This window comes from Lolium perenne, chromosome 6 (assembly GCF_019359855.2).
Source record: "Lolium perenne isolate Kyuss_39 chromosome 6, Kyuss_2.0, whole genome shotgun sequence".
NCBI lineage: Eukaryota > Viridiplantae > Streptophyta > Magnoliopsida > Poales > Poaceae > Lolium > Lolium perenne.
This window is the reverse complement of record NC_067249.2, coordinates 175,236,259-175,308,347: the sequence shown is the minus strand read 5'-3', so window position 1 is coordinate 175,308,347 and position 72,089 is coordinate 175,236,259. Positions and strand designations below refer to the sequence as shown.

The following is a 72,089-nucleotide window of genomic DNA, read 5'->3' as shown; positions in this document are numbered from 1 at the left end:
GATGTATAGTGTGGAAGATGATGTTTGCAAAGAACAGTAAGAACAATGTTTGCAGTAGATTGTATTCGATGTAAAAGAATGGACCGGGGTCCACAGTTCACTAGTGGTGTCTCTCCAATAAGAAATAGCATGTTGGGTGAACAAATTACAGTTGGGCAATTGACAAATAAAGAGGGCATGACAATGCACATACATATTATGATGAGTAGTGTGAAATTCAATTGGGCATTACGACAAAGTACATAGACCGCTATCCAGCATGCATGCCTAAAAAGTCCACCTTTGGGTTAGCATCCGCACCCCTTCCAGTATTAAGTTGCAAACAATAGACAATTGCATTAAGTATGGTGCGTAATGTAATCAACACAAATATCCTTAGACATAGCATTGATGTTTTATCCCTAGTGGCAACAGCACATCCACAACCTTAGAACTTTCTGTCATCGTCCTGCATTAAATGGAGGCATGAACCCACTATCGAGCATAAATACTCCCTCTTGGAGTTACAAGTATCAACTTGGCCAGAGCCTCTACTAGCAACGGAGAGCATGCAAGATCATAAATAACACATAGATGATAGATTGATAATCAACATAACATAGTATTCCATATTCATCGGATCCCAACAAACGCAACATGTAGCATTACAAATAGATGATCTTGATCATGATAGGCAGCTCACAAGATCGAACAATGATAGCACATGAGGAGAAGACGACCATCTAGCTACTGCTATGGACCCATAGTCCAGGGGTGAACTACTCACACATCACTCCGGAGGCGATCATGGCGATGAAGAGTCCTCCGGGAGATGATTCCCCTCTCCGGCAGGGTGCCGGAGGCAATCTCCTGAATCCCCCGAGATGGGATTGGCGGAGGCGGCGTCTCTGGAAGGATTTCCGTATCGTGGCTCTCGGTACTGGGGTATTCGCGACGAAGGCTTCTTATAGGCGGAAGGGTAGGTCAGGAGGCGACGTGAGGGGCCCACACAACAGGGCGGCGCGGCCCCACCATTGGCCGCGCGGCCCTGGCGTGGCGGCGCCTCGTCGCCCCACTTCGTTTCCCTTTCGGTCTTCTGGCATAAAGTGTGTATAAAACATGTGAGTATCATCAATAAAGTAGCATGGAACATAAGAAATTATAGATACGTTTGAGACGTATCAAGGAGGAGAGGGAGGGGCTAGCCACACCTGGCCGCACCACCAAAGGGGCCCCTTGGCCGGCGCCCCTAGCCACCCCTCTCTCCCAAACCCTAGCCTCTCCCCTCCTCCATATTTTCCCACGGTGCTTAGGCGAAGCCCTGCCGGAGATCTCCACCACCACCGACACCACGCCGTTGTGCTGTCGGGATTCCGAGGAGGATCGACTACATCCACTGCCCGCTGGAACGGGGAGACAGACGTCATCATCAACACCGAACGTGTGACCGAGTACGGAGGTGCTGCCCGACTGTGGCACCGTCAAGATCTTCTACGCGCTTTTGAAAGCGGCAAGTGATTGACTACAACAACAACGAGATCTAATCTCGTAGGCTTTGGAAATCTTCGAGGGTTAGTCTCATGATCTTCTCGTTGCTACCATCTACTAGATTGGATCTTGGCTTGTTATTCGTTCTTGCGGTAGGAATTTTTTTGTTTTCTATGCTACGAATCCCATCAGTGGTATCAGAGCCGTGTTTATGCATAGACTGGTTGCACGAGTAGAACACAATGGTTTTGTGGGCGTTGATGCTTTGTTGTCTTTAGTTAGTGTACTTTGCATCTTGCGGGATGGTGGGATCAAGCGGCCCGGGCTAACTTTACATGACCGCGTTCATGAGACTTGCTCCACGCTCGACATGCAACTAGTATTGCATAAGTGGTTTTGCGAGTGTCTGTCTCTCTCACCATAGTGAAGATTCAATCTACTCTTTCTATTGACAACACTAGTATTACCGTTGTGGTTCATGTTCGTAGGTAGATTGGATCTCACTCAAAAACCCTAAACCACGTAAAATATGCAAACCAAATTAGAGGCGTATAACTTGTATTTGCAGGGTTTGGTGATGTGATATGGCCATGATGTGATGATGAATATGTATGAGATGATCATTATTGTATTGTGGCACCCGGCATGAGTCTTATGGTTGTGTTTATATTTCATGTAGTAGTATTATTTCAAAATAGTTGTAATATTTTCTACATGTGGTGAACAACCATGAAGACGGCAACATGGACCTTGACGCTACGCCGATGATGATGGAGATCATGCCCGTTGATGATGAAGATCATGTCTGTGCTTTGGAGATGAAGATCAAAGGCGCAAATACTAAAGGGCCATATCATATCACATATGAATTGCATGTGATGTTAATCCTTTATGCATCTTATCTTGCTTAGATCGCGAGGTAGAATTATAAGATGATCCCTCACATTAATTTCAAGATAATAAAGTGTTCTCCCCTCGTATGCACCGTAGCTACAGTTCATTGTTTTGAAGCATCTTGTGATGATTGAATGTGATAGATTCTACATTCACATACAACGGGTGTAAGCCTTGTTGCACACGCGGAAATACTTGGGTTTGCTTGACGAGCCTAGCATGTACATACATGGCCTCGGAACACAGGAAACCGAAAGGTTGAACACGTACCGGGTCGTCCATCGTCGGGGCAGGCGACGCCATTTCGTCGAACAGGAGTCACCGCTTCTAGGCGTCCGGTTGAGGTCGGGAACCGCAGCCCTGGTCAACTTCACCGGCGGCAGGCCGGAGGCGAACCGCGACGCCGCGTGGCCCTTCAAGGGAGCGGGAGTTCCAGGGCACAGCTGGGAACTTACCGAGCTCACCGACGAGGCCGGAGGCGCGACGCCGGCCATCCCCTCTTTCTTGACGAGCATGTAGCCCTCCGCTAAGCTTGGATGGAGGGCTACTTGCGCGACGCCGACTTTGATCTGCATCTGCCAGGCCTGCTGGTTGGCGGCCGCGGCAGTCTTGATCTTCTGGTTCTTGCGCCGGCCGCGACGCTTCGCGGCCTCGATGATTTTCCCCTCCGGGGGGAGCACCTTCTTTGCCGCCGCCGGTGGCGGCCCGCTTTGCTTCCGCCGGCGCTACAGCCTCCATTGTGGCTATGGTCCTGGCTACGGGGGAGTCTGGAGCGGTGGCGGGTGCGAGGATTTGCTCCGCAACCATGGCGGTGGCTGCGGCGGCGAGGACGTCCATAGCTTCTGGACTGCTCGCGCCGGTCTAGTTTGCAATTTCGCGCGGGGAATGTCCAGTGGCGGGAATAATAGCGGCCTCCTGCCAATGACGAGCGGGGCCTACGTCTTTTTCAGCGGACACTCCGCGCGACCGCCGAGCGTCCGCGGAGACGCAAACCTGACGCATATTTGGGCCAGGTTTGCGTCTCAGCGGACGGCCTGATCACTTTGCGTCGCCCCGCTGGAGCAGGCCCCAGACGCATTTCCGATCACGGTGGACGAAAACAGACGCTGAGCAACCGTTTGCGTCGCGTCGCTGGAGATGCGCTTATCCAGTGGCGATTACCCTAGTAGTTCTTGCGCAATGCACCACGGGTAAAAGCAAATGGCGACGAGCGAGCGTTTGTTTATCAGAACGCTGATGACTTTTCGTTGATTTCGATCCTGGATTTCTTTGGCACGCGAGCCTCGAGTCAGAATGTGAGACATCTCGTGGCCGCCCAGGTCAAAACCAACAGCGGGTCGCTCCCACGTGTTGAGACTGCGCTGCGGCGATAGACTGTACAGTGCATGGGTTAAGTACCATCGGGAGACTGGGCGGCACAAAACGGTGGCTTAAGTACCCTGAGCCCCTCACTCCATCTTTCATAAGTTTTCCCAGATTACTATTTTTTTAGATAAAAGGCACGAGGTGCCCGACTTTAAATTAATAAAGCCCAACAAGGTCAGCAAGGTTCATTACATGCTGCGGCATACAGCTTAGCCAAGATAACACACATAGCAAGTAAACTGGGGTCGGCCTCCCCTAACAGACCGAGAACCAGCGAACACAGACGAGTCGACATCCTCCCCCTGGAAAGACGAAGACACGGAGCAGCCTCAGGAGTCGTCCGGCCTATGAAGAGCGTGCACCCGTCTGAGCTCGGAAATCAGCCACCTAAGCCAGGGACGGTCCAGAGGTTTCGCCAGGATGAGCCACTGCTGCAAACAAAACAGGGTTTTAAAAATAATGTCAGCCGGGTGTCGAATGAGTTTAGATTCCATGGTCAATTTATTCCTGATAAGCCAAAGCGCCCAGGATTGTGCAAGAAACAGGCTCCAAATCGTTCTACGTGCCCGGCCCGCGAAATTAGATACAATCGCAAAAAACTGCGGGAAGGAGGCGGGACACCAGCTGCATTGAAGGAGAATCTAGTTTCTTGACTCAGTTTCCTCCTCCGGTGTTGGCCTGAATCTTGGAAGCGAGTGATGGCGGGAGGGAAGGTGTACTCGTTCGAAGAGGTGCGGAAGCACAACACCCTGGAGGATTGCTGGCTCATCATCCACGGCAAGGTTGTTTGCTTGTATACCCTGGCGTCTACATATCCTTGCTTCACCTGAAACGAAATTTGTGCGAAATTTGGGCATGCTTTTAATTTCTCCCGGACTCACTGCGCGCCGCTGGCTGTTTCAGGTGTACGACGTGACGCCGTTCATGGCGGAGCACCCCGGCGGCGAGGACGTGTTGCTGGTGAGCACCGGTGAGCACTCCTGCCTCTCTCATCTTCCACACGCGTACGCTCTTCTACTTTGGCCGAGGCGGAGTGATCTGACATGTTTGCATCCCGGACGTTCAGGCAAGGACGCGACGGTCGATTTCGAGGACGCACACACCGAGGCGGCCAGGGAGCTGCTGCCGCAGTACTGCATCGGGGAGATCGACGCCGCGACCATCACCGCCGAGCTCGCCCAACCCTCCAAGAAGGCATGGGCTACCAAGCCGAAAGCGGGCCCCACGAGCCTCTGGATCACGCTGCTGCAGCTCGCCGCGCCTCTCCTGCTGGTGGCCTTCGCGCTCCAAAACTACACCAGCATCACTACAGAGTACTAGCTAGCTAGTGGTACAAAAGAAAAGAAGAGCAGATGCCGTGGCGAATTCCGCCGTGATGCAAATCCTACAGCCTTCTTCTTGGAAGTACTACCTGTCAACATCGCGAGTGTTCCGTCTCAAACACTGCAATCATAGATTTCTGATTTTCTGGCTATATCCGATTATACGGGGAGGTTTCGTGCTTGTGATTAATCGTTGGTCGATTTCACAAAAATGTAAGATGTTTCTCGGCGTTATCTAGGACATGAAATGTACACTCCAGATTCTCTAAGTTGGTTAAGCAAGTCAGAGAGCTACACTACCTCAAGAGCATCTTCAGTTGCTTCCTAGCCGCGTTTCCCAAACACCCACCCAAATAAATATTAGTGCATGGAAATAAATGTTTTTATTCAAATTTGGTTTTATATTACAAAGTTTGAATGGAAAAAGCTAGATTATATCTAAACCCTAGCCTACTGACTGTCAGGCGGTGCATTCCACGGCCATGCCCCGTCGTCGCCTCCCCTCCGCCACAGCTCCTGCTGCGCGCACCGCCTCTCCATGCGTAGGGCGGTGAGCAGATGCGGCTGCTCCAGCAGCGTGTCATCGCTTGTCCTCCCCTGACGCGCCGCCTGGAGGGAGAGCTCGACGACACAGCGAATATGCGCCTCTTCGTGGGCACGGGCATCGTCCTGGAGCTTCTTCTCCGACTCAAAGGACTTGACGAGCGCTCGTTGCTGATCCACCGCCTCATCCGGGTGCGGCATGTCGTCGTCGGGCCACTAGAAGTCGTCGTCGTCGTCCTCCTCCTCCATCTGCGCCTCCAGTTGTGCCGCCAACGCGTCGGCCTCCACTGCCAACGCATCCCCCCCAGGCCACCTCCGTTGCCACCAGTGCCGCCTGTTGTTGCTGACGCTCCACCGCCTCCCGCTGCCGCCGCTCGATCGCCTCCCGCCATTCACGGTACTAGAGCACCCGCTTCGTGCGCTGGCGCTGCCGCTCGGCACACGACCGCTCGGCCATCTCCTTCGTTCGGCGCTGCCGCGCATCTTCCGGCGTCGAACGTCGCAATGGTGTCCGCCAGCGCCGCATCCTCCCACGTCGTGTTCTCCTCAGCTTCGGGGTATCCCGCTGCTGATGCTCCCGCCTCACGCTGCTGATGCTCCCGATGCTCGATTGCCTCTCGTCGATGCCGCCGCTCTGCACGCCAACGCTCCACCCGACGCCGCCGCGACTCTTCCTCCGCGGCGGTGTCGATGTCGAACTGTGAATCCGGTGGTGGAGGTGGTGGTGGTGACGACAGTGGAGGGAACTGACCGGCACCGGGGCGGTTCAGCATTGCGCAGTGGTGTTCGAGCGACGAGGGTTGTGCTTGTGGTGGAGAAAGGGATGTCGGCGGCTGTGGTGACTGCCATTGAGCCGGGAGGGGGCCTTTATAGACGCCGGTGGCGGGAAGAAAGCGTGGGAAGAGGCCAGAAGCGGCGGGAAGAAAGTGCGTGAACACGCGGTGGCGTGCGAACGCCGGCGACGCATGGAGGCTACGTAGCACCAACAAGACGTCTCGCCTGCCCCTCCATCGCCATTAAGGCAAAGCTGCGACGCTTGTGTCACTGTGTGTCAATAACATCCGCCACGAGGTAGGTGACGGTTATGTCCAAACTTGAATGTGTCCCTGACGCGTCGGTGCTGCCACGCCTTGCTTTTCGTTGTGTCCGGCGTGCCCGGAGCGTCCACTGTGTAGCGGGGACTAGCTCGAGCCACCGGACACCGTATCAGGCCACGCCGCACAAAAAGAGGCTTTGGAGCGCGCGTCTAGAAACATTTTTTTGTCCGGCACGTCCCAGATCCCTTTGGAGGATGGTTTGGGAGACGTGATTAGAGATGCTCCAACTTAGGGTGAATAATTTTTTAAATAATGCGAAATATTTTATAATTTTCAGAAACATCACGCGTTTTAAATCTTTTCACATGGTGTGACCCGTTTCCTGCAAACCGATCGGCCTATAGAAGACCAATTGGGCTGTCGGCCAGGTGCCGTGTCAGAGAATCGAAGTGTTCGGCCAGCTGGTGACCCACCGGCCAACAACAATCCGATCAGTCACCTGGTTTTCGATGGTTGATTAATGCATATAAAGCAAATCCCCTCCCTGGCAATCGATCGCTCGAACGATCATTTTCCTTAGCGCGGCAGCGCTCGCGCCATACGCGAAATCAATTTCCTTTTTGTCTTGTAGTGTTTAATTATGTTCACATGTAGCTTTGTGTTCACACTAACAGCTCACGTTCCCACTTGCAAGTTGCATATAGCCAAGAGCGTTCACACTACATGCATGCATAAAGTATCTCATGGGTTTGCATTTAATGAGCCAACTTTTCAGCACGAGGCTAGCTCTCACAAGTTGCTGCATTCATGCACAGAGCATCTCGCTCTTTTTTCAGCATGACGCATACTTTCAATTCTCTTTATTTGCAATTCCCTTTTGACAATTCTCTTTTTTTTGCAATTCCCTTTATGTTGTTATTTCGTAGGGTAATTCATGTTTTTCTGGATTAATTTTTATAATTCCCTTTTTCGGGCCAGTGATTTTTAAGGGGGAAAATAACGGGTGGGGAGATCCACTTGCAACTCAAATGAACTACCACTTGCTACTCAAATTAAGTACTGTTTTAAGTTGTAAGCTATCAAAAGTTGCTAAAATATTCTAAATAAAATTTACTTTTTAGGGTTGCTAGGTATTTATATTTACCGTTGATAAATAACGAGACACCGGGTTGATAACTTGTAAACAAAAAAAGAGTCGCTACATATTTTAAATTAAATTAATTTTGTAGGGTTGACATTTATTTATATTTACCATAGATAAATTGCGGCCCACCGGGTTGATAGCCTGTAAACTAAAAGAGAGTCGCTAAAATATTCTAAATGAAATACTTTTTAGGGTTATTATTTATTTTATATTTACAGTTGATAAATAACGAGGCACCAGGTTGATAGCTTGTAAAATAAAAAAATGTTCGCTAAAATATTCTAAACGAAATATTTTTTAGGGTTGGTAGTTTTTTTATAATTACCATTAATAAATAACGGAGCACCGAGTTGATAACTTGTAAACTAAAAAGAGTCGCCAAAATATTCGAAATGAAGATAGATTTTTAGGATTGGTAGTTATTTATATTTACTGTTGATAAATAACAGGACACCGGGTTGATAAATTCTAAACTAAAAAAATATTAGCTAAAACGTTTAAAATAAAATTAACTTTGGGGTTGATAATTTTATACATTTACCGTTGATCACTCAAGTACGGAGGGGTTGATTATTCAAAACAGAGAGGCTTGATAACTTTTAGCCTGAAAAAAATTTCTCGAAACATATCAACATGGGTGCTAGTTTTGAAGATCTCGTCGAGACGGATTTATTGGTGAAAGCGAATCTTAATTTGGAGTTGTTGTTTGAAAGTTAAAACGTTTTGAATTTTCAAATTTGGAAAAGATTTCGCTGACATCAGCAGATTCGTCTATTTGTGCATGCATGCAGAACTTTTCCTTAATACCCTGCACCAGGTTGATAATTTTATACATTTACCGTTGATCACTCAAGTACGGAGGGGTTGATTATTCAAATAGAGAGGCTTGATAACTTTTAGCCCGAAAAAAAGTTTCTCGAAACATATCAACATGGGTGCTAGTTTTGAAGATCTCGTCGAGACGGATTTATTGGTGAAAGCTGATCTTAATTTGGAGTTGTCGTTTTAATGTTAAAACGTTTTGAATTTACAAATTTGGAAAAGATTTCGCTGACATCAGCAAATTCGTCTATTTTGTGCATGCATGCAGAACTTTTTCTCAATAGTGTACACCAGGTTGATAATTTTATACATTTACCGTTGATAAACTCAAATACGGAGGGGTTGATTATTCAAATAGAGAGGCTTGATAACTTTTAGCCAGAAAAAAAGTTTTTCGAAACATATTAACATGGGTGCTAGTTTTGAAGATCTCGTCGAGGCGGATTTATTGGTAAAAGCGGATCTTAATTTGGAGTTGTCGTTTGAAAGTTAAAACGTTTTGAATTTTCAAATTTGGAAAAGATTCCGCTGACATCAGCGAATCTGTCATCTAGCGGTTGCATGCAGAACTTTCCCTATATAGTATATTTCGTCAGAATTTTTTTCCCAAAAAAGCAAAAAATTTCATAAATAGTAATTTCCAATGTTGCTAAAAATAGAAATGTCTGGTCGGATGTGACCGCTCGAGCGATCGTGCGCTAGCTAGGGGAGCCCCATATAAAGAGTCCCTGATCTCCTTGACAAAACATGCATGCTAGTATTATGCTAAAGTAGTATACTGTTGTGCGTCTGAATGACTTATAAGAGCATCTCTAACGGGGCGACCTAGACAAACGTTGAGCAACCGTTTGCGTTCGTACGGTACAAATGTGTTTGGATCCGTCTCCAGCGGGGCGATGCATAATGACCGGGCTCTCCGCAGCGACGTAAACACGGCCCAAATATGCTTAGTCGAGTTAACATAAAACTACAATGGTCGTTCCTACTCGCTGTCGCGCGGCCTAACACGGCTGGGGTTACTCCCACTAGACTCTCTTCACCCCCGCTTCGGCCTACGCCGCCGCGTCCGCCGCGTCATCCACCATCGCCGCCTCCATCACCGCCATGTGAGCGTGGTAGCGGGCACTATTCCTAGCCGCCGCCACCGCATCGTGCCTGGTGGCGATGGCGTCCGCCAGCTCCCAGTTCTCCTGTTCGACCCGCATGGGATCCGGTCCCCTTCGCCCGACCGAATCCAGGTCGGAGCACATGTACGCCCGAGCCATGGCGATCACATATTTGTGAGCTTCCTCCTCCGCTGCCCAAGCCTAACGGCGCTAGGCGTCCCCAGGTAGGCTCTCAAACAACGCGGGCAGAGCGGTCTGGTCGCTGGCGCACTCGAAGCGGTTGGGTACGTCCTCGTCTTCGTCGGCGATGTCGTGGATGACGGCGTCTGCGGTTGGGGCCGCAGGTAACAGAGGAGCCACCGACATCTCCGCAAGCGCCTCCGCCAGCTCCTTCCTGGCCTCGGCGATCTCGGCCCGGAGTTCGACCCTCGCGTCGGTGATTTCTGCCCTGCCCGCCAACACACGCTGACGCTCTAGCGGGCGCCCTGCTACTGATAACCCACAAGTATAGGGGATCGCGGCAGTCTTCGAGGGAAGTAAAACCCAAATTTATTGATTCGACACAAGGGGAGGTAAAGAATACTTATAAGCCTTAACAACTGAGTCGTCAATTCAGCTGCACCTGGAAAAGCACTAGTAACAGGGGTGATGTGAAAGTAGCAGTGATATGAGAGCAATAGTAACAGTAACTCAGCAGCAGTAATAGTAACACAGGAGCAATGGCACCAGAAAATAGTTGATACTACTTCCAATGACATATAGAACGAGTATATGATGATGAAAGATGGACCGGGGTTCCCAGCGATCTACACTAGTGGTAACTCTCCAATAACAAGTGACAAGTGTTGGGTAAATAAATTACAGTTGGGCAATTGATAGGATTGATAAAGCATTAAGAAAGAACATCAAGATTTTTAATCATGTAGGCATGTTTTCCATATATAGTCATACGTGCTCGCAATGAGAAACTTGTACAACATCTTTTGTCCTACCAGCCGGTGGCAGCCGGGCCTCAAGGGAATCTACTGGATATTAAGGTACTCCTTTTAATAGAGCACCGGAGCAAAGCATTAACACTTGGTGAAAACATGTTATCCTCACATCACCGCCATCCCCTCCGGTTGTCCCGATTTCTCTCACTTCGGGGCCTTTGGTTCCGGACAGCGACATGTGCATACAACTTGTAGATACAATCTAAGTAATAATATAGAGCTTAAATCTAAGATCATGCCACTCGGGCCCTAGTGACAAGCATTAAGCATAACAAGATTGCAGCAACAATAACTTCACAAACTTTATAGATGGACTAATCATAATGTATCATCCATCGGATCCCAACAAACACAACACCGATTACATCAGATGGATCTCAATCATGTAAGGCAGCTCATGAGATCATTGTATTGAAGTACATGGAGGAGAGAATACCAACTAGCTACTGCTAGAACCCGTAGTCCATGGGGGAACTACTCACGGAGCATGATGGAGGCGGTGGCGTCGATGGAGATGGCTTCCGGGGGCACTTCCCCGTCCCGGCAGGGTGCCGGAACAGAGACTTCTGTCCCCCGAATTGGAGTTTCGCGATGGCGGCGGCGCCCCTGGAGTCTTTCTGGAGTTTCGTCAATTGGTGTCGCGTTTTTAGGTCGAAAGGGCTTATATAGGCGAAGAGGTGGCGCAGGAGGGGCGACAGGGTGGCCCCACACCAGGCCGGCGCGGCCAGGGTGTAGCCCGCGCGGCCCACCTGTGTGGTGGCCCCCTGGCTCTCCTCCGACTCCCCTTCGGTGTTCTGGAGCCTTCCGGGAAAAATAAGATCTTTGGCGTTGATTTCGTCGAATTCCGAGAATATTGCCCGAACAGCCTTTCTGGAACCAAAAACAGCAGAAAACAGGAACTGGCACTGTGGCATCTTGTTAATAGGTTAGTTCCGGAAAACGCATAAAATCATCATAAAGTGCAAGCAAAACATGTAAGTATTGTCATAAAACAAGCATGGAACATCAGAAATTATGGATACGTTGGAGACGTATCAGCTACCTCCGCCTCCTGCCTCCCGATCCAGCTGCTCGGCCTGAAAAGCGTCGGCGGCTAGCTGCTCCTCCTCCTCCGGATGGACTTGGCGGCATATCTGAACAACTTGATCCCAGCTAAGGTTGTACTCGGCCATGGATGGATGGAGGCGCAAGGACGAGTCGGGGAGGCGACGGAAGTTATTGGCGCACATCGACGGTGCAGTTCCCGCAGTGGCTGGGGACACTAGTAGAAAAAGGCTCATCTATACTGGTTGGTAAGGGCCATTTGCACCGGTTTTGCAACCGGTATAAAAGATCCGGTACAAAAGCCCCCCCTTTTGTACCGGTTCCTTACGAACCGGTATAAAAGGCGCCTCCACGTGGGCGCCCAGGAGAGCGCACGGCGAGGGAGCTTTGGTACCGGTTTGTATTACAATACAAACCGGTACCAAAGGTTGTCTACCGCGGCAGAGAAAATGCAGAAATCTCTGCCGCGGCAGAGAATTCAGGGTTTAGGGTTTTAGGAGGGTTTAGGGGTATCGGAGCGTTTCGTATCACGTCGATGCACCAGAAACGCGTTTGGGTTTACGTAGTACATGAAGATCAAGGTGATGCATATCAAGTTGGTGCATATAATATAACACACATGTAATTGCATAAGTAGTACTCTTCGATGCATATCAAGTCGATGCACCAGAATAAAGTAGTACATGCATGAAGATCGATCTTCATGCGTAGTGGTACTCTCTGAGGCATACTATCTATTACATGTACCATAGTGGTACACTCCGAGTCGAACTATATATACACAAAGCAATCGAGGAGTGGGAGAAGATCTTTATGCATAGTGGAACTCTCCGGATGGTGGTATGACTTCCCGAAGGAAAAATCCCGCCAATTCCTCGTCAATTGCTTTGAAGCGCTCCTCGATTGAGATCTTCTCCCGCTTTCTTTCTCAACTGTAAAAGAATAAGATACAAATGAATACATGAAACTCAGCACAACTTATGGTAACAAAATAAATTTGTGAATATTGTTTGCGTACCTCTCTATTTCTTTCATTATTCACTCTCTCGCTGACAATTCTGTGGATGTACTCGCAAACGTAGTATCCACATAGATCAGTCCCATGTGCTTGTTTCGCGCATTTCTGTACAAGAATATAATTCAATCAAACAATAATCAAGTATGATAAAGGTGTGTGGACCTAGGTAACTACTACTTACTTTGTTCGCACGCCATATCAGCTTCGGTGCCCATTGAAAGGACTGATCTTCCTTGATGAAAGTTTCTCATACGCTGCCCGACAAAAGAAAATGCACACAAGAGTTATCAATCAGTTGATATCAGGAAATTCACAAAAAACCCGATAAGAATTTGAATTACCTTTTGAGCATAAGAAAACAAGACTTGTATAGTATAGGCTCTTTGGTTAGTGAGTCAAATACTTCAACTTCTCCTTCGTACATTTTAATGACGATAAGAATAAAGTGAAACCTGCGCAAGTTTAAATATGTAGTGTCATATATATAAGTCATCACTTAATATTTTAACATATGGTGAGCAAAATAGAATGTGTTATAAGAGAGTAACACTCACTGGAAGTTGTAAGGCCAAAGTATTATCTTTTTGTCACGTTGTCGCTTCAAAAACCTTAGCAAAGTCTCCGGTGTATCCCTGTTATAGAGGGGTTCTTCTATGGTCCTGAACTGCATTGTTTCCGGATCAATGAACCCAATGTCCGTGATTTCATCCCTTTTGCATTCGAGCATCTTCGATCTGCATAACATAGCGCACAAAAGATTATAATTTGCAGATAATGAAGGAGCTGAGCTAAAGACTTCTCAAATTATATAAATAAATCACTTACAGACAGTAGCAACTGATGATAGATTTGTTGAGGGCCCGAAGATTGTATAACTGGAAAAGCTCGCAGAAGTCAACGCTCACAGAGTATTCTTGGAAGTAGTGCTCTTCCTTAACTCGCACCATGATAGTCTCGATCCCTTGCTGCGCGTAGTTGACGTATGTCTTTCCGTTCAACACGCGACCGTTGGGAACCCCAAGAGGAAGGTGTGATGCGTACAGGAGTAAGTTTCCCTCAGTAAGAAACCAAGGTTTATCGAACCAGTAGGAGCCAAGAAGCACGTTGAAGGTTGATGGCGGCGGAGTGTAGTGCGGCGCAACACCAGGGATTCCGGCGCCAACGTGGAACCTGCACAACACAACCAAATTACTTTGCCCCAACGTGACAGTGAGGTTGTCAATCTCACCGGCTTGCTGTAACAAAGGATTAGATGTATAGTGTGGATGATGATTGTTTGCAGAAAACAGTAGAACGAGTATTGCAGTAGATTGTATTCGATGTAAAAGAATGGACCGGGGTCCACAGTTCACTAGTGGTGTCTCTCCCATAAGATAAATAGTATGTTGGGTGAACAAATTACAGTTGGGCAATTGACAAATAAAGAGGGCATGACCATGCACATACATGTTATGATGAGTAGTGTGAGATTTAATTGGGCATTATGACAAAGTACATAGACCGCTATCCAGCATGCATCTATGCCTAAAAAGTCCACCTTCAGGTTATCATCCGAACCCCCTCCAGTATTAAGTTGCAAACAACAGACAATTGCATTAAGTATGGTGCGTAATGTAATCAACAAATACATCCTTAGACATAGCATTGATGTTTTATCCCTAGTGGCAACAGCACATCCACAACCTTAGAACTTTCTGTCACTGTCCCAGATTTAATGGAGGCATGAACCCACTATCGAGCATAAATACTCCCTCTTGGAGTTACAAGTAAAAACTTGGCCAGAGCCTCTACTAATAATGGAGAGCATGCAAGATCATAAACAACACATAGATAATAGATTGATAATCAACATAACATAGCATTCACTATTCATCGGATCCCAACAAACGCAACATGTAGCATTACAAATAGATGATCTTGATCATGTTAGGCAGCTCACAAGATCTAACAATGATAGCACAATGAGGAGAAGACAACCATCTAGCTACTGCTATGGACCCATAGTCCAGGGGTGAAGTACTCACACATCACTCCAGAGGCGACCATGGCGGTGAAGAGTCCTCCGGGAGATGATTCCCCTCTCCGGCAGGGTGCCGGAGGCGATCTCCCGAATCCCCCGAGATGGGATTGGCGGCGGCGGCGTCTCTAGAAGGTTTTCCGTATCGTGGCTCTCGGTACTGGAACTATTATCGACGAAGGCTTCTTATAGGAGAAGAGGTAGGTTTAGGGGCGACGCGAGGGGCCCACACACTAGGCCGGCGCGGCCAGGGCCTGGGCCGCGCCGCCCTAGTGTGGCGTCGCCTCGTCGCCCCACTTCGTTTCCTCTCCGGACTTCTGGAAGCTTCGTGGAAAAATAAGATCCTGGGCGTTGATTTCGTCCAATTCCGAGAATATTTCCTTACTAGGATTTCTTAAACCAAAAATAGTAGAAAACAACAACTGGTTCTTCGGCATCTCGTTAATAGGTTAGTTCCGGAAAATACATAAAGTATGTATAAAGCATGTGTGTATCATCATAAAACAAGCATGGAACATAAGAAATTATCGATACGTTGGAGACGTATCAGCATCCCCAAGCTTAGTTCCTACTCGTCCCGAGTAGGTAAACGATAACAAAGATAATTTCTGAAGTGACATGCCATCATAATCTTGATCATACTATTGTACGCACATGTAATGAATGCAGCGATTCGAAGCAATGGTAAATATAATGAGTAAACAATTGTATCATATAGAAAAGACGTTTCATGAATAGTACTTTCAAGACAAGCATCAATAAGTCTTGCATAAGACTTAACTCATAAAGCAATAAATTCATAGTAAAGGCATTAAAGCAACACAAAGGAAGATATAAGTTTCAGCGGTTGCTTTCAACTTGTAACATGTATATCTCATGGATATTGTCAACATACAGTAATATAATAAGTGCAATATGCAAGTATGTAAGAATCAATGCACAGTTCACACAAATGTTTGCTTCTTGAGATGGAGAGAAATAGGTGAACTGACTCAACATAAAAGTAGAAGAATGGCCCTTCGCAGAGGGAAGCATTGATTGCTATATTTGAGCTAGAGCTTTGATTTTGAAAACAAGAAACAATTTTGTCAACGGTAGTAATAAAGCATATGCATTATGTAAATAATATCCTACAAGTTGCAAGCCTCATGCATAGATTACCAATAGTGCCCGCACCTTGTCCTAATTAGCTCGAATTACCTGGATTATCATTGCAATACATATGTTTTAACCAAGTGTCGCAAAGGGGTACCTCTATGCCGCCTGTACAAAGGTCTAAGGAGAAAGCTCGCACTGGATTTCTCGCTTTTGATTATTCTCAACTTAGACATCCATATCGGGACAACATAGACAACAGATAATGGACTCCTCTTTAATGCATAAGCATTCAACAACAAATAATATTCTCATAAGAGATTGAGGATAGTTGTCCAAAACTGAAACTTCCACCATGGATCATGGCTTTAGTTAGCGGCCCAATGCTCTTCTCTAACAATATGCATACTCAAACCATTCAACTCGTGGTAAATCGCCCTTACTTCAGACAAGACGAACATGCATAGCAACTCACATGATATTCAACAAAGGGTAGTTGATGGCGTCCCCAGGAACATGGTTATCACTCAACAAGCAACTTATAAGAGATAAGATGCATAAGTACATATTCAATACCACAATAGTTTTTAGGCTATTTGTCCCATGAGCTATATATTGCAAAGGCGAAGAATGGAAATTTTAAAGGTAGCACTCAAGCAATTTACTTTGGAATGGCGTAGAAATACCATGTAGTAGGTAGGTATGGTGGACACAAGTGGCATAGTGTTTGGCTCAAGGATTTTGGATGCATGAAAAGTATTCCCTCTCAATACAAGGCTTAGGCTAGCAAGGTTATTTGAAACAAACACAAGTATGAAATGGTATAGCAAAACTCACATAAAAGACATATTGTAAGCATTATAAGACTCTATACCGTCTTCCTTGTTGTTCGACCCTTACTAGAAAATATCTAGATCTTAGAGAGACCAATCATCCAAACCAAATTTTAGCAAGCTCTATGTATTTCTTCACTAATAGGTGCAAAGTATATGATGCAAGAGCTTAAACATGAGGACAACAATTACCAAGTATCACATTATTCAAGATATTATACCAATTACCACATATAGTATTTCCCATTTCCAACCATATAACAATTTAACGAAGAATTTTCAACCTTCGCCATGAATATTATGAGTAAAGCCTAAGGACATATTTGTCCATATGCAACAGCGGAGCGTGTCTCTCTCCCACACAATGAATGCTAGGATCCAACTTTATTCAAACAAAACAAAAATAAAAACATACAGACGCTCCAAGTAAAGCGCATAAGATGTGATGGAATAAAAATATAGTTTCATTAGAGGAACCTGATAATGTTGTCGATGAAGAAGGGGATGCCTTGGGCATCCCCAAGCTTAGATGCTTGAGTCTTCTTGAAATATGCAGGGATGAACCACCGGGGCATCCCCAAGCTTAGATCTTTCACTCTCCTTGATCATATTATATCATCGTCCTCTCTTGATCCTTGAAAACTTCCTCCACACCAAACTCAAAACAACTCATTAGAGGGTTAGTGCATAATCAAAATTCACATGTTCAGAGGTGACATAATCATTCTTAACACTTCTGAACATTGCACAAAGCTACTGAAAGTTAATGGAATAAAGAAATCCATCAAGCATAGCAAAACAGGCAATGCGAAATAAAAGGCAGAATCTGTCAAAACAGAACAGTCCGTAAAGACGAATTTTCTAGATGCACCAGACTTGCTCAAATGAAAATGCTCAAATTGAATGAACGTTGCGTACATATCTGAGGATCACTCACGTAAATTGACAGAATTTTCTGAGTTACCTACAGAGCCTACTGCTCAAATTCGTGACAGCAGAAATCTGTTTTTGCGCAGCAATCCAAATCTAGTATGAACCTTACTATCAAAGACTTTACTTGGCACAACAATGCAACAAAATTAAGATAAGGAGAGGTTGCTACAGTAGTAACAACTTCCAAGAATCAAATATAAAACTAAAGTGCTGTAGTAAAATCATGGGTTGTCTCCCATAAGCGCTTTTCTTTAACGCCTTTCAGCTAGGCGCAGAAGCATCAACAGCGGGGTTCGGAGTTTTCTCAACTATGCATTGTATCTTATCTATGTAAGTTTTAGAGGCTCCCTTTTCATTAGTCTTAGGCTTGCTATTCTCATCAAACAAATTTTCAGGGACAAGCCAAGCATAGTTATTTTCTAGTGCCTCGCACATTCCTAAGAGCTTGCAAGGTATTAATGTTTTAATATCCCCCTCATAATTAACTCGATTAGTGTACTTTTGTCCATCATTTTCCATTTTTTCAAGGGTGCTAGCAAAGTTGGTATAAGAGCCAAGCATATTATATTTAGCAAAGACTTTTCTAGCTTCTCTTGCTATACCACCAAATTCTTTAAGAAGGGTTTCTAATACAAAATCTTTCTTTTCTCCTTCTTCCATATCTCTGAGTGTAAGAAACATATGTTGAATCACGGGATTGACATTAACAAACCTAGCTTCTAACGCGTGTACTAAAGAGGCAACAGCAATTTCATAGGTAGGAGCAAGTTCTACCAAGTGTCTATCTTCAAAATCTTCAACCGTACTAATATGAGTGAAAAAATCTTCTATATTATCTTTCCCAAGGATAGACCCTCGGCCTACCGGTACATCCTTAAGAATAAACTTAGGAGGAAACAAGATGAAATAAGTAAAGTAAATGCAAGTAACTAATTTTTTGTGTTTTTAATATGGCGAACAAGATAGCAAATAAAGTAAAGCTAGCAACTAATTTTTTTGTGTTTTTGTTTTAGTGCAGCAAACAAAGTAGTAAATAAAAGTAAAGCAAGATAAAAACAAAGTAAAGAGATTGGAAGTGGAGACTCCCATTGCAGAGTGTCTTGATCTCCCCGGCAACGGCACCAGAAATTTACTTGCTGCGCGTAGTTGACGTATGTCTTTCCGTTGAACACGCGACCGTTGGGAACCCCAAGAGGAAGGTGTGATGCGTATAGAAGTAAGTTTCCCTCAGTAAGAAACCAAGGTTTATCGAACCAGTAGGAGCCAAGAAGCACGTTGAAGGTTGATGGCGGCGGAGTGTAGTGCGGCACAACACCAGGGATTCCGGCGCCAACGTGGAACCTGCACAACACAACCAATTTACTTTGCCCCAACATGACAGTGAGGTTGTCAATCTCACCGGCTTGCTGTAACAAAGGATTAGATGTATAGTGTGGATGATGATTGTTTGCAGAAAACAGTAGAACGAGTAATGCAGTAGATTGTATTCGATGTAAAAGAATGGACCGGGGTCCACAGTTCACTAGTGGTGTCTCTCCCATAAGATAAATAGCATGTTGGGTGAACAAATTACAGTTGGGCAATTGACAAATAAAGAGGGCATGACCATGCACATACATGTTATGATGAGTAGTGTGAGATTTAATTGGGCATTACGACAAAGTACATAGACCGCTATCCAGCATGCATCTATGCCTAAAAAGTCCACCTTCAGGTTATCATCCGAACCCCCTCCAGTATTAAGTTGCAAACAACAGACAATTGCATTAAGTATGGTGCGTAATGTAATCAACAAATACATCCTTAGACATAGCATTGATGTTTTATCCCTAGTGGCAACAGCACATCCACAACCTTAGAACTTTCTGTCACTATCCCAGATTTAATGGAGGCATGAACCCACTATCGAGCATAAATACTCCCTCTTGGAGTTACAAGTAAAAAACTTGGCCAGAGCCTCTACTAATAACGGAGAGCATGCAAGATCATAAACAACACATAGATAATAGATTGATAATCAACATAACATAGCATTCACTATTCATCGGATCCCAACAAACGCAACATATAGCATTACAAATAGATGATCTTGATCATGTTAGGCAGCTCACAAGATCTAACAATGATAGCACAATGAGGAGAAGACAACCATCTAGCTACTGCTATGGACCCATAGTCCATGGGTGAACTACTCACACATTACTCTGGAGGCGACCATGGCGGTGAAGAGTCCTCCGGGAGATGATTCCCCTCTCCGGCAGGGTGCCGGGGGCGATCTCCTGAATCCCCCGAGATGGGATTGGCGGCGGTGGCGTCTCTGGAAGGTTTTCCGTATCGTGGCTCTCGGTACTGGAACTATTATCGACGAAGGCTTCTTATAGGCGAAGAGGTAGGTTTAGGGGCGACGCGAGGGGCCCACACACTAGGCCGGCGCGGCCAGGGCCTGGGCCGCGCCGCCCTAGTGTGGCGTCGCCTCGTCGCCCCACTTCGTTTCCTCTCCGGACTTCTGGAAGCTTCGTGGAAAAATAAGATCCTGGGCGTTGATTTCGTCCAATTCCGAGAATATTTCCTTACTAGGATTTCTGAAACCAAAAACAACAGAAAACAGCAACCGGCTCTTCGGCATCTCGTTAATAGGTTAGTGCCGGAAAATGCATAAATATGACATAAAGTATGTATAAAACATGTGTGTATCATCATAAAACAAGCATGGAACATAAGAAATTATTGATACGTTGGAGACGTATCATCCCTCCCTTTGTGGCAAGTTGGTACCATGTATGCAAGTTACGCATTCTTGTTGGTAGCTTCCTGAGATTCTCGACCAAATCTTTCCCTTGAACATATTTATATTGTACTTGAGCTAAGGGGTAATCGGTGTATTGTCGAGAACTTTGAACGGCCTTCTCGTCATATACCACGAGATGGGGGGCCGATTGAACAGGTTGTTGTCCGAGCTGGTAGACTTGGTGTATCCCTTTTATCTCCTTGACACCCGATTGAACGGGTTTTGTCGCCTCGATCATGTTGTCATACGACCTTTCAATAGAACGCCTATAGTCAGATGGCGGCGATGGTACAGGGTCATATAGATTCTCAACGGTACGCACAACTTTCACCGGATCTAGTGTCTTCTCAAAAGGTATCTCTGGCACTTTCGGTGCAAAAAAGGCTTTTAGCTCGGACTGAACGGCTTCCCTGTTTTCCTCTTCACTTTTTTCCCAAGGTAACTTCTCAATGGGCGGCTGTGGTTTCTCCTTTCTAGATCTCTTCTGAGGCGGCGTACCGTTCCGCTTAACGGGCGCTGTCTCACACGGAGGATCTCGAGATGGTGGACTCACGCTGGGGTCCCTCTCAGGTAGGTGTGGACTTGGCTGCTCACGAGGACTCCTACCAGGAGGAGTCGATGGCATTTGCTACTCATGTGGAGGAGTCGGTGGCCTTTGCAAAAGGACGACGTACTTCTTCGGCCATAGGGCAAAACCGTGCTTGACATAGGCCAGTGTCCTCTCATCTTCACCTCTAGGAATATCAAGCTCCACTGTTTCAAAACCCGGAACAACTTCATCCACCCCGACACGAACACAACCAGGTGGAATGGGCATATGATGGTGCATTGCTCCATCTTCACTTGGGTACACATAGCCGACCGCCACCTTAACGGATGCGGTCATGAATAACATATGTAGCGCGCAATCTGTCTTCTCCGTGACATAATCCACGGGGTAGCTTCCTCCACATCCGTCAAGATGCGAGGAACCGACACTGCTTCTTCGCTGAGATGGGGCAGCATCGGCTTGTGGATCCTGTACAAACATCGGCTGATCAGGTGCTCTCTGATTTTTCTCAACCGCCTCCACCCTAGTTAACAATTCTGTTAACGTGTCGGCGTACTACTTCTTCTTTCGCGAACGGCTTCTATAAGTGTCAGCGCTGTCCGGCCACGCTTCCTTCATGGTGAGACCTGGGCGAGCTCGTACCCGTCCAACTTGTTCAGGGTTCCCAAGAGCGAGTGTTAGCTCGTCATTCTCTCTATCGGGAATGTACTCTCCCTTTCTGACCTTTTCAATTGCATCTACAAGCTTCGGTACGATTGCCTCAATTTTTTCCTTCCATTTTCCCTTCGCAACGATCAGCCATGTATTTGGGTCCAACCCTGCCCCATGCGCGAACAACCAGAACTTGGACCGTTCGGGCCAGTCCCATGTCTGTGGAGTGATTCCTGCATCCATCAGTTTATTCTCAAACGCTGTCCACTTCGGAATGGCAGTCTTGTAGCCACCTGACCCCAAATGATGCCAAAGTTTCTTCTTTGCAGCATTTTTCGTATTTGTCTCCGATCGGGACACAAAAGTAGACGATTGCTTATACTCCTTAAATGCGGGCCAGTGATCTTTTATCTTCACTAGATTATCATCGAATACTGGATCTTCATTCTTATATTTGTCCCATAAATTTTTCTTCCAGGTCTGGAACTGTGTGGCCATCTTCTTCCATGTCCATTCCCTGACTTTATTCTTCTGGCCTTCCGGCATGTCTTCCGGTAGGCTGAATCGTGTCAGTAGAGTGTCCCAAAGAAAAGTTTTCATCGCGTCGTTGACATAACTAGCTCCAGTCCTCGCTTTCTTCGGCTTATTCCACTCTTGAATGCTGATCGGTACATGGTCCCTAACAAGAACTCCGGCTTGATTTGTAAATTTGCAGCAGAACTCTTTGGGATGCTCCGGTTCACCATTAGCCTTAAATGCCGTGAGGGCTAACCTGCCCTCGCCCTTTAACACTCTCGTCGGGCCTCGTTTTGTTTTAACAGACTTGCTCGATGATGCAGAAGGCTAAAAGAAAAAATTATTCGTTAATAAGTGCAATACAAATAAATGAATGCATCTAGGGATCGATGAACATAGACTAATTGATACATAGATATACACCTCGCCGGAGTTTGTTATCGACACTTCGTTGTCTCTTCTAACTTGTTCAGACTCAAGTCCCTCGCCGAAATCATTCAGAAAGTCTTCGAACTCGTTATCATCTCCATCGGGTTCCGTACCATGGGCATTCTCATAGATCAATTGCTGCACCGCTTCTTCCCCCTCCTCATCTCGGACGAAGGTGCCGTCCTCCATACCTCAATGTCACTGCAAAATTAAGAAAGCAATTACTTCATTCATCCAATGAGTCATTTAGCTAGCAATTCATTATTTGAAACACATAAGTTGTGACAAGTTAATAGCATAATCTTGTGAAATACAAACACATATGCCCTTAGGATATACAATAGCATTTCAATTAACGGCCCTCCTATGCAGTAAATCCATTTGCAATCCTATGCGGTGGCATCGACGCATTTGTAGGGAGGTGGCATCGGCACATTTGTAGGGAGGTGGCATCGGCACATTTGTAGGGAGGTGGTATCGACGGCGGATCCATCGTCCCCACCCTCCCACCTCTCCGCCAACACATATGTGGTCGGAGTCTAGTAAACAGCGCAATCCTAACCGCCGTCGGAGTCCCCACCCTCCTTCCTCTCCGCCAACAATTACCACGCCCACCCACTAAAAAGTGCACACGAATAGAATACAGAGTCTAGTTACGGAGCAATCCTAACCGCCGTCGGAGTCGGCGTCGGCGACGGCCGCGAGGAGGATGAGGAGGAGGCATTGGCGCAGGGGCATTCGCGAGGCGTGGAGCGGGTGGAGGCATTGGCGCAGGGGCATTCACGAGGCGTGTGCTGCGGGGGTGGGGGCATTCCATCGAACAGCCTAGGGGCCGGCCGGGGAGCGGGGGCGTGTGCAAGGGGGGTGGACGGGGAGCGGGCGTCTGTGAGCGTCTGCGGGCGTTTGCGGCGTCGGCGAGGCGGATGGCAGCGTCGGCGAGGCGGACGGCGGCGTCGGCGAGAGGAGGCGTCAGCCCGGACTCGCGCGCGCGAGCGGGGGAGGGAAAGAAGGGGGCGGCGGAGACTTACCCTGCGGTGCCGGGGAGGGGGGCGGCGGACGGCAAGGCTGTGGACGGCGGCAGAGAGCGACGGCGGCGAGTGCGACGGCGGTGGATTGCGACGGCGGCTTCGCGGCTGTGCGTGTGTGGGCGTCGATGTGCGTCTCTGCGCGTCGGCCGCGCGCGCCTAAGGTAAGCACGAGAAGGACCTTTGGTACCGGTTGGTACCACCAACCGGTACGAAAGACTTCGTACCGGTTGGTGGTACCAACCGGTACCAAATGTTTTTCTTAATTTCCTTTTTTATTTTGCTGTTTTCTTTACTTTTGCTGTTTCTTTTCTATTTCTTTTTTCTTTTCTGTTTCTTTTTTCTTTTCTGTTTCTTTTTCTTTTCTTTTTTTCTTTTCTTGTATGTTTCTTTTATTTTCTATTTCTTATTTTCTATTTCTTTTTCTATTTCTTATTTTCTATTTATTATTTGCTGTTTCTTTTTCTTTTCTTTTTCTTTTCTTTTCTATTTCTTATTTGATGTTTCTTTTTCTTTTCTTTTTCTTTTTTTTCTATTTCTTTTTTCTTTTTCTTTTCTTTTCTATTTCTTTTTTCTTTTCTATTTCTTTTTTCTTTTCTGTTTCTTTTTCTTATTTTTTCTATATCTTTTTTCTATTTCTTTTCTATTTCTTATCTATATCTTTTCTTCACTCCCGCCGTCCGCGCGGGAAAGTTTCCCGCTACAACGCCGCGCGGGAGAAAAAAGGCGGGAAAGAAAGGGTGGGAATAAAATTTTATTACGATTGAACTCGAATTAAAAGTACATAGCTCAACTGAGAATTAAGATGCATGGCCAGATTCGACTGTTGGAGTCATTCAGTCATACTCGTGCCTAGCCCTATAGTACTCGCCACTGTAGTCGTCGTACTCGTCGTCATCATCGTCGCTGGCATCGGGGTCGCGGTAGTCGAACCTCGGCGGGAGAGCACCCGTGGGCTGGGACTGAGGGTAGCGCAGGCGGGGGCCACGGTAGGCCATGACGCCCTGGAGAGTCCGGCCGCGCCACCACAGCCGACGGCCGGCCTCGTTGAAGTTCGAAGGAGGTGGGCCGCCCTCCTCGTGCCTTGCAAGCGCCCTCTCACGCCGATTGATGAAGAAGCTTTCCCAAGTCGGGCTGTAGTCGGGATGCCACTTGGGATTCCTCCGCTGCTCTGGCGTGAGCTCGAAGTAGTAGTGGTTCGTGATGGCCATCTCGCGCGCCACACCTAGAGGGACTGGAGGGACCGGTACGCCTCCGACGCTTAGCAACCAGCCGGTCGGGACGCGGTACCCCGGCGGGCAGGGGTAGTTCGAGGCGCAAAGCGCCTCCGCCTCCCGGGGGGTTAGAGATACGATGGAAGCCATGGGATAGAATGATGAGGTTTGTAGATATGAGTCTATATGTGATATGTAAATGGAGGCCAAGCCTACATTTATATAGTGAAAAAATGGCGGGATGACGGAGGCGGGAAGACAGAGGCGGGAACCGGTGGAAAGCGCGGGAAGAAAATAGGCGGGAACGCAATGGCGCGGCAAACCTTTAGTACCGGCTGGTGGGTGCAACCGGTACTAAAGGTGGTTTTTCTGTCATGTAACAAAAGTGTCGGTGGGATAAGGACGTGTGGGTAACCTTTAGTACCGGCTGGTGGGTGCAACCGGCACTAAAGGTGGTTTTTCTGTCATGTAACAAAAGTGTCGGTGGGATAAGGACGCTTGGGTAACCTTTAGTACCGGCTGGTGGGTGCAACCGGTACTAAAGGTGGTTTTTCTGTCATGTAACAAAAGTGTCGGTGAGATAAGGACGTGTGGATAACCTTTAGTACCGGCTGGTTGGTGCAACCGGTACTAAAGCTGTCGACATGATAAGGACGCCCTGCTCGATGAGATAAAGCATGTAGCGCACGACGCCCTGCCGGAGGAAGAAGACAATGTAGAAGCGGCGCCGTGCCTATAAAACGAGCATCGATACGCCATGGCAAGCAGCTCAACAAGCCAACATGGATGGACAGTTTCATCACCATGGATGGAGGAAAGGGTTGGGAAATCTCACGTGGCGGAACTTGTCGAAGATGCCCTTGGTGCACATGCCCTATGGCATCTTCGGAAGTTCCGCCTTGGAAAAATTTCCCTGCAAGCCCATGAAAGACTCCATCTCCTCTAACAATGTTGGGGAAAGGGTTGGGAAATCTCCCGTGGCGGAACTTGTCGAAGATGCCCTTGGTGCACACACCCTATGGCATCTTCGGAAGTTCCGCCTCGGAAAAATTTCCCTGCAAGCCCGTGAAAGACTCCATCTCCTCTAACAATGTTGGGGAAAGGGTTGGGAAATCTCCCGTGGCGGAACTTCTCGAATATGCCCTTGGTGCACATGCCCTATATATGGCATATTTCGGAAGTTCCGCCTCGGAAAAATTTCCCTGCAAGCCCGTGAAAACTACTTAACTAGTAAAACAAGCCAACCATCTCCATTGTTAATATCTTACATACAGTAACATCATTACACAAAAGTGATTTCCATATTGAGATACACAAGTTATGATCCCTATCTAGCTAGTCTTCTGAGTTTTCTTCGTCTGTTTCCCTTTCTTCTGACTGCGACGCAACCATGGACAATCTTCATGGTTTAAGATGATGCTTGGGTCATTTTTTACCTTGAAGGGTGGAATATCATCAAACTTATTATAATCTTCTGACATGTCTGTCTTGTCCTCTACTCCCACAATGTTTCTTTTTCCTGAAATAACTATGTGCCGCTTTGGCTCATTGTATGATGTGTCCTCTTGCCTTTATTTTCTTTTTTCGGCTTGCTAGACATGTCCTTCACATAAAAAACCTGAGCCACTTCACTGGCTAGGACGAATGGTTCGGTGTCGTACCCTAGATTCTTGAAATCCACTGTAGTCATTCTGTACTGCGGGTCTACCTGTACCCCATCTTTCAGGTTGAACCATTTGCACCGGAACAAAGGGACCTTGAAATTAGGTCCATAGTCAAGTTCCCATATCTCCTCTATGTACCCATAATATGTGACCTTGTTCCCATTGCCATCTTGTGCATCAAAGCGGACACCACTGTTTTGGTTGGTGCTCTTTTTGTCTTGGGCGAAAGTGTAAAATGTGTTCCCATTAATCTCGTACCTGTTGTGGGTATACTTCATGGGTGTACCATCGACAGTGCCTAGATCCGGCAAGCCCGGGTGGCCCACAGACGGTGATGAGGCATGCGGCCCATCGGGCGGCCCAGTTGCTGTTGATCATGAAGGAAGAAGTCCAGCCCAGGATCAGCAGGCCGGATCCGCACCGACCTAGGAGTGACCCGGATCCAGGGAGGCCCATGAGGAACCCGGATCCAGTACGACGTGTATGGAAGGCGGATCCGTGACGTGCACGGCAAGATATTGTACCGTAGCTAGGCTGTCTGTAATCCGGCTAGGACTCTCCGTGTAAACCCTAGATCCGTGCGCCTTTATAAGCCGGATCCCGGGAGCCCTAGAGGCACAATCACAACTCATTGTAACAACGCGAAAGCGCCCAGATAATTCCAGACAAGCAGCAGTAGGCCCTGTCATCGTGCAGGTGTTCCGAAGCTGGGTAACACGCGTACCACCGTCCCGTGTGCACTCCGCCCTATGGCCCCTACTTCTTCCCCCCCTCGTGAGGATCCCTCCTCCGGGGTACCGTCGATTAGGCAACGACAGTTGGCGCCCACCGTGGGGCCTGTGGCGTCTGGAGGCCGGAACCGGGAGGGTTCCGCCATGGGAAGCTACGACGACACCATCGCTGTGGGGCGCGTCCTTTACGCCGGGAATCTGCCGATCGTCCCTCCGGATGAGTGCTGGATTCCGGCTAGGACAAACCCCGTCAAGCTCTCCATCGTCCCAATTGGCGGCATTCACATCTTCATCGGGGAAACCGTCGATTCCGACGGAAACCCACTGGTAAGTAACGCAGACGCGACCGCCGCAGAGCTGGACGCTGTCGCGAAGATCCGATCTGAGATGCAGGAGCTTCCCAAGGAAGATTCCGCCTTGGATCTGAAAATTTCAAAGCCCACCCAATCCGCCCCTGAGCAGGAAACAAAGGTGGAAGACCAATGCAGATCCGCCTGGGTCTCCCAGGTGTTAGAAAAGCAGAGGTGCCACTTCGTACACTTCTTGGCCCATACCGCCGGAACCGCCCCTCAAGAACACGGAGCTGGTCCTGAGCAGGTAGAGGCACCGGAAAGCGGCGCAGATCCGGATCAGGCTCAGCTTGTCGGAGAAAGCGAAGCTCCGGTTGAAGAGTCGATTTTGGGCAATCTGAGCCCAATTTCCGGCGACACCCCGTCCACGGAATCTGATGACTTCGTTCGCAAGATAAGGGAGTACGGATATGGCGATCAGCCTGAAGTCGACTCCGCCCAGCCCAAGCAGGTTCTCGCAACGGTAGCAGCGCTGGGACAAACTGGATCCGGAGACCAAGTCAGCCAATCTGACCCCCAACCATCCCATCAAGGATCTCCAATGTCCCGGGTGCGACCCCAAAGGGATTCTCCCTCGGAGGAAATCTTGTCAGCAGAAGAGGTGGCCGCACGAGCAGTTCTTAACACACCTATAACCCCGGGCGACGCCGCAGATCTGGAGGCCCTAGAGACCGCCAGAAAGGAAATGCTGGCCACAGCCAAGAGGCTCGCCGATACCGAAGCTGCGTTAAGGATAGGAAGGGCAGATCATGCAGCCTGGACGGAAAACTTCGAGAGACAGGATCGCGAGATTGCTGCCACACTCGAGCAGGTCAAGAGCATGAGGGCTGAGTGGGAGGTAAAGATGACCTATGCGCAGGCGGAGGCCGATCGAGTTGTTAGAGAAGCAATTCCGCCTCGCAGAATACCCTTCAACACGCCCGCAGATCACCAGCCGCTGGAAACTCCAAAGGACAACATGCAGAAAGCTGCGGAATTGCTGAAGAAGAAGGACGAAGAAGTTGACATCAACTATCTCCGAACACTTGTCGCTTCAGCAATGCAGCAGCAGAACAAGGCAGATACTTCGCGCAGGTTGGAATCCAATCCGGATAACTGTGTATCTACCGCGCAGAAGGACGATGAATCGCACACCGGATCGTCGGAGCGCAGAAGAAGGGCCAGGGAGCACCCAAATCCGATCCCCGTTCCGTCACAGACGCCTCCGTCGGATCCAAGGAAGGGAAAGGACGCGATGTACTCCGGAAGAGACAAATACCGCAACCCCTCACCTCCACCCAACGGTTACCCGCGACCCCCTCGCCGCCGTAGTCCAGCCGGAAACACCAGGCCCGTAGGGCATGGTGCGCTTGTTATCCGCGACAACGTGCCGCCAAGAAACAGAAACAGGGAGCGCTCGCCGGAACCTCGCCGGAATCAGAACAATGTTCATGAGCCCGAGCCCAGGAGGAGTCGGAATGAAGACCGCGGTCCAGAGCCTCGCCGGAACCGCGATCCAGAACCTCGTCGGAGCCGGGACCCAGAGCCTCGTCGGAGCCGTGACCCGGAGCCTCGCCGGAACGACCAGGGCAGCCAGCGCCAAGGCGAAGGCAGCCACAGGAGCCGGAGTCAGCACCAGGAAGGTCGAGGAGATTCAGATGGCGGAAGCAAGAAGTCAGACCGCCCACCTCGCAGGTCTCCCTCCCCACCACCTAGCGGTGGCGGCGGAGGTGGAGGCGGAGGCAATGGCCGGAGATCTCGCTCTCGCTCAAAGTCTCCTCGCCACGGCTCGCGCGACGCGCGGGACCGCCTTAACGAGTACAGAACCGACTACATTGGCCCGAAGTGCTTTGGCAGGATGATTCGAGAGGAACCAAAGCCAAGGATGAACCTCAAGCTACCCGGAAATCTGAAGCATTATGATGGCACCGAAAGGCCGGATACCTGGATCGAGGATTACTACAATGCTGTAACCTTCGCCGGAGGAACCCCTAACATCGCCTGCCGCATGCTCCAGTTGTACCTTGTAGGACCAGCCCGGATCTGGCTCAGTGACCTCGAGAAGAACTCCATCTTTTGCTGGTTCGACCTGAAGAACGCTTTTGAGAAACACTTCAGGGGCACCTACAAGAGACCTGCCACAACAAGCGACCTACAGGCTTGCATCCAGAAGAAGGGCGAAACATCAAGGAATTTCCTCACCCGATGGTTGGCATGCAGAAACGAGTGCGAGAACGTTGACAACCGCACAGCAATGCACGCCTTCATTGGGGGCTTGCAGCGAGGAGGATTGCTGCGACACAAGCTAACCTGCATGGTCAATGCAAATCAACTGACGTTGGATGACATGATCACCATCGCTAGCGATCACACTGCCGCCGATGACGACGCAGGCGGTGATCTCGCAGCCACAGCAATCCCCCTGCACCAACAAAAGAAGAACCGTGACAACGGCGGCAGCAGCAGCCATAAGCGCAAGAACCCTGATGACCAGAAGAGTGGCGGATCCGAGATGGTCGCCATGGCGTTTCAGCGCGGAGGTCCAGGAGGCGGAAGAGGACGCGGACGCGGTGGCGGAGCCGGCAGGGGTCAGCAGCATACCTCCGAGGTCACTGCTGCCGGATCCCGCGCACCGCAAACCTATGAGGAGTACAGAGACATGCCCTGCCTGGCCCATCTGGATCCGGTTAAGGTGGAAGTCCACTCATACCAACCGCAACTGCAAGTGGGTCAATGATCTAAAGAACGACCCGGAGGCCGGATACAAGCGCGCCCGGAAGCACCGCCCTCGCGGAAAAGGTGGCAAGGGCAAGAACAAGGACAAGGAGGACGATAGTTCCGAGGCGATGGATGAGGATGATAACTCGCCGGATCCCAAGGCAGGATCCGCAGGAAAATCCAACCCATTCGACAAAAAGAGCGTGGGGGCTTACCACACTTTCCTCGGAACCCCAACGACGCGCCTCCAAGTCAGCTACCCGGATCCTGAACGCCATAGTTCCGGCTGTGCCGCAGTACGTCAGGTGGTCGGAAATCCCGTGCACATTTGATCGGAAGGATCATCCCGCAATTGTGCCGAAGGAATGCTACGCCTTGGTTGTAAGTCCCCGCATCGATGGGTATGACTTCTCCAAGTGCCTCATGGATGGTGGAGCCAGCCTGAACATCATGTACCTGGAGACTCTAGAGCGGATGAACCTCACCAAGGAACAGCTCAAACACAGCACCACTGAGTTTCATGGCGTGGTTCCGGGTAAGAAGGCGAACTCCCTCGGCAGCATCACACTTCCCGTGGCTTTTGGCGATGTTCATAATTTCCGCGAAGAGAAGATCACGTTTGAAGTTGTGCCCTTCAAGAGCTCCTACCACGTCATCTTCGGCAGGCCCACCTACCACAAGTTCCACGCAAGAGCGTGCTACATCTACAACAAGCTCAAGATTCCGGGTCCTAAAGGTATGATTACCGTATCCGGAGACTACAAAAAGGCTCATGAGTGCGAGTTAGGCGAAGCCGCCTTCGCAGAGTCTGTGATATCCGGAGAAGAGCTGAAAGGCTACAGAGCCGCGGTGGATCCGACTGACATGCAGACCACCAAGAAGCAAATCCCCGAGCAGAAAACCTCCTTCAAGCCTTCGACAGAAACCAAGAAGCATGACCTCATCCCAGGTGACTCTTCCAAGCAGGTTTCAGTCGGAGCCAACATGGACCCCAAATAGGAAAGCGCGCTCGTCGAGTTCCTCCGCGCTAACATGGATATCTTCGCATGGCAACCTTCTGACATGTCCGGAGTACCTAGGGAACTCGCCGAGCACTACCTCAACATAAATCCGGGGGCCAAACCAGTGAAGCAAGCTATGCGACGCTTTGGAGATAAGAAGCGCCGCGCCATAGGAATGGAACTAGCAAAGTTACTAGAAGCAGGTTTTGTAATAGAAGTTATCCATACCGATTGGGTCGCGAATCCCGTCCTTGTACCCAAAAAGAACACTGAAATACTAAGAATGTGCATCGATTACTCTGGCTTGAACAAACATTGCCCGAAGGATCCGTTCCCCTTGCCGCGCATTGACCAAGTCATTGATTCGACGGCGGGGGCGGAACTTCTGTGTTTTCTTGATGCGTATTCCGGGTATCATCAGATCCGGATGAAGGAATCCGACCAAAAGGCGACTTCATTCATTACCCCCTTTGGTACTTACTGCTATGTTACTATGCCTTTCGGTTTGAAAAATGCAGGTGCTACTTACCAACGTACGATGCAGCGGTGCCTGAAGGACCAAATTGGCCGGAACGTGCACGCTTACGTCGACGACATCGCGGTCATGACCCGGAAAGGATCCGACTTGATCAGCGATCTCACAGAAACCTTCGACAACCTCCGCAGGTACAAGATGATGTTGAATCCGCTGAAGTGCGTCTTTGGCGTGCCAGCCGGAAAACTCCTTGGCTTCATAGTCTCTCACAGAGGCATTGAGGTTAACCCGGAAAAGATCAAGGCAATCCTGTGCATCAAAAGGCCAACTTGTCTCAAGGATGTGCAACGACTAACTGGTTGTGTTGCTGCAATCAGTAGGTTTGTCAGCCGTCTTGGCGAGAAGGCACTACCTCTGTACAAGCTGCTGAAGAAAACAGACAAGTTTGTCTGGGATGATGCAGCCGATGCAGCTCTTCGAGGGTTGAAGGAAATACTTACCTCCCCTCCTATCTTGGCAGCTCCAGCAGAGTCAGAGCCAATGCTCCTTTACCTGGCAGCTACCAACAAGGTCATTAGCCTCGTCATCGTGGTGGAGCGAAAGGAAGAAGGTCATGAATATGACGTCCAGAGACCTGTCTACTACATTAGCGAGGTGCTGACGGAATCAAAACAGAGATATCCTCACTTTCAGAAGCTAGCTTATGGCGTGTTCCTAGGCAGCCGGAAGCTGAGGCATTATTTCCAAGAGCATCCAGTAACAGTCGTGAGCAAGGCTCCGCTGTCAACAATTCTCAACAACGCTGACGCAACAGGACGTACGGCTAAATGGGGCATCGAATTATCCGCCTTCGACATCGCTTACAAGCCAAGGACTGCGGTAAAATCTCGTGTTACGGCAGATTTCGTTGCAGATTGGACAGAAGCTCCGGATGCAAGTCTGGAGCCGGAACCAGAAACATGGGTCATGCACTTCGACGGATCCAAGCAGCATCAAGGCTCAGGAGCCGGAGTCACCCTGAAGTCCCCTACCGGAGAAGAATTGCATTATGTTCTGCAGATCCACTTCGAAGCTACCAACAACATGGCGGAATATGAGGCTCTACTACACGGTCTGCGCATTGCTAAGGAAATTGGGATCAAGCACATCATATGCTGTGGAGATTCCGACCTGGTGGCACAACAAGTAGCCGGAACCTGGAATGCCAGAAATTCCGTCATGGCGGCCTACAGAGACGAAGTTGACGAGATTGCCAAGAGCTTCCTCGGATACGAAGTCAAGTACGTCAGGAGAGACGATAACACAGCAGCAGACATGCTATCCAAGCTCGGATCCGGCAGGAAACCAATTCCGCCTGGCATTTTCCTGGAGCATCTCCGGATACCCTCAGTCAAGGGCGCTAACCCGGAAAACCCAGAGGTGGCAGTGTCTCCGGCTAGGGAAGTGATGGCTATCATTCCGGCTTGGACCCAGCCTTTCCTGGACTACCTCGTCGATCAGAAGTTGCCAGAGGACGAGGTCCTCGCACGACAGATCGTCAGGCGAGCACGAACCTACACAATAGTTGATGGACAGCTCTACAAACGAAGTGCAGCAGGGGTATTTCTTAAATGCGTCTCCAATCAAGATGGCATTGAAATCCTCAGAGAGATCCATGCAGGGGACTGCGGGCATCACGCCGCTCCCAGATCACTCGTTGCAAAAGCTTTTCGGTTAGGTTTCTATTGGCTTACAGCTAAAGAAGACGCTGATAAAATAGTCAAGACCTGCCGAGGTTGTCAGTACTACGCTACTCAGCCAAATGCTCCAGCCCAAGAGCTGAAGACCATACCTATCACCTGGCCATTTGCGGTCTGGGGGCTTGATATGGTTGGTAAGTTAAAAAAATCATCTCCTGGCGGTTTTGAGTACCTCCTGGTCGCTGTTGACAAGTTCAGCAAATGGATCGAGGCTAAGCCAGTGAGAAAAGCCGACGGTGCTACGGCACTAAAATTCGTCTGCAGCCTCGTGATGAGATTCGGCATCCCGCACAGCATAATCACAGATAATGGCACGAACTTTGCTCAAGGAGAATTGAGGGATTATTGTGAGACAATGGGGATACGATCGGACCTCGCATCCGTGGCTCATCCACAGTCCAATGGTCCGGTTGAAAGGGCTAACGGCCTAATATTATCAGGAATTAAACCACGCCTTGAAGGACCGCTGCGACGAGCAGCCGGAGCTTGGGCTGATGAGTTGGAGGCTGTTACGTGGAGTTTACGAACTACCCCTAACAGATCAACAGGGTTTACCCCTTTTTTCCTGGTATACGGATCCGAAGCCGTACTTCCCTCCGACATCATCCACGATTCACCGCGAGTTTCCGCCTACAATGAAGAAACAGCTGACGAGGCCAGACAGCTATCTGTGGACCTGATCGAGGAAGCTCGGAACTTAGCAGACCAGAGATCCGCCATCTACCAGCAAAAGCTCCGACGTTATCACAGTCGTCGAGTTCGGAAACGCTCCTTCATGGCAGGAGACCTGGTCCTCCGCCTTCGACAGGTGAAAGACCATAAGCTGCAATCTCCATGGGAAGGACCCTTCGTCGTTAGCAAAGTGCTTCATAACGGGTCGTACTACCTTGTTGATTTCCGCGAGTTAAGGGATAGACCTGCTAACTGGCACCGGAAACGCAAGCGTGAGGATCCGGATGACATCTACGATGAAACAGATCGCCCCTGGAATATCGCACAGCTACGTCCTTTCTACACTTAGCATATATTTTCCGAGTTATAAACTCTGTAATAGTTATACATGATCAATGAAATAAAGCTTCTGGTTCACTCTTTTGAGTCTTTTACCTCCTTTACTTGTTCATTTTAGATCGTGTATGTTTTTTCCGACTAAAACCGCAGAGCTGGATATTTCCGCCTAGGCGTGTATGAAAGTTGTGATTTTCAAAATCGTCCTTTAGGACGTAAGCTTAAGTTTTCTGATTAAGTTGTTATCTGTTGCGAACTCGTGGATTCCTAGTAGCGATCTCCGGCACCTATGCCTGGGGGCTTGTTTCCGCGGTTATGGACGGACTGCCATTGGGCTTCGTCGCCGCTGGCGAGCGTTTCCGGCTAAGGTTTTCCGGCTCGTGGAAGGTCAAGCGAGCAAGCCGGAAAATAGCGAAATCAGCACTTGCTTTCCGACATAAAACGAAACATGCGCATAATATTTAACGGATAGCAGGATAAGTTTTTCCGCCCCATGCATTATCGTTTCGTTCCTAGCTACTTAAGAATTTAGTCTTATTACAAACCCTCGCTGGGGCCAAAATGATGCAACTTTTTTCAATGTTTCAAACAGGAACTCTACTCGGAGTCCTCCTCTTCAGATTGCTGGTAGCTGGAGCCGTCGTCGCTGCCACCAGATCCGGCTTCAGAGTCTTCTCCAAAGTTTTCTCCGGAGTGCTCGCCGCTGGACCCGGATCCTTCCCCATAATACTCTGGCTCGCCCGCTTCCTCCGCTTCGGAAAAACCTTCTGGCAGATTGTGCTGCTTGTACCAGAACGAGTGATCAACTCGCCTGACAAACAGCTCTTCATAGCCTTCAGTTTCCGCGAGGAGGGCGCCCATGTCGGAACTCTCGGGGGCTCCGCGTGCAGCTTGCGCCAGATTGAGTGAGGGGAAGAAAGCCTTGCAGGTGGCCAGGACTAAGGAGGCGGCTCCGCGCGCTGAAGATTTTTGCCAGTCCTTCATGAACTCCGGCACCTGTCGCATAAGTTTGGTCATTGTGTCGATGACACTGGTTTTGGCCTTCTTTAGCCGCAGAGCCGTGGCGATTCCGCGACAAGCCCCAAACAGCGCATCAATTGATTTCCGCGTTTCTTCGTACGCCTCCGTCCTCGTCAGATTTGAATCCTTAGTCCATTCAAAGCCAAGGCTCGCTGCGGAAGAAAGAGGATCAGTTCCGTCAGAGAAAATATGCAAAGGTGGTCGGAGCAACGACGCGGAAAAATGCTTACGGAAGATAAGCTTGTCAATGGCTTCCGCCTCCGCTTCCAGGGCTTTGTTCTTGGCAATCAGGGAGAGCGCGCGGCCTTGGCTTCTCTCCAGCTTGTCGATCAGTTCCGCCTTCTCACGGGCGTGCTTCTCGGAGAGCTCCTTCCTCGCCTCAGTCTCTTTGCTTGAAGATTCTTTCATGAAGCTTTGGAGGGACTCGTTCTCCGCCTCAAGCACCTTGACCTTGGCGGATAGTTCATCAAGCGAGGAATGCTTGGCAGTTTCTTCTGAAAGCAGAATTGAACATGTTATGCACCTTGAACAACTGTCAGCGCAAAACAAAAAGCGAAGATCCGGATCTCGTACCTTGAAGTCGGGTCTCAAGCAGCTGGATAGCCTTTCGGCTATTTTCCGCGTGTTCGCGCAGTCCCTCGATCTCCTTGATTTGCTCCAGCACGTGAATGCGCAAATCTTCGTGCAGTTTCCGCGTGGACTGAGAAGCAGCAGAGAGAGTCGGATATTAAAATCTGGGGGGCTGGCAAAGATTTCGAAGACTTGGCGAAGATTTCAAATTTCCGCCTAACAGTACATTTTGAGAAGCATCGGCTAATACATGTTACACGGAACTATATCACCCAATGCTTGGGGGCTAGTATTACCTGCCGCACTTCCTTGTGCTTGACGAAAAATTCCTTCAGGCTGTCCTCCAGTTCCGCGAGATAACCCACCTCTTCCTCCGGCTTCCCCCATACCTTGTTCAGCATGGCGGAAACTTCCGCGTGACGCTCTGCGAGTGTAAGTTTTTGGAGGGATGGAGTTGGCTCGAGGTTGACGCGGGTCGCATTGGTAACTTGGAGGAGCTTGGCCTTTTGCTCTTGCTCCTCATCAGTAGGTCCCGCGAAAGCGGAACTTGGTTGATCTGGTGGAGGCACGGGTGAGGAGGTCCTCTGGGCGGAGTCGCCATGGTGGGCAGGGTCTTCCGGAAGGTCATCGAGGTCAATGATGTCCTTCGGATTTGGCTTGCTGGCAGATGAAGCCTTAGGCGGAACTTCCACCTCAGGAGTGATAGGGAAGGAAGCCGGAGATGGTTTGACTTTCTTCTTGATGACCCTTGGGGCCTTGGGAGGTTGGCTTCCGGAACTTCAGGAAAAGTATACAAGTATAAGAGCAAGTGTTAAGCCAGAACTTGGGTCTCGGAAGAAAACGCTTACCCGGAAGGCTTGAAAAAGTGCTGGATGGCAGGCTGCCCCTTGTTGCTGGTATTGATCAACGCAAGGCGCTTCTTTTCCGCCTCAGCTTTCCGGGTAGCCGCGATGCTGAGAGTTTCGCGGGGGCGTTTCGCGTAAGGGCTGGAAGGGGCTGGTTTCTTCCTCTTCGCGGGACGTGGAGCTTCAGGAGCTTCCGCCTCTGACGTGGCCTCCGGATCCGCGTGGCCGGTGGATGGGACTCGGAGGAGATTTCCGAGCTCATTTTCCTCAAGCGCCTCGAGCTAGTTCACAGTTACACTTAGCCAAAAGTTTGAAGAACAGCAATAAACCAAAGTCAAGACGACGTACCGCAGTCCCGGATCCCTCCGTGTGGATGTCTTTGTTGCATACGTGAACGTGGAGTTCACGTGGGATCTTGATGAGGACCCGGATCCTTTTGTCGATGGCGTCGGCGGAGAGGTTATCCTTGGTGGCGCGCATCGGATCGTCGCGCCCTGTGTATTCAAACATTAGGCGGTCCCGATGTTGCAGCGGCTGGATCCGCTTCGTGAACCACGAGAGGGTTAGGTCTTTTCCCGTCAGCCCCTCCTCCGTAAGCTTGCAGATCCGCCTGACAGCGCGGGTCAGCTGAGGCGAGTCGGAGAAGTGGGGGCAGTGCGTCCAAGACGGAAGCTCGGTGGCGGGGCAGTTCTTGAAAGGTGGTAGCTTCTTGTCGCTCGCAGGGTTGGAGACGTCCTTCAGATAGAAGAAGCCCCCAGACCAGTATCTCGCGGATTCGTGGCGGTCGGTGGGGGGGTAAACGCGGCCCGGGCGGATGATGAAGGTGACGGATCCGCAAGTCGCCAACTCGGAAGTTTGGCGGATCTTCTCCTTCTTGACAGAAAAGTAGTATTGGAAGAGAGAGAGCTCTGGGGTTACCCGGAGGTGGCCTTCGCAGAGAGCAACGTGGTTGCTGATGGCGAGCACGCTGTTCGGAGATATGTTGTGAGGTTGGAGTCCGTACGTCTTCAGAATCTCCCGGAAGAAATCTGAAGGCGGAAACGAAAATCCGCGCTCCACCAGTGCCTTCGTCAGCACCATCTCGTTGTCCCTTGGAGCCGGAGCTGGTTCATTTGGAACTGTCCTCCAGCTTCCGGGTTGCAGGAAGCCCTCTGACTCGAGATTCTTTAACTCCATCTCGGTGGTGGTACAGGGCCACCATTTCCCCTTAGCTTCGGAGTCGCGCTTCCGAGCTTTTGATTTCTTGGCAGCCTCTTCTGTTTGCTGCTCCGACTGGCCCGCCTCGGAGTTTTTCTCCGAGTGAGCAGAGGTCCCCTCAGTCTCCTTGCCGGAATCCTTTGTAGGATCCAGCCTGATGGGAACAAAGGGAGGAGGGGCGGAGGAAATGGGCGTCGCCATGATCGGTTCCGAGCTCGGAGGCGGAGTCGTTGAAGACATCTGAAGAAAAAAGGTTGGCGGAAACTTTCCTTAGTCGGATCTCAATTCATCTTCCCCAAGTTCATCCCTACCAACTACGGCGCGAAGTTTGAGCTCGAGGATTTACCGTAATGGCGCGTGCGGTGGTCGGGGTTGCCGGCGGCGAGTTTTTTCCGCGCGGTGGTTCGCCGGAGTTAAGAACACGAAGAACACTGCGGCGGAGGGCTCGCTCCGGCAATGCTCCGGCGACTTTCCGGCAGGTTCCGGCGCGGCGGAGAAGAGGCTCGCGGGCGGCGCTCGGAGGAGAGGTGAAAAGGGGGTGAATGGGGTGAGAAGGGGTCGACGGCTGATATTTATAGGCTGAGGGGATAAGATTCGTGTTCCGCATCCTGTGGTCGGAACGCAAGCGTCGCGCCGTTGGATGCGTGACACGTGTCCCAAACCCTAGCGGTAAAAATGGCTAGAGATAAGTTACCGCGCAAATCGCGCGAAAATGGCGCCAGAATTGGCGGAACCGTTAGAGTCTTTTAAGATTCCGGGTGATTGCGTGAAGATAAGTTGGCTCTTGTTCGCAAGCAGGGAGTAACCCGGAAATGTTCTTTGGAACGTCGATGGATGAAGTCCCGCAGGATGAGAGCATTTTCCGGCTATAAGTTGGAAAAAGAAGAAAATGCAAAGTTTGAGCTCTTCAAGTTTCTCCGCGTTGCCGACGATGCCGGAAACCTAAGAACAAGCATGGCGGAAACTGCTGGCGAAACTCGGAGAACTCTGGGGGCTACTGTTGTGGGTATACTTCATGGGTGTACCATCGACAGTGCCTAGATCCGGCAAGCCCGGGTGGCCCACAGACGGTGATGAGGCATGCGGCCCATCGGGCGGCCCGATTCTTGTCGTTGATCATGAAGGAAGAAGTCCAGCCCAGGATCAGCAGGCCGGATCCGCACCGACCTAGGAGTGACCCGGATCCAGGGAGGCCCATGAGGAACCCGGATCCAGTACGACGTGTATGGAAGGCGGATCCGTGACGTGCACGGCAAGATATTGTACCGTAGCTAGGCTGTCTGTAATCCGGCTAGGACTCTCCGTGTAAACCCTAGATCCGTGCGCCTTTATAAGCCGGATCCCGGGAGCCCTAGAGGCACAATCACAACTCATTGTAACAACGCGAAAGCGCCCAGATAATTCCAGACAAGCAGCAGTAGGCCCTGTCATCGTGCAGGTGTTCCGAAGCTGGGTAACACGCGTACCACCGTCCCGTGTGCACTCCGCCCTATGGCCCCTACTTCTTCCCCCCCTCGTGAGGATCCCTCCTCCGGGGTACCGTCGATTAGGCAACGACAGTACCCTTGAAAAGTCGATATAGTAGAAGATGGTTGCTTGGCCAACAAGTACAGCTGCTCGTCATCGGTGACATTCATGAGACGTGTTTGCAACCAACCGCCGAAAGTCTTCATGTGTTCTCCATCAATCCAATCTTCACGTTGCTCCGGGTATTTAGAGCGTAAGATATCCTTGTGTTCCTCTTTGTATGGAGCCACCAAGATGGAATTATGTAGAACTGTGTAGTGTGCTTGAGTGAAAGAATGTCCGTCCATACACGTTGCTTTCTTTCCTAGCGTGCCTTTTCCACACAGTCTCCCCTCATAGCGCGATTCAGGAACACCGATCGGCTTAAGGTCAGGAATAAAGTCAACACAAAACTCAATGACCTCCTCTGTTCCATAGCCCTTGGAGATGCTTCCTTCTGGCCTAGCACGGTTATGAACGTACTTCTTTAAGACTCCCATGAATCTCTCAAAGGGGAACATGTTGTGTAGAAATACAGGACCGAGAACGCCAATCTCTTCGACCAGGTGAACTAGGAGATGTGTCATAATATTGAAGAAGGATGGTGGGAACACCAACTCGAAGCTGACTAGACATTGGACCACATCCTTCTGTAAATTTTGTAGAGTAAGTGGATTGATCACCTTCTGAGAAATTGCATTGAGGAACGCACATAGCTTCACCGGCAGAAGCCCCCTCAATGCAACCAGAAGTAATTGTGTCATAATCACGTGGCAGTCATGAGACTTTAGGTTTTGAAACTTTTTCTCTGACATGTTTATTATTCCCTTTATATTCGACGAGAAGCCAGACGGGACCTTGATGCTACTCAGGACTTCAAAGAAGATCTCCTTCTCCTCTTTCGTAAGAGCGTAGCTGGCAGGACCTTGATACTTCTCTGGATTCAGGTTGTTTCCTTCGTGGATACTTTGCTGGTCCTGCCGTGCATCCGGTGTATCTTTTGTCTTCCCATACACGCCCAAGAAGTTTAGCAGGTTCACGCAAAGATTTTTTGTCACGTGCGACACGTCGATTGCAGAGTGAACCTCTAAGAATTTCCAGTAGGGTAGCTCCCAAAATATCGACTTCTTCTTCCACATGGGTACGTGTCCGTCAACATCATGCGGAACAGATTGTCCACCGGGACCCTTTCCAAAGATCACTTTTAAATCCTTGATCATATCATATATAACTTCCCAGTAGGGCGGGTAGGCTTCGTTCGGTTATCTGCCTCACCTCCGAAATGCTTTCCTCTCTTTCTTACGTGATGTTGTTTTGGAAGAAATCGACGATGCCCTAGGTACACATTCTTGTTTCCAAAATATATAGTGTCAGTCTCACCTATACAGTGTGTGCATGCATTGTATCCCTTGTATGACTGCCCTGAAATGTTACTAAGAGCAGGCCAATCATTGATGGTTACAAACAATAACGCCCGTAGGTTAAATTCCATTTGTTCGTGCTCATCCCACATAGGTACACCTTCGTCACGCCACAACTGTAACAGTTCTTCAACCAATGGCCTCAGGTACACATCAATGTCGTTGCCGGGTTGCCTCAGGCCCTGGATGAGCACTGGCATCATAATGAACTTCCGCTTCATGCACAACCAAGGAGGAAGGTTATAGATACATAGAGTCACTGGCCAGGTGCTATGACTGGAGCTCTGCTCACCGAAAGGATTAAAGCCATCTGTACTTAGACCAAATCTTAAGTTACTTGCGTCATCTGAAAATGACTTGAACTCTCTGTCGATTTTTCTCCACTGCGACCCGTCAGCGGGGTGTCTCAGCATCAAATCGTTCTTACGGTCCTCTTTGTGCCATCGCAACAACTTGGCATGCTCTTTATTTTGGAACAAACGTTTCAACCGTGGTATTATAGGAGCATACCACATCACCTTCGTAGGAACCCTCTTCCTGGGGTTGGACTCGCCCTCAACATCGCCAGGGTCATCTCGCCTGATCTTATACCTCAATGCACTACATACCGGGTATGCATTCAAATTCTCGTACTCCCCGCGGTAGAGGATGAAGTCATTGATGCATGCATGTATCTTCTGCACCTCTAATCCTAGAGGGCGGACAACCTTCTTTGCTTCGTACGTACTAGAGGGCAATACGTTCTCCCCTGGAAGCATCTTCTTTATTATTTTCAGCAACTTTTCAAAACCCTTGTCAGAAGTACCATTCTCTGCCTTCCACTGCAGCAATTCCAGCGTGGTACCCAGCTTTTTCTGACCATCTTTGCAATTTGGGTACAACAGTGTCTTGTGATCCTCTAACATTTTCTCCAACTTCAACCTCTCCTTTTCACTTCCGCAGCTTATCTTCGCATCAAGAATGGCCCGACCCAAATCGTCATCGGGGTCATCAAAAATCGGCTCATCAAAAATGGGCTCTTCTTCAGCTTCGTCTTCTCCCATTCTACTATCACCGTCTTCAGTGAACATAGGATAGTTGTCACTATCCTCTTCTTCTTCGTTGTTTTCCAATATAACCCCTCTTTCTCCGTGCTTGGTACAGCAATTATAGCTGGGCATGAAACCGTTCTGCAGCAGGTGGACGTGAATGGTCTTTGAGGTAGAGTAATCCACCGTATTCTTACAGGAACTACATGGACAATAGATGAAACCATTCGACTTCCTGTTTGCCTCAGCCACGTTCAGAAAATAATGCATGCCATTAATGAACTCGGGATGGCACCGGTCACCGTACATCCATTGTCGACTCATCTGCATTTTATAGGTATATCAAAAATCATTAATTACACAACATCGTGGATATATGAGTGAACAACTTAATTAATATTCAAGTTCATCACATAAAACTAAGTTTTTTTTATAAAAAAGAAGAGGCTCACCGAGGTTGTACGGTGCCGGCTAGGGGACGACGTTGGCGATCGACGGCGGTGAGGACAGGGATGATACTAATTAAAACCTATAAAATATACCATAATTTCAGCTCAAATTGCATATAAAAAAATAAAATCCCTAACTTAGGTATTTCATCGAACACCTTGCTAGCACTAGAAAAATAGTACGAGTCAAAACTACCAAAGAAATGAGCTAAATTAGGAACGCCGGAAGGAAGGATGATATTGCTAACCCTTGGATAGATGTATGCCTTTAATCTTGTTAGAATGGTGGAGAAAAAATAGAGATTTGTTGGAGTGTGAGAGGTGGAGAAAAATTTAGAGTGTGAGGAAGAAGAGAAAAATGAGAGCCAGGGGCTCGGGAAGGGTTTGGGCGATTTGATATAGCTGGGTACCCTTTGGTACCGGTTCGTGTTACCAAAGGTCTAGCCTGAGCCCCACACGCGTCTGAAGTGCAGGCCGAAGACCTTTCGTACCGGTTCCTAACACGAACCGGTACGAAAGCTCGTAAACGCACCGGTACTGATGCTCCTCGCCCGTCAGAGCGCTCGAACCGGTACAAATGCTACCTTTAATACCGGTTCGTAACTCAACCGGTATTAATGTCTAAAACGGTTGCCCCTTTTTCCACTAGTGGGAGCGACATCCATAAACGCGGCACGAACGAAACACGTCCTCCAAACGTTCAATCCGACGTCATTTGGGAATGGTTTGGGAGACGCGACTGAAGATGCTCTAACTTGTACCAAACAATGAGAAAGATAAGCTCGGGAAAAATACTGAATTTCGAAACTAGCACTGTTAGGTGATGCACTACTAGCAAATAGCAACCCTAACCGATGATTTGGACGCGTGCATGGCATGGAATGCTGCTACTGCTGACTAGTGGTCGATCGGCCGGCCGTTGGCCGATCGGTGCGTTGTCAGAAATTGTAGAAAAAAAACATATTATTTTAAAAAAATCGCCAACTTAGGCTGAGTTATAACCGCTGGACCGAAAACAAAGACCACATATCTCACCCTACACTGCAGCTAAAGGATCCTACTACAGTACCCAGCTACAGGGTTGTTGCTACAGCATTTGGCTACATTATTTAGCTACATTACCGGATTGGAGGACTACAGTGAAGTTAGAAGAAGAGAATATCGTGAAGGCCAGATTAGAAGATTAACTAAGGAAGGTTCAAGTCTTTGCGATGTTGAGGAACTTGCTTGGTGTTCCGGATTTCACAGCAGTGGTATGAAAGTGGGGACGGTAGCACAGGTGAAGTTCAGAGTTCTACCTTGAAAATCCAAGGTTTGGCCTTAACAGATTATGTCTGGCAATGACCTTGGAGACATTGTTTTGAGAGCAGGGGCTATCTTCAAGGTGAAAACCTAAGATCTTTGGTCGAGCGATAACGGCGCCGGTGCACCGTTCCTTTTGTGGAGACGTCTCTTTTAGAAAGTCTGTATTTCAGGTGTTATCTTGGTGATGGAAGTATTGTTGTTGCTAGGCATGAGATGCTTTAGGAGAAATTTTGTTTCTTAGTTTTTTTTATGTGCATCCGTACTATCATTAGTGTGTTGTGTTATTGCGGAGGCTAGGTGCAATTGATATCTTTTGATATTAATATATTTTCTTTATCGAAAATTTAGCTACAGTACCTAGATCTTGCCCTACATTTGCGATCCAACGGCTCACGTACCAAGTCAGGGCATTGTACCTCTCTAACTTGGTGAAGCTAAGTCACACAAGCTGCGTCGTGAAATGTTTTTTTTTTTGAAACGGAGGCAAAAGTTTTGCCTCATCCATTTATTAAGCAGAAGGTGCCCGGTTTTTAGGAGAAAACCGAGCAAAAACCAACAACAACTGTGCCATAGCACACCCAAACCACACACACCGCCATAAGGGCACACCCAGCCACCCTGGCTACCCACAAAAGCTAAGAAGCTCAAGCCGGCCTATGCCAAACAGATGGCTCTTCGGAGAGAGACCGGCAGCTCCGCTTCTGACGACGAGCCTCGGAGAGGAGATGCGCAAGACAAGCGCCGAATAGGACCTTCACCGGACCGCCCCACGCAGGTCATCGTACACCGCCCGAGGGTGGCTTCGACTTCACAGCAAGAAGAGATCACCACGAAGACATTCGAACACGCCGGAACGGAGCCGACTAACATGACCTTGCCGCAACCAAACCTTGGTCACCACCATCGTCGTTGCCTCACAAGACTCCACCCGGAACACCCGGACCTCCGGTTGACCTCCTGCCAACCCAGAAGCCATGTGTGCCTATCCCGCCGGAGGGCGCGAAGGGGGTCACCACCTTCAAGACGACGCCCTCAAGAGGGGACACGACGAAGAATCGACGCCGTCGTCCGATCCCATAGGATCAAGGCTTTCACCCGAAGACGTGAACCCGAGGCAGCGAAGGTCGTAGAGCTCCACGACCGCCCCCCAAGAAGGACAGCGACATCCACAGACGCCGCGCGGTCAGGCTTTCGCCCGGAGCAAACGAACCACCACACCCCCACGCGGCCGGACAGCGAGACGAAGATCGAAAAACGCTGTCAGCCCGCAGTCCGCAGACAGACCTCATGTGCAGAAGCGGCGCCACCGCCACACACAAGCCACCACCGCCACCTCCACCAGACCAAGGAGCTCCGCGAGCTCGGCTGCCACCACCCGCACCATGCGGGGTTGAAGAGCCGAGTCGCACCATCACTGCCGACCAAACTCACCGAGAAGAGCTCCGCGGACGCCGCCAACCGCCACAGAGAGGGAACTTCGACAGACGCCAACACGGGGGGTCCAAGGCAGAGCCGTCGGCCGCAGCAGCGCGAGCCCCCGGTCCAGCCACCATGCCGCCCTCGCGGCCACAGTGGCCGCCAACCACCGACATCACACCCGCAGGGCCGCTGCCCCGCCATCCAGCACTGCCCCCACCCCTGCAGCAACGCCGGTGAAGGCCGGGAAGAAGGGCGCCGCCGCAGCCCCGGCATCCACGCACCGAGCCAGCGCGAGCAGGGGCGATCCCGAGCAGGCCCGCCGGAGCCCATCTGGGCCCGAGCGCGCGCCGCCATGCCCCGCCCCGCCAGCACCGCTGCACCACCGCTGCGCCACCGCTGCGCCCCGCCCACGCGCCATCACGGCCGCCTGCGACGCCGTCATCGCCCAGCCGCCGGCCCCCGCGCCCGCCGCCATGCCCTGCGCCCGACGAGCTCCCTCTCGCCAGGGAACGCGGGAGGGAAAGGAACCGCCCCGCCGCCACCTTCCCCGGGGGGCGCGCGGCTTTGCCGGCCCCCCTCCGTCGGCGGCGAAACAGGGAGGAGAGGTGGAGGGTGGCTACAGGCGGCGGCGGGTAGGGTTTCCCCCCTGGCCGCCAGAGGAGGGCGACGCGGGGGGAGGACTCTTGTGAACTCTTATGTCAATGCCGTGAAATGTATGCCTTTCTGGGAATGACTCTGTCTTTAGAGACACTAGATGACCCGTTGCGCTATCGCGCAAGTGCAAATGAAAGTGTATTAATATGCCAATAAATGCTGACATATAGAACGGTAATTTAATAAATAATTTATTTTGGTGCTTAAATCTATATTTTTGGTGATGGTTTATGTCTTGAGTTGCTATATACGCATCAAATATGGCGTTTATTTCTTGTTCCTTTAAATTTTACAGAATTATACAGGATGTTTCATATCAAAATAGTTGTAAGACGATCTTTCATGTATTGGTCATTCAAAGTTAATGCGGAGAGTATCCACGGTTCTATTAGATTCGCCTTCCATTTTTGCCATGAGATTTTGTTTTCTCATTTTATGCTATTGTCCATTGATATTAAATATTTCACAATTTCTATAACTTATCAGGCTTTACCGGAACCACATTGGTAAGCACCATATGGTATATAACTAAATCATCAATATATCGCGTGGATGTCTGCACAAGTGAACCGAAACACTTGCTGGAAGTAGATGCATCTGTTATGAAGTTTTGATATGATCCATTCACATAATCCAGGGTTAGAAATAAACCGAAATAAACAATGACCAAACCAAAATAAACAAACCGTGCATCTTCCTCAAATCACGCAGGGAAATATTCATTGGCAAGAACACAAAACTCAGCATTAGAAATCTTGTTTAGTGAAGATCCTAAATAGTGCCTTTGATATGTTCGTAACTGCAGCCCAAAACTAAATAATCACATGATCGTGTGAACAAAGCAAGAACAAAAAAGAAATATTAGCCTACAATATCCCAAAAATTGGAACCAATACACTCCAGCCTAGTGAGTATGTTAACATGCCAACGTACTATGCAAGATGAAACTATAAAACATGAGAACCAAGTTCCTAAAAAGGAGATCGAACGCAATAAACAGAACTACCAGAGTGTGCATATATCATATGTGCATTACATCCGATGACACTTACAATTATATAGTTGTTACATAGCAAGAAAAAAATAGATACATGTGATGTTCAGTTGCTGCAGCTATTTAAACGGACACACACACACTGTAGTTGACCGCATATACAACGCCTGCAATACTTGCATACATTATGTAACCAGGTTCCAAACATACCATTCCATTTTTTTTTTGAAAGTCATACCATTCGAAATTGAGTGTCTTTAGCGGACACAATTACAGTAACATGTACCTTTGCAATGAGGCTCTGCCACTCATCAACTCCAACAGGATCACATGCCGATGACGCACGGACGTGCTCCGAGCTGGCCGTGGATGCTGACATATTTCATGAAGAATTTGATGTCAAAAATAATCCTCTTTCAGTTAGATGTGCTCAACAAAACTCACTATTTGTAAACATGATGGTTTATACTGAATTTTAATTTGATGTCAGTGTCATATAATCTACAAAGATTAATCTAAGGCCTAAAACCAACAAACGATTCTAGCTCTAGTAATATAGCACAAGTCATCGTTTTCTCTTGCCACCCAACAAACATATATACACAAGATGTTAGTCAAGTGGCAATCAAGTACTACCACCCAACAAACATTATTTTCAGTCAGCCAGCAAACTAAATTTTGAAATCATGGTCGTAGCCTGATTAGATTAGTGGTGTAGAGACACAAGTTTGCATCACACTATGATGACCAATGATAATTAGCACAAATCCCTATTGTGTCACCTGGAGCCTGGGATAAACAGCCATGTCAAGATGTACATGCCAAGCTAGGTACATCCCACTTTCAAAACCAAAATCTCAACCAAAAATGGACCCGTAGTCGTTAATTTTCCACACAGGGGAAACTGTGACAGTTATATTCTGCAAACAACATTTTTTACTAATGTGGTAAACCATAGAAGACAATATCTGAAACATCAGGAGATATTTAAATTTATGCTAATAAGAGAGAAATACAGTTTGGAGAATACCACATGCACAAACACATGGAATCCCTTTTCTTTATAGAGCATGGCAAGGGCATATACCATCTTGTTTATAGAAGGTTGGCCAGCAAAAATACTATCTGAAAATCTACAAGCAAAATCAAAAGGGACAATACATATGATAAGCTACCAAGCAAGCATCCATCTTCTCTAACTGAACACCATTCCATCTAGCAAGTCGATTAAGAAATACACAAAAACTTCAAACTACAGTGTACAAGCTTGGGCATTGTAGTAGATGACAGGATAGTGCACAAAACTCATACATTTGCAGCGCTGAAACTCATACATTAGCAGCTTTGGGATAAAATTACAGTGGATATGGCCATATAATTCTGAAACTCATACGAGTTTACATCTTCTCTGAAATTTAACGACTTGACAAGTTCTGATTACTGAACACTACAACTCGACTGACTACAAAATCCGGTCGATCTCGAGTGGAATCTCAAGCGAACGCCACCCTGCGCTGGTGACAGTATCAGCTCGGCCAAGGCTGAGCTCACCCAAGCCTGCATGCAAGTCAAGTGAGCATTAATTATGTTATAACATAATTAAAAACACAAGACCATATAAATTCTAGCACACGCTATTACCAAAGATAGTATTAGCAGTGACCGGTAATGTTATTAACATGTATATATGATTTCTGATTTGCGTGAATGCGAAACAGGAATCCTGAGTATGGGAAATTAGAGAAGGATACTGCTAATTCATTTCATAATAAAACTGGCAAGATAATGGATATTGAACTATCAAGAACAGCAGAATTATACTTCTGTATGGAATTAAAAACGGTGCAGAGGTACTAACTGCAGAATGAAGGATGAGATGTTTCCTGATAAGAACTGTTGATTTGGAGGATGAGAGGGCGTGGAAGGGCAAAGTCAAGCCAGAACTAAAACCATAAGTCTTACGTATTTTATTCTACTGCTGATGCATGTCTTTACGTACTACAGACAAACCTACAAATCAGTTGCTTAGCTCCCAGGTTCCCACCGTAATTCAAAGGAATTTAGAAATGCTGAATCTACATATTTTGAAGAAACTTACCATACAAAGGCTAAATACCTCTGCCTACAATTATTAATAGAATCATTGAATCAAGCAGCGAACCACATGGACAAATACCAACAATAGCTGTAAAGAGGGGCACAAACTATCTCCAAGCTAACTCACAACAGAACTGAGAGGCACACACTATCTCCAGACTAACTCACAGCAGATATGGACGGCAGCTGCCACAACAACTCTTCTAACAATCTCAGCAGACTCCATCTTCCAATTTGTACCTGCTGCTAAGAAAATACGAAACTATATAAACCATAATTCAGAAGTTAATGGGTTGCATTTATTCGCTCGTCGTCATATGAACCTGTAAGTAATCAAAATAAATTTCATTCTATTTTGCAAAAAAAGTAAAACACAATCGAGCATTTGCAGTTAGGTGCTACTCACCACCGGAAATGGTCCAAACTATACTATCACGATAATTAGATTTAGATGATCAACTAAAGTATATAAAGTAAGTTTCCTTGGTTCATTTGCTATTGATATTTTCATGTTTTCATTATTTCTATTTCCAATACCATAAAGTGAAGCTCAAAAACCAATATGCGAGCACCGGTACTAAAAAGATTGCAAACAGAGCACAGGTGGCCTGATTAACATAATCAAGGAGAACACAAAGAAAAATAGTCCTAGTTTCAGTATGCAAGCAACCACCACATATGTCCATGATAGAGATGCAAACTACCTTGGCCTGGTAGCCATCAGGCGGCGGCTGAACCACTGGTCACCAGCTCAGGAGCTAGTCAGTTATTAGCTGGCGCCGATGACAAATGTTTAGTTTGAAAAGTGGAACCATCGGATGCAAGGAAGCAAATGGTTGATCCATTAACATCAATTGTAGTAGTTATACTTATACAATAACACAACATAAGATATATTAGAAAAGAGCCCCCCCCCCCCTAAAAAAATAAATTGATTATATTTCATATAAGGCTAGAGCAAATCTGAACTTTACATAAAGCCTATTTAAACATAGGTAAGAAAAAGGGAAACATAATCCCCACAATGTAAATTAGGCTGTGTTCGGAATATGCATCAGGTCCATCTCAAGAAATGTATATCTAGTACGCAGAAATTGCATTATTCAGAACAAAGTACAGTACTCCGTGTATATTACCATGAGACATGGCAAAGTAAATTCAAACTCCAACCTATACCTCGTAGACTGGACATAGCTCCAACCATGGATTCTGGGATGTGTGGGCGGACAGATGCAGCCACTGCCGCTCGCCATGGAGCCACAAAAATCAGTTCTTGTAGATAACAAGTAGTGGTCACACGCAATGTTTTGATTTTTCAGAAACTTTCTCCATTGGGTCAGACTTCACTTTTATACAAAAACGTTCTCTTTTCATTGAGAAATGAAAACAAACTGTTGCAAGGCACATGCGACATTCATTTTCCCACAACATGATGACTTTCACCATTGGGTAAGAATTAACTTTTCGACACTACATGTGCTCTGCAATTGTTAAAATTGAGAAAGAGAGAGGGGCAGAAAATTACTGCAATAACATCGGCAATCTCTGGGACTTCACTTTTATACAAAAACGTTCTCTTTTCATTGAGAAATGAAAACAAACTGTTGCAAGGCACATGTGACATTCATTTTCCCACAACATGATGACTTTCACCATTGGGTGAGAATTAACTTTTCGACACTAAATGTGCTCTGCAATTGTTAAAATTGAGAAAGAGAGAGAGGGGCAGAAAATTACTGCAATAACAGCGGCAATGTCTGGTTGCTTTTCTCCATCTTGTGTTTCCCCAAGCAGATCTTCTGCTACCTGCTACCTGTAAGAAGAAGGCGCAACAGTTTAAAGCTCAAGAAAATAACCCAGGTCTCAATCAGTCAAGAAATAACAACCAAGGAAAAACAACAACCCACATATAATTTAACTACCAAAGTCACATATACAAGGCATACTATGTCTAGTTATCTACCAACTCTACATTTTGTATATTCATATTTTTTTAACTGTTGAAGGAAAGGCACCTCAACATTCCTGAGGCTGAGAGCACTGTTAACATAATCTGCGGTCACATTTGTCCTTTTTGCATGCTTCATACACTTGGGGGGCTCCTGGAACAATGCACAACACACTTAAATTAATATAACATAATACCAAGGAGCAATGATATAACATGAACATGTGAGATCGTGAGCTACAATTAAAGACAAAAGAAGGTGCAACTCCGGAGAATGAACTTATCAATGCAAATAATTCAAGAATGAAAGGGAATCATGAAGTAGAAATCCAGAAGTCTGAACTAACCTTGCTTTAATTTGACGCTTATTGTTCAATCGAAGGAATCGGTGTACATTGACATATCCAAATAAAATAACAGCATCACCTTCAGATCTTCCCCTTCAGTTGAGTTTCAAGAGATATTACTATAAACAATAGTACATGAAAGATCATCCGCCATAACAAGGTCACAAAACCATGTTCTTGGGTATCAATCATGTGTGAACCTGGAGGAAACGAGACAAAACAACACAACACAGTATCATTAACAGAGACATGATGAAATACGTATGGATAAGTGACTAATTAGTATGTGGTGGATATGAAAAACCTCAAAAAACAATTGAACCAGACCTTGGCAGAGAAAATGGGAAAAGAACATGAACCATTACCTGCAGGCTGAATGTCGTAGTTGCTGAACCGTCTCACTGAAAGTAGTGGTTCCTGGCAAGGTCATTCTTCATGCTTTATACTAATCTCAGTAGGATCCCAACCACTGGCAGATTGCTTTAGCTCTGCAACCAAGGGATGTGAAATTAAAGAAGAGCATAAACCGGGAGATGGGTTTGTTAATTGAAGTTAAGAAAAGCACTCATTATGTCACCGAAGGAGACATGTCCATTAGCTTCCAAAATCAGAGATAGTCCTACGAAGAGAAAGAAAAGTAGGTCAGAGACATATGCCTTGTATGCTGCAACTACAACAGTATAATGAACGTTTATAGGAAGAATGTGACGATACATCGTTACAAAACACCAACTCTGTCGAGGAAAGATCATCATGTGCACATGATTTCTTCACCAGCATCAAGTACATCATCTGCATCTATATACTTCAAAAGTTAGAATTATACCTAATATTTGTGTGTATGTCGACACTCCACACGAAAATTCTAATCATGATATTCAAGTGCATATACATGAGAATGATCACAACATAAGAATCATTGATGTATTGAGGTTCAAAATTTTGTTCAGAGAGGAAAATATTTATGCTTGCACATGCGGAAAGAACAAGAAACATTTGAAGTTGCTATGACCCATTTGCCGAATTTGGGATGCAATCTGTTGCTGTTTTTTCGGTAGGAAAAAATAATTAAAACCTTCCAAAATTATCACTAATCAGAATACCAAACTTGTATTGTCATTTAGCAGAACTATACATTTGCAAGAGCAACTGACTTAACCAAACTTGTATTGCCATTTAACAGAACTATACATTCCTTAACATATCACTCACAAAAAAGATCAATACAACCGTGCTTGCTATTTTTTCGTGGTTAGATAACCTGGGCCAAATCAAACAAAAATGGATCTTTTACTCACCAAACACATATCATGAACTTATGTTATCCTGTTCAAAGACACATCGAACTTATATCTCTCTTCCCCTTCAGCCAATACAGCATCATAATGCACATACAGAGGAAAAAAAATACCAGAAGCGCATACCTTACAGCTCGGACACTTGCACAAATCGACGGCCGAATCTACCGCTCCCCTTCCCACCCTTCAGTAGGATCTTACTGTTAGAAGTGAGAACTTGGATTAGAAAAGAAATACCATTTGTATGGGTAAGTAATAATACATAGAAGGCCATTGAACTTGTTTCCATGTGAAGAGCATGGTAAGCTATACCTGAGGTCACCCTCCTCACGCTGCTAGTTTTGAGTCAGAATGTTGTACGTATTCTTTGGAAAATTAAAAACCAAGAATTGAAAGGGAGATGCGATAAAAAACATGCATACATAGCAGGTGCACAACAAAACACTAAAAACCCTACACGGTAGCCAATTAGATAACTGAAGCATCATGCAACTTTCATACATTAGAAAAAAGCTTTCAATTAGAAACATACATGAAAGCAGACAATCCTAATCAAGAAAGTGATTCCACCTATACCTACAATGTGAACTCAGCGACCAAACCAATTTGCGCTAATTCACCACTGTACAGCTGATCCAAACCAACGGTACCATAATTTTAAGTCCCCTTACTAATGCAGGCCCAAAAAAACTTTGTCCGTCGAAAGAAAACTTGATTCAACTATGCCACTTGTATTAATGAAGCACCATTGTGACTAAAATGAGGCAATTAGGAGACCTCTAGTCCAATTACACCAAAAGAACAAGGGCAATTGAGAACATATAATTTTCTCCACTCCTATTTTAATGCAATTTCAAAATCAACAGGAATAAAAATAAGGTACACAAAGGCATATCAGCCATGGTACTACGGTAAAAGAAATGAGGGAATGAACCCAAAACGAAGATATGGTAGCTTGTATGCGCATGGGAACTTCGAGTGGCACGCACCGTCGATAAAGTACCTGTGCAAGAAGATCATGCAGGCCAAAAGTCCTACATGAGTCAGCACAGCGGAAGGAGCTCATCGGGGAATTTTTCCAGCCTAGTTGGACACCAAACATAATAAAATGAAGACCAAATGAGTGTAAAAAAGGGATATGAGATTGTACCAATTACAGAATCAGTACCACTTCTGCTCATTGTAATCATTTTTAGTTCAGTCAACAATAGGTACTTGTACACTAAAATGACTATGAATTCCAGTGATGCAGAAGGTAAAACAACATATTTTTGTGCTACCTCTTCGTTACTACAACCTTGAGTGCAACGAGAGAAAGACAACATATAAACTTCATAAGTAATTGAAGGAATACGAAAAAGAGCATTTTCGCGAAGTATCCTATTTTTTCGCTTAACCAAATCTTAGTTTCAGCTGCAAATCTCAGAGATGCATAATTTACTCGGTACCACAGTTTCTAAATCTTCGTAGGTAAACTATTGTTTGCTAGCCTACCATCAGCGCATCAATTGAATAGATAACTGAACCAAAATACTTTAACCCCCACAAAATACACTGGTAGATGATAATCATGGTAGTCTGCTCAACGGAATGGAATATAAGTTGTCAGCCTTTTTTTCAGCATGAGCAAAGCTGCCACTTTAGCAATAAGATGTATGCAGCTATTTCAAAATGTACAGATGCGAAAAAAGCAAAATTGAGTAAAGTTTATACATTGCAATAACAAATTAGTATTGTAAAAGCAATTGGAATGCTGCATGAGTGCAGTCACATAAGGTATCTAAAAATAGCTTTCCTATATATGGATAGGAAGAAAGCCATAATATACTCTACATATTGGGATTGGGATTTGGGACCAGCTCACCTCCATCGATATCCTCACCTATGAGCGAGGAAAGAAGAAGATGTAGACCGCTCTGACCTTAACGCCGCTCCTGCGCAGCACAGTCAGCCTGCATCGCTCCAACTCACGCAGGATAGCTGAGCACCATGGAGAGGCGACCACCTGCTCCCGCCATGTCGTGCCGCTCTCCTGCTCCCTTACATTGCTCGCCGTCGGCCCCTTCCAGTCCGTCTGCCCCCGCTCGCTGCCGGCCCCTTCCAGTCCGCCCGCTGCCGTCGAATCTCCTGCAGCGACTGGCGCCACCCTTCAATTCCCCGCTCCCACGGCAGCCGACCGGAACCGTCCTTCCCCATCCAGTCTGATCCTCCCGGAAGACTTCCATCCAGCTCGCCTGCGGATAGAGAGGCATTATAAACAATCATAAACAGCAATAACCAAGCAATCCAAGCAGCCAGGTCAGGCTTCTTCTCCAATGGCTTCCTGCTTGCTCAACTGTTCAATCAGGTGGAGAAAGCCAATCCTAAGGGAAGAAAATCAAACTGAATAGGTCTGTCTAAATTGACATCAAAGGAACCCAAAGACAAGATCGAAACAATTACATCAACCAGCGGCACTAAGCTCATGCAATAAAAAACATCCAACAGAGCAAAGCTACCGAGAAGAATCCATGCCATCTACGACATACTCGTCCTACTCCCGCTGAGGCCGGTTCGTATCCTCTACCAAAAATTCCAAAAAGGAGAGAGGAGGCAGAGAATAACACACCTCCAGCTCGACGAGAGCCACCACCCTCCTTCCGCCAGATCCTCCTCTGGGTCGACGCCACCAACCCCTCCTACACCTGGCGCCGCACCTTGCTGCTCCTCCACCTCCGAGCTAGTGTCGCCCCTCGCTGCTCCGCCGCCTCTGTCCCATCGCTGCTCCTCAAGCTCCCTTCGGCCAGCGAGACGCATCTCGAGGCGGCGCACCTCACCAGCGCGAGGGACTCACTGATGCGCCGCCGCCCTCCTCTGGGACCTGCTCCTGCAGCGCCTCCTCCCACCCTCCATGGAAAGAGGCGGGGCTGACACAGGCGGACATGGCGCGCCAAGGAACCCTAGAACCGAAATAAAATAAAATTAATCAAGGGAGGAACTGTACTTGGAGGAGACGCGCTCCATGGCGTTGGTAGAGGTTAGAAACAGGACGTGGAGGCGCGGACGGCGGCGAGGACATGACGCGGCGCAAGGGGTGGTCGGCCATGGCGTGGAGGAGAACATCGCCCCCAAGCGGCGGCTGACGCGGCCCCTGCCCACCTACTTTTCGCACGGCTCCCGGCGCTCCCTCCTGGGTCACGTCGGCTGCGTCGTGCTGCCTCTACCCATCCCTTCTGCAGCGCCTTGGGGAGTAGGAGAGGAGGCAGCGCGAATTGAGGGAGGAGGATGGAGGCGGCTGATTGGAGGACGGGCATCTCGATGCGGCGCACCTCGCCAGCGCGAGGGGGTAACTGTCGCGGCGCTTCTCCTCTGAGAGAAGAGGAGGGGGATAACCTCTAGGGTGCTTACTGCCAGCCCCCGCCGCCGCTGGAGTAAATCGAGGACGCGCGCCGCCAGCCGCTGCCGACGCGTCGCCTCCGCGCGGACGTCTTCCGCGCCTGCCCGCGGTCCTCCAGTTGAGCAGCGGTGTGCTGCTTCCGAGCGGGGGAGAGGAAACGAGAGGAGGCGGCGGATTGGGGGAGAATGAGAGGAGGAGAAGAGGACGGGGATTGGTTTGCCCTATTCGATCTAGATTCTCTCACCTCTGATCGACAGGCGACCAGGCGACACAGACCATACAGCACCGCTGCCTCTGCTCGTCAGTCCCACACGCACCTGGCCCCAGCTGTCATTGACCCGTTTGGAGAAGAAACTGGTGACAAAAAAGCGACAGCATCCAATGGCTGAGGTGAAAAGTGGGAGTGGATCGCTGGCATCCAACGGCCAACGAACGTTTGCCCCTTTCAGACCCCCTGGTTGAGAGGGTAGTCTAGGATCATTTATAGGAGAAATTGCGCCTCATCTCTATCGATGCATGAAGAGTTAAATGAAAAACTTGCCATGTTTATCAATACGGCAAAGAGAAAATCATGCTCAGGGTTCAGTCCCCGGATAGATAACTTCGTGTTGATCCATTCAGTTTTTTCTTGTTTTCGTTTTGTAAGCTCATGTAGATTTGTAGAACTTCTAGAAAATATGATATCTGCATAAAATAGAACTGCAATGATTCTAGCGGTGGAGAGGTGGATTAGGAAGGCGGCTCGGAGGGATGACCGGATCGAGTTTCCAGGCAATGGTGTCGCGCTTGGGATTATCCCTACCAAACCCTAAATGTTCAACTATTCCCAAACGTATGTTTGGTTCCACTGTATTGCGCTAACTTAATCCTTATTTATCCTATTTTCCCTCAAACCTAAGTGTATTTTCTCTAATCTCAGTACACGATCTGTACTTACAGGGCTGAGATTGGAGTTTTATGAGGATTGGGTGAAGGGAGGGATTTTACCCAATTATCTTAAAGATTTATCCCTACTAATCAGCATAAAATACTTTAGTATCAAACAAGAGCTAAGTGGGAGGTGACTGCTCGCTATGCCCTAGCTTGGGCAGACGATGGCGATCAACTAATTAAGCTGACCAAGAAGTTGATGACTGATGGGTTCACAGAAGACTTGCAGTTATATTTCATCCATCCAAAGCCCCTACGATATATCCAATTCCTCCTTTATCTTATACGAAGAAAAAATCTTCATCTTATATATATTAACTAAGAAGAAAGTGTCCAATTAATTAGAACTAGCTGGCTAACCCGCGCATTCGCGCGGCTAGCTTTATTGTGTATAGCTAATTTATGCTTTTCAATATATATTATACTAATTTTTGAGTTTTTTTTTTGTGTTTCATTAGGTGGATATTAGAATTATAGAAAATGTGTTAACTAAAATGTGCATTCCAATTTTTTTATGTGTACCGTGTATATGCATGTTATTTGTCATTGCGTTTACTAAAATCTTTGTAGATGTTATCTTCTAGAACCCGTATTAAAATATACTGAATAAAAATTGTTTTTATCAACCCAATGTGATGCTTCTAGGTGCTCATACACATGCTAATATTACACGAACATATGTACGTCAATGTAATTATCCATGTGTATATCTAATATATGTAATTTTTATAGAATATTCTAGCTCATTCGCTCCTAATGGACTTCTTATGTGTAGTTCGTATGAAAGACATATTGCTAATTTCATTGAGCGTTGTGCAATCTCATATATCTATATATCTACTAAATGGTCAAAAAAATGATTTTTCCCCCTATTAGATACATGGTCATAGGATTGTCTATGGCGGGAGAAGCAGCTTAGGTCTGTATGGTAGATTACCTTTTAAGGGCTAATTGATATGATTGTTAAAGTACATATCTTTGTGTAATACTACCTCCTCATAATGTGTCATGATTTAGTTTACATTATAATCATTGTGAAACTAATATTATTTAAGATCCTTATATATTAGTGAATGTATATGTTTTCATATATTACTTGTCAAAGGTAAAGTAACATACTTTCAAAATATATTTCAGACAAATTCAAACATATGATTTCAGTTGTCGGGCCAATGCATATAATATTTGTAGCATATTTTTTTTGGAAGAATCTAGACTTTACCTCTTGATACAGGGATGGAGTGTGTATCTTTGTTAGTTGATATAGCATTTGTTTGACTCTGATAATAGCGTAGTCCATATATATCTGTAGCAATTAGTCATGGGACATGATACAGGCCATCACCTGTGGCTTAATCATGCATGTCATCCGTAAAGTACATACATCAAATATGTGATACCAGTCATCCATCATTTGAGAAAACTGCTACTCTACACAAATTGATACAAACAAATTTACTTACCCAACTGACCGCTAGCCTTCTGGTGTTGTGCAGCTATACTAACCGTATAATATGATTAATCATCTCCATGGTACGATCAAAGCTGTATCTATCAATCTGTCGTGGATGGCCCTTATAGGAAGTAGTAGTCATGGGCGGAGACACATCCCCAAGCTATACGCCTGGCCAAACAATTCACACCGCCTCAAGGATCATGTCGTCTGTAGGAGCAACTCTCCCTGGCTAATTCAGCTAGTCTTGTAGGTTCCTGCAGCATGTCAGCGATCAGAACACAGGCTTCATGGTGGGTGCGTCGCATGGACGACGGCAGCGCGGCGCTGCCTTTTCTGAACCCAACCACGTCATTGGCCGGCTCCCCGCCTCGTATCATCCACAATGGTTTCGATTTGTTATGGGTGGCAGAACAGAACCCAGGGACGGAGCTGCTTCAACATGTCGCGTTCGTGTCTCCCCCAATGCTGCGTCATGCGTCGACGATCGTCGGCTCCATCTCGGCTGGCCGCTAGTCTCGGGAGGGCACGGTGGAGCTGTCCGCTGACGCTGTCCACGGCTCTCCTTCTCGATGCCTCTCTTCCTGAGCTGCACCATTGACGCTGGCACCATGTATCGACATGATCGACCGTCATGAAAAGAAATACAGAATCAACATAGATCGATCTGATCGACATTACGGCGGGAAGCTGATAACTCCAGTTGGAATCCACGAACCTGTATTGAAGCACTTGGATTCATCCATGTTAGGCATTCTCAACGTCATCTACTGAAGATGCACGCTGGATCTGGTGCAATTTGCCCAGAATTTTGAGAAGGAGGCGTATTCATCAAACATGCCAGGGAAGAAAGCATCAGATTGTGCGGCAGCTACAGAACAAACCCTTGTAGAAACATGGCAGGGAAGAAATCATCACATTATTAGTGTGAGAAGGAGAGACGCTGGTGGACTACATCGAGCGATTAGAAAGAGTCCAGGAATAACACAAACAGATCAGCGTGAAGACTCTAGCCATGGAACAGGCGTCTCCGCATGGACGATTTTGAGCGCTGGTTTCCACCGGGCATCATCTGCGCCATCTTGCCCTTCCGCTCTTCGTCCTCTTCTTCGTAGAACCATGGCGGCGTAGGACATATTGCAGGAGGCTTGCGTGACTTTTTAACCTAAACTAAGCGAGTTGTTGGATCTTGTACGCAACACGGAAACAAAGATCGGGAACATGCGTATACGTCTAGGATATTGCCGTTCTGCGTGCATCGATTTTATTTTGTTCGCGCCGGGCATATACGCTAGGTGGGTTGTTTTCTCTTCCAATCTGAACCGTTTGCGGCTTGGTGTTCAATCTAGGCCGTTGTTTGTTTGTTGTTTTAATTATATAATAGATGAGACCATACAAAAACTGATGCAACAGGGTCAAGCCCACCCAAACGCGAGCACAATAGGGCGGTGCCCATTATTGCCAACGACATATAAAAGAGCACAAAAGAACGCCAACAACATGAATAAAAATATTCGCTTCACCAAAATAGTCGATCCCACACCACTGCCAAAGAGAACAAGTTCCGCCTGCTATGGGAGGAGCAAACCCGGGATCTGGGAAGCTCCCACAAAGGTGAAGAACACTGCATCCAGAAGACCATGCGCCAGAAATGGTTCCTGATACACTATCGACCAACGACGAGAGCCACATCATATCCCACATGACACAACACCAAACACCCTATAAGTTGTCGAATACTCAAAGCCACCACTCTAACTTTCCGATGCTCCACCACACCATGTGCGGTCACTAGTAAGGAAATGGCTATAGGGGCACGACTAATGGCAACGGGCGCTAGCGAGCACATGCGACTGCTATTTTTAGCAGCGGCCCAAAAAGGCGCACGCGACTAGTGAGCCGGTAATGGCAGCGTGCCCACCGAGGAGGCACGCGACTAGTACGTGGGACCACCTTTCCAGATGACAAAAATGTCAGAAGTGGGTGAACCTAGCGACACGCGACAGGTACGTTGTTAGTAGCAGCACGCCAAGTACAGGCACGCGACTGATGTTTTTGAGTGCACGCACCTAACAAACACATTACAGTCTACTTTTTGCGAGTGCGCACGATATCGTCAATGGCTACACTGTATAAAATATAAGCATAGTGTAAACACACCAACTTTGATGCTATATATATATATGTATCCCTCACACAATCCCAGAACACAAATTTTCGCAAAGATTCATTTCCGTCTATTGACCGTGGGAAGCTCCTATGGCAGAGCTTCTCGAAGATGTCTTATGATTATAGCTCTTTAGCTAGCGCTTATAAGACATCTTCGAGGAGCTCGCCTTAGGATCATATCACACACACATCATGCAGGGAGATTAACTAAATATAGGGGCAGGATTATTGGCAGCGTGTGGCAGGAGCACCACACAACTAGTAATAACCGCAGTGCACCGATGCGCACGCGGATAATAATAACCGCAGCGCACGCAGCTCGCCCGTGGCTAGTAAGTCAGATGTTTATAACGCGCCTTCCCCCGGCCCTCTAATTTCCTCCTCATTCTGTCCCCGATCAGATCAAGCCAACCCTAACCGCCGCGCGCGCCTGCCCGCGCCCGCACACGCGCCATCTTCCCCGTCGACCTCCCACGCCCGCGCCGATCGGTATATGTGATGTTCTGTAGATTTAATTTGGTGTACATTTGAGTTGTTTGGTACTATGTAGATTTAATTTGTTGAATAGTTGATTTGTTTGATAGTATGCAGATTTAATTTGCTGAATATTTGATTTGTTTGCTACTACGTAGATTTAATTTGTTGTGCATTTGATTTGTTTGCTACTACATGTAGATTTTGTATGATATATTTGTAATGGCCGATGATTAGTTTTTCTGGCAGTGATCATGGGATGGTGTCAGCGAGCTTAGTCATATTGATGAGGACATCCCTACTACACCATTACCTCCGTCATTGATAAATGAAGATGAACCTGTTGTGAAGTTCAAGTCCAATGAAGTTCGGATTGGACCAATTACAAGGGCTCGTACGAAGCTACTTAAACAACAGGTGAACTTGTTTCTAAACGGTACTTTGATTGATGAGAACTTTATACTGCCTAAGTCCTATTACTTATGTATCATCAGGTATCAAGAGGAGACGAGCATCGCACGAGGAGGAGAGAAGCAGCTGGACATGAAGACGGACGTCAAGATGGACGTAAAGCTGGACATGGAGCTGGACATGAAGATATCTCATGGACGCGCGAGGGAGGAGCGGGAGGCATGCGCGAAAGGAGAAGAAAACGTCCAGGCCGGTCCAGCACCCGGTTAGACCGGCCTCCAGACCGGCCAGCCCGGTCCCTGGCCCGGTTGACCGGGCGCCAACCGGATGCGTTGCCTCGTACCGGATCAAAACCGGAAAACCTCGCAACTTTCCGGTTGCCGCCCGGTTGACCGGACGCCAGACCGGCCGATCCGGTCCCGGGTCCGGTTGACCGGATTCCAGACCGGATTCGTCCGAGTCTGTCTCGACCAGATCTATTCTGGGTTGGTTATTTTTGTATCTTTTCGACCAGAACTCGTCCCAGACGCCTATATAAGTGCCCAGGACGCCCCCCTAGCTGCTTTAGACCACGTTTAAGATAAACCCTAGTTCTTAGTTGTTTGCTCTAGCAAAACTATTGAATCCCTACACCATATTGCTTGATATTGTGTAGATCCTGAAAAAGTCTTGTGTGATCTGCTGTTCCATTGAGAATTAGACGGTTGCAACTTACCGCTTCGTGGTCGGCGGCTACGTGCGCAAGTGTGTGGAGTTGCGAATATCTTGCAGGGTTGAGAGCTGTTGCGTTGGCGACAGGGACCAACCGAGAGATCTCGTTACGTCATACAAGTTATCTTCCTCTTCATCGTCGTGTATCTCCGCTGCCATCACCCCGTGATCATCATCACCACCGTTGCTTACTGAGAAGATCGGGCCACCCCCTTATCATCTTGGTATCAGATTTCCAGTTTTTCTCGGTAAGCTATCCACAATCCACCCCATAGTTGAGTTGTGAGTGTTTTCCTATCCAGAAAAAGCCATAAAAAATTAGGGTTAGGGTTTGCCCTAGCCTTAGATTGCACTAATTTCAAGTTTTAGTTGCTTTTCGTAGTTGTTTTGCGTATCTTTTCTTTCCGTCTAGTCTTTTAGGGTTTGAGTTTACTCTATCATCTGGTGTTACTTTATCTTGTGGTGTCAGTTTTTGTTACTCCGAGTCCACATAGCGTACAGTGTGCTTGTTCCCAACCATAGACACAGCCTATCGATATCGATCAAGTGACTAGGAACTTCCCCAGAAAAGACTAGTTTTACCGCTCGACAGGCTGCTCGTTAGGTTATCGGTGCTTTGCATATTTCTGTTGGCCGTGTTATCAAGGAGTTGTCTGGAAAAAAAACAGAGAAAATTAAAAAGAAGCAAAAAGAGCTACATAGCTGCGTGTGTTATACAAATAGAAAATCCAAAAAGAATCGTGAAGTGCTAGTTGATTCAAGTGAAGGCCTAAAGTTTACTTTACTGCACCTGTAGTTGAGCAATCTTGTGCCTGTCTTGTTGAGCTTTGCTAGCGTCTCTCTTGTGCATTGCAACCTTTTTCCACATATAGTTGCATTGCCCCATTATATCGCCTTGTGTGAGTATCATTGGTTGTCTACGGTCAGCGCTAGAGCATGTTATTGGTGCAAATAGGTAGCCTACCTACAGCCCCACCTATACCCTGCTTTGTCGTGTGATTTGTTCTTATACCCTTGATATTCGCTTCGCTACATCCGTGCACTAGTTGTTACTACAAGTGGTAAGCAACACTAATTTACTTTGGAACGGTAAGATCTCCTTTTCTTATCAGTTTTGAGTGAGTTGTGAGAGTACCACCATATACTTTTGATTTAGTGCACTAATCTACTAACGATGTCTGCTAGTGATCATAGAATTATTAACCAGGAAAACAAGAGTGCTGCAGATATTATCACATGGAGGGAGTATGAGGCTCTTCGAAATGAGATGCGACGTGAATTCCGCGCTCAGGACGAGGTGCTTAATGGGAAGATTGATGAGATTTCCCAAAAGCTGGATGCTACTCATGTGACCGTCACTACAATGCAAGATCAAATGACGGATGTACAACACAATCTTGCTGATTTGCGCTTAGCTGTTGAGAATTTGACCGCGCAACAACAACAAGATGATGATGATGATCCTGAGCTTCAAGATGATACACACAATGCTCGTGATGCGCCCCGTGGTAATCGTGCTCGTGGATGGGTTCCACTTGGCCGCAATGGTCGCGGACAAGATGAAGAAGATGGTTTGGGTAAGCCCAAGTTTTCTATACCCAAGTTTGAAGGAGGAGCTGATGTTGAAGAATACTCACTTGGGAGCTCAAGATTGAGAAGTTGTGGAGCTTACATCCGCATTATACTGAAGACCGTAAGATCAAGCTTGCTTCTTCCGAATTTGATGGCTATGCTTTGCGTTGGTGGGATGCTTTTGTTCGTAACCGCGAAGAGGATGAGCAGCCTATACGCACATGGCGTGCCATGAAGGAGACGATGACTTCTCGCTTTGTGCCTACAAATTACTTGCGGAATATATATGATAAGCTGACTCTTTTGAGACAAGGTGTGAAGACTGTGGATGAATACTACATGGAGATGGAGATGTTTATGCAGCGTGGCCGTGTCCGTGAGTCTCTTGAGATGACAATGCAGCGTTTCCTCAACGGTTTGAAGTATGACATCAAAGGCATTGTTCGTCACTACAGCTACACCAATATGAATCAATTGTTACATCATGCAAGAGAAGCTGAATCACAGTTGGCTGATGAAGCAAAGATCAAAGGTCGAGCTACAGGAGCTGCGCGTTTCACACCCCGCGCGGCCCCATCTATGGCACCGGCGCCTTCGACGCGCTCCGCCCCTCCGCCTAGTAAGACGGTCTCCAATGTGTCTAACACAAAGAAGTCTAAATCTGCTGCAAGTATGAGTGGCTCTAATGTGTCTACTGCGCGTAACCGTGATATGGTTTGTCATACATGTGGTGGCAAGGGTCACTTTAAGAGAGATTGTCCTAACCGCAAAGTCATGATTATTAATGAGGACAATGAGTACGAGACTGGAGATGATGTTGATCCTAATGCTCCAGAAGATGATGACTATGACAGTGATGGTGAAGATGCATATCCGTCTGAAGCTCGCACCATTGTTGTGTCACAGTGATACGCGTACAACACGCGTCCGTTGGGAACCCCAAGAGGAAGGTGTGATGCGTAGAGCGGCAAGTTTTCCCTCAGTAAGAAACCAAGGTTTATCGAACCAGTAGGAGCCAAGAAGCACGTTGAAGGTTGATGGCGGCGGAGTGTAGTGCGGCGCAACACCAGGGATTCCGGCGCCAACGTGGAACCTGCACAACACAACCAAATTACTTTGCCCCAACGCGATAGTGAGGTTGTCAATCTCACCGGCTTGCTGTAACAAAGGATTAGATGTATAGTGTGGATGATGATGTTTGCAGAGAACAGTAGAACGAGTATTGCAGTAGATTGTATTCGATGTAAAAGAATGGACCGGGGTCCACAGTTCACTAGAGGTGTCTCTCCCATAAGATAAATAGCATGTTGGGTGAACAAATTACAGTTCGGCAATTGACAAATAAAGAGGGCATGACCATGCACATACATGTTATGATGAGTAGTGCGAGATTTAATTGGGCATTACGACAAAGTACATAGACCGCTATCCAGCATGCATCTATGCCTAAAAAGTCCACCTTCAGGTTATCATCCGAACCCCCTCCAGTATTAAGTTGCAAACAACAGACAATTGCATTAAGTATGGTGCGTAATGTAATCAACAAATATATCCTTAGACATAGCATTGATGTTTTATCCCTAGTGGCAACAGCACATCCACAACCTTAGAGGTTGCTGTCACTCCCCCAGATTTAATGGAGGCATGAACCCACTATCGAGCATAAATACTCCCTCTTGGAGTTACAAGCAAAAACTTGGCCAGAGCCTCTACTAGCAACGGAGAGCATGCAAGATCATAAACAACACATAGATGATAGATTGATAATCAACATAACATAGCATTCATTATTCATCGGATCCCAACAAACGCAACATGTAGCATTACATATAGATGATCTTGATCATGTTAGGCAGCTCTCAAGATCCAACAATGATAGCACAATTAGGAGAAGACGACCATCTAGCTACTGCTATGGACCCATAGTCCAGGGGTGAACTACTCACACATCACTCCGGAGGAAACCATGGCGGTGAAGATTCCTCCCGGAGATGATTCCCCTCTCCGGCAGGGTGCCGGAGGCGATCTCCTGAATCCCCCGAGATGGGATTGGCGGCGGCGGCGTCTCTGGAAGGTTTTCCGTATCGTGGCTCTCGGTACTGGAGTTATGATCGACGAAGGCTTAAGTAGGCGGAAGGGTAGGTCAGGGGGCGCCACGAGGGGCCCACACGCCAGGCCGGCGCGGCCAGGGCTTGGGCCGCGCCGCCCTGTTGTGTGGCCGCCTCGTCGCCCCACTTCGTTTCCTCTCCGGACTTCTGGAAGCTTCGTGGAAAAATAAGATCCTGGGCGTTGATTTCGTCCAATTCCGAGAATATTTCCTTACTAGGATTTCTGAAACCAAAAACAACAGAAAACAGCAACTGGCTCTTCGGCATCTCGTTAATAGGTTAGTGCCGGAAAATGCATAAATATGACATAAAGTATGTATAAAACATGTAGGTATCATCAATAAAGTAGCATGGAACATAAGAAATTATCGATATGTTGGAGACGTATCAGCATCCCCAAGCTTAGTTCCTACTCGTCCCGAGTAGGTAAACGATAACAAAGATAATTTCTGAAGTGACATGCCATCATAATCTTGATCAATACTATTGTAAGCACATGTAATGAATGCAGTGATCCAAAGCAATGGTAAAGATAATGAGTAAACAACTGAATCATATAGCAAAGACTTTTCATGAATAGTACTTTCAAGTCAAGCATCAATAAGTCTTGCATAAGAGTTAACTCATAAAGCAATAAATTCTAGTAGAGGCATTGAATCAACACAAAGGAATATTAAGTTTCAGCGGTTGATTTCAACTTGTAACATGTATATCTCATGGATATTGTCAACATAAAGTAATATAACAAGTGCAATATGCAAGTATGTAGGAATCAATGCACAGTTAATACAAGTGTTTGCTTCTTGAGGTGGGAGGAAATAGGTGAACTGACTCAACATAAAAGTAGAAGAAAGGCCCTTCGCAGAGGGAAGCATTGATTTCTATGTTTGTGCTAGAGCTTTGATTTTGAAAACAAGAAACAATTTTGTCAATGGTAGTAATAAAGCATATGTATTATGTAAATTATATCCTACAAGTTGCAAGTCTCATGCATAGTATACCAATAGTGCCCGCACCTTGTCCTAATTAGCTCGGATTACCTGGATTATCACCGCAATACATATGTTTTAACCAAGTATCACAAAGGGGTACCTCTATGCCGCCTGTACAAAGGTCTAAGGAGAAAGCTCGCATTGGATTTCTCGCTTTTGATTATTCTCAACTTAGACATCCATACCGGGACAACATAGACAACAGATAATGGACTCCTCTTTAATGCTTAAGCATTCAACAACAATTAATTTTCTCATAAGAGATTAAGGATAGTTGTCCAAAACTGAAACTTCCACCATGGATAATGGCTTTAGTTAGCGGCCCAATGTTCTTCTCTAACAATATGCATGCTCAAACCATTCAACTCATGGTAAATCGCCCTTACTTCAGATAAGACAAACTTGCATAGCAACTCACATGATATTCAACAAAGAGTAGTTGATGGCGTCCCCAGGAACAAGGTTATCGCACAACAAGCAACTTAATAAGAAATAAAATACATAAGTACATATTCAATACCACAATAGTTTTTAGGCTATTTGTCCCATGAGCTATATATTGCAAAGATAAAGGATAGAAATTTTAAAGGTAGCACTCAAGCAATTTACTTTGGAATGGCGGAGAAATACCATGTAGTAGGTAGGTATGGTGGACACAAGTGGCATAGTGTTTGGCTCAAGGATTTTGGATGCATGAGAAGTATTCCCTCTCGATACAAGGCTTAGGCTAGCAAGGTTATTTGAAACAAACACAAGTATGAACCGGTACAGCAAAACTCACATAAAAGACATATTGTAAGTATTATAAGACTCTACACCGTCTTCCTTGTTGTTCGACCCTTACTAGAAAATATCTAGACCTTAGAGAGACCAATCATGCAAACCAAATTTTAGCAAGCTCTATGTATTTCTTCATTAATAGGTGCAGAGTATATGATGCAAGAGCTTAAACATGAGCACAACAATTGCCAAGTATCACATTATTCAAGACATTCTACCAATTACCACATGTAGCATTTCCCGTTTCCAACCATATAACAATTAACGAAGCAGTTCAACCTTCGCCATGAACATTATGACTAAAGCCTAAGGACATATTTGTCCATATGCAACAGCGGAGCGTGTCTCTCTCCCACACAATGAATGCTAGGATCCATCTTTTTTCAAACAAAACAAAAACAAAAACAAACAGACGCTCCAAGCAAAGCACATAAGATGTGATGGAATAAAAATATAGTTTCACTAGAGGAACCTGATAATGTTGTCGATGAAGAAGGGGATTCCTTGGGCATCCCCAAGCTTAGATGCTTGAGTCTTCTTGAAATATGCAGGGGTGAACCACCGGGGCATCCCCAAGCTTAGAGCTTTCAATCTCCTTGATCATATTGTATCATCCTCCTCTCTTGATCCTTGAAAACTTCCTCCACACCAAACTCAAAACAACTCATTAGAGGGTTAGTGCATAATCAAAATTCACATGTTAAGAGGTGACATAATCATTCTTAACACTTCTGGACATTGCACAAAGCTACTGAAAGTTAATGGAATAGAAAAATCCATCAAACATTGCAAAACAGGCAATGCGAAATAAAAGGCAGAATCTGTCAAAACAGAACAGTTCGTAATGACGAATTTGTAAGAGGCACCAGACTTGCTCAAATGAAAATGCTCAAATTGAATGAAAGTTGCGTACATATCTGGGGATCACTCAAGTAAATTTGCAGAATTTTCTGAGTTACCTACAGAGAATTAAGCCCAGATTCGTGACAGCAAGAAATCTGTTTCTGCGCCGTAATCCAAATCTAGTATGAACCTTACTATCAAAGACTTTATTTGGCACAACAATGCAACAAAACTAATATAAGGAGAGGTTGCTACAGTAGTAACAACTTCCAAGACTCAAATATAAAACAAAAGTACTGTAGTAAAATCATGGGTTGTCTCCCATAAGCGCTTTTCTTTAACGCCTTTCAGCTAGGCGCAGAAAGTGTGTATCAAGTATTATCAAGAGATGAAGCATTGGCATCATAATTTGTTCTAATGATAGAATCAAAAGGTAACTTCATTCTCTTTCTAGGGAAGTGTTCCATACCTTTCTTGAGAGGAAATTGATATTTAATATTACCTTCCTTCATATCAATAATAGCACCATCAGTTCGAAGAAAAGGTCTTCCCAATATAATGGGACAAGATGCATTGCATTCAATATCCAAGACAACAAAATCAACGGGGACAAGATTATTGTTAACCGTAATGCAAACATTATCAACTCTCCCCAAAGGTTTCTTTGTAGAGTTATCAGCAAGATTAACATCCAAATAACAATTTTTCAATGGTGGCAAGTCAAGCATGTTATAGATTTTTCTAGGCATAACAGAAATACTTGCACCAAGATCACATAAAGCATTACAATCAAAATCATTGACCTTCATATTAATGATGGGCTCTCAACCATCCTCTAACTTTCTAGGAATAGAAGCTTCGCGTTCTAATTTCTCTTCTCTAGCTTTTATGAGAGCATTTGTAATATGTTTCGTAAAGGCCAAATTTATAGCACTAGCATTAGGACTCTTAGCAAGTTTTTGTAAGAACTTTATAACTTCAGATATGTGACAATCATCAAAATCTAAACCATTATGATCTAAAGCAATGGGATCATTATCCCCAACATTAGAGAAAATTTCAGCAGTTTTATCACAGGAAGTTTCAACAGTTTCAGCAGTTTCAGGCAGTTTTTCATGCTTTGCATTAGAAGTGGAAACATTGCCAACACCAATTATTTTACCATTGATATTAGGAGGTGCAGCAACATGTGGTGCATTAGCATTACTAGTGGTGGTAATAGTCCAAACTTTAGCTATATTATCTTCTTTAGCATTTTCTTCTTTCTCCCACCTAGCACGCAATTCGGCTATCAATCTTATATTCTCATTAATTCTAACTTGGATGGCGTTTGCTGTAGCAAATGACTTAATATCTTTATTTTCATTAGGCATAACTTTCTATTTCAAAAGATCAACATCAGCAGCAAGACTATCGACTTTAGAAGCAAGTATATCAATTTTCCCAAGCTTTTCTTCAACAGATTTGTTAAAAGCAGTTTGTGTACTAATAAATTCTTTAAGCATGGCTTCAAGTCCAGGGGGTGTATTCCTATTATTGTTGTAAGAATTCCCATAAGAATTACCATAACCATTAACATTATTATAAGGATATGGCCTATAGTTGTTACTAGAATTGTTCCGATAAGCATTGTTGTTGAAATTATTATTTTTAATGAAGTTCACATCAACATGTTCTTCTTGAGCAACCAATGAAGCTAACGGAACATTATTAGGATCAACATTTTTCCTACCATTCACAAGCATAGACATAATAGCATCAATCTTATCACTCAAGGAGGAGGTTTCTTCGACAGAATTTACCTTCTTACCTTGTGGAGCTCTTTCCGTGTGCCATTCAGAGTAATTAATCATCATATTATCAAGAAGCTTTGTTGCGTCGCCTAGAGTGATGGACATAAAGGTACCTCCAGCAGCTGAATCCAATAAGTTCCGCGAAGAAAAATTCAGTCCTGCATAAAATGTTTGGATGATCATCCAAGTAGTCAGTCCATGGGTTGGGCAATTTTTAACCAAAGATTTCATTCTTTCCCATGCTTGGGCAACATGCTCATTATCCAATTGGTTAAAATTCATTATGCTACTTCTCAAAGATATAATTTTAGCAGGAGGATAATATCTACCAATAAAAGCATCCTTGCATTTAGTCCATGAATCAATACTATTCTTAGGCAGAGATAGCAACCAATCTTTAGCTCTTCCTCTTAATGAGAAATGAAACAATTTTAACTTTATAATGTCACCATCTACATCCTTATACTTTTGCATTTCACATAGTTCAACAAAATTATTAAGATGGGCAGCAGCATCATCAGAACTAACACCAGAAAATTGCTCTCTCATAACCAGATTCAGTAAAGCAGGTTTAATTTCAAAGAATTCTGCTGTAATAGCAGGTGGAGCAATAGGTGTGCATAAGAAATCATTATTATTTGTGTTTGTCAAGTCACACAACTTAGTATTTTCAGGAGTACCCATTTTAGCAATAATAAATAAAGCAAACTAGATAAAATAAATGCAAGTAACTAATTTTTTTGTGTTTTTAATATGGCAAACAAGATAGTAAATAAAGTAAAGCTAGCAACTAATTTTTTTGTGTTTTGATATAATGCAGCAAACAAAGTAGTAAATAAAAGTAAAGCAAGACAAAAACAAAGTAAGAGATTGGAGGTGGAGACTCCCCTTGCAGTGTGACTTGATCTCCCCGGCAATGGCGCCAGAAAAAGAGCTTGATGCGCGTACAGCACGCGTCCGTTGGGAACCCCAAGAGGAAGGTGTGATGCGTACAGCGGCAAGTTTTCCCTCAGTAAGAAACCAAGGTTTATCGAACCAGTAGGAGCCAAGAAGCACGTTGAAGGTTGATGGCGGCGGAGTGTAGTGCGGCGCAACACCAGAGATTCCGTCGCCAACGTGGAACCTGCACAACACAACCAAATTACTTTGCCCCAACGTGACAGTGAGGTTGTCAATCTCACCGGCTTGCTGTAACAAAGGATTAGATGTATAGTGTGGATGATGATGTTTGCAGAGAACAATAGAACAAGTATTGCAGTAGATTGTATTCGATGTAAAAGAATGGACCGGAGTCCACAGTTCACTAGAGGTGTCTCCCATAAGATAAATAGCATGTTGGGTGAACAAATTACAGTTGGGCAATTGACAAATAAAGAGGGCATGACCATGCACATACATGTTATGATGAGTAGTGTGAGATTTAATTGGGCATTACGACAAAGTACATAGACCGCTATCCAGCATGCATCTATGCCTGAAAAGTCCACCTTCAGGTTATCATCTGAACCCCCTCAAGTATTAAGTTGCAAACAACAGACAATTGCATTAAGTATGGTGCGTAATGTAATCAGCAAATATATCCTTAGACATAGCATTGATGTTTTATCCCTAGTGGCAACAGCACATCCACAACCTTAGAGGTTGATGTCACTCCCCCAGATTTAATGGAGGCATGAACCCACTATCAAGCATAAATACTCCCTCTTGGAGTTACAAGCAAAAACTTGGCCAGAGCCTCTACTAGCAACGGAGAGCATGCAAGATCATAAACAACACATAGATGATAGATTGATAATCAACATAACATAGCATTCATTATTCATCGGATCCCAACAAACGCAACATGTAGCATTACAGATAGATGATCTTGATCATGTTAGGCAGCTCACAAGATCCAACAATGATAGCA

The 72,089-nt window shown here is 46.7% G+C and overlaps 1 protein-coding gene and 1 long non-coding RNA gene across 2 annotated transcripts; one reads left to right on the top strand and one right to left on the bottom strand.

Annotated features, from left to right (window-relative positions):
* Window positions 1-4,340: 4,340 nt before the first annotated feature.
* LOC127309451 (uncharacterized) lies at window positions 4,341-5,390 on the top strand. Its single transcript, XM_051340310.1, has 3 exons — window positions 4,341-4,508; window positions 4,630-4,696; window positions 4,793-5,390. Exons 1-3 carry the CDS (start codon window positions 4,425-4,427, stop codon window positions 5,044-5,046), a joined length of 405 nt encoding a protein of 134 aa, XP_051196270.1. The 5' UTR covers window positions 4,341-4,424; the 3' UTR covers window positions 5,047-5,390.
* A 42,648-nt stretch (window positions 5,391-48,038) lies between these two features.
* LOC127306891 (uncharacterized) lies at window positions 48,039-54,812 on the bottom strand. The gene is made up of 8 exons (XR_011746664.1): window positions 54,433-54,812; window positions 53,572-53,651; window positions 52,695-52,768; window positions 51,985-52,068; window positions 51,836-51,889; window positions 51,636-51,758; window positions 48,995-49,221; window positions 48,039-48,435 (listed from the first exon to the last, which is right to left on the bottom strand). It is a non-coding gene; the product is annotated as an uncharacterized lncRNA (long non-coding RNA).
* Window positions 54,813-72,089: the final 17,277 nt, after the last annotated feature.

What these genes read in the sequence shown, in the direction of transcription:
- LOC127309451 (XM_051340310.1), top strand. Translation starts at nt 4,425, where the DNA reads ATGGCGGGAGGGAAGGTGTACTCGTTCGAAGAGGTGCGGAAGCACAAC. An exon ending in GGCTCATCATCCACGGCAAG is followed by an intron (nt 4,509 to 4,629) that starts GTTGTTTGCTTG and finishes TGGCTGTTTCAG; the next exon opens with GTGTACGACGTGACGCCGTT. An exon ending in CGTGTTGCTGGTGAGCACCG is followed by an intron (nt 4,697 to 4,792) that starts GTGAGCACTCCT and finishes CCGGACGTTCAG; the next exon opens with GCAAGGACGCGACGGTCGAT.